The sequence below is a fragment of the Astatotilapia calliptera genome, chromosome 12, assembly GCF_964374335.1.
Source record: "Astatotilapia calliptera chromosome 12, fAstCal68.1, whole genome shotgun sequence".
Classification (NCBI taxonomy): Eukaryota; Metazoa; Chordata; class Actinopteri; order Cichliformes; family Cichlidae; genus Astatotilapia; species Astatotilapia calliptera.
In genome coordinates this window covers 35,037,236-35,109,324 of record NC_137433.1, presented here as the reverse complement: position 1 = coordinate 35,109,324, position 72,089 = coordinate 35,037,236, and the positions used below count along the sequence as shown (strand labels likewise).

Sequence of the window (72,089 nt, the reverse complement as noted above, 5' to 3'; positions counted from 1 at the left end):
GATGAACTCCAAACGCACACATGAACACAGGAGGGAAAATTCACATCCTCTGTAGCCTACTTCTTGGTGATAAGTCTTCTATTTTAGGCAGTTGTTAAGACAGGTAGTTTCACCTGGGAATTACCAGAAAGCCACAGAGTGGTGATAAATCACAGCCGTAGTGATGTGCTCAGCAAATGAAGCACAGAGGGAGAGCCGGTGAAATTAGCAGCAGAATGAGTCTCCTCCAGACTCCAGAAGCTAAAAACAAAGGCGACATGTAAAGCAGCTCTCGAGGAAAGCGGCAAACTGGGCACAGACCGCGGTGAGATGAAAATAGTGACAAACTGTTCACGTCGCAGGATGGTTACCCATCCTCTCCCCTTGTGATTTTTAAAAACAAGGCCTGCATTGCGGCTCTTGTTAACAGTAAACAGTCCTGGTTGCCTGGCAGGAAAAATGCCCCAGCATTCATCAGTCAGAGGCAAATATCTGAGACGGCAATGGCGAAAAAGAGAGGCTCATCAATATTTCAGCACACGCGATAACAAAAAGGAGGCCACTGCCTTTATGCTGACATTTCTGTGTCATTATTCACAACGAGATCTCTGTTCATTAATGCTTCAGGGTATGTATGCAAGAGGGCTGACAGGCAGGGACAAAAAACCCACAGAGAAGCTTTTGGTTCATAGTCTTGTTACACAAGATGCAAAACTACTCATGCAGAAATAAAATAAACAGGGTAACGGGCTTTCTAAAGCACAGAAAGTGCCACAAGTGCTTCACTGCAGACATGAAGGACATAAGCAAGAAGAAGAAGTGCGTATTAATCCACCGCTGAAAGAAGTCCTCAGCAAACACACCATGTCTCGGTCAAATTTGATAAAAAATGAAGGGAGCTGCTGTTTGAGGAGTCTAAAAAAAATCAAACTACATTACCCTGTAATTGTTTCACCATTTTTGGGAAGCCAAGCACTTTTAGAAGTTACTTTCCTTGGTGGGTAATCGTAATGTTACAGATTACTTTACAGTGGATGTCATTTGAATATAACCAGTGCACACCGGTCGCAAGGGATTCCCATGATGCATTGAGTTTTTCCTTTCCAGTCACCTTTCTCACTCACTATGTGTTAATAGACCTCTCTGCATTGAATCATATCTGTTATTAATCTCTGTTTCTCTTCCACAGCATGTCTTTATCCCGTTTTCCTTCTCCCACCCCAACCGGTTGCAGCAGATGGCCCCGCCCCTCCCTGAGCCTGGTTCTGCCGGAGGTTTCTTCCTGTTAAAAGGGAGTTTTTCCTTCCCACTGTCGCCAATATGCGTGCTCATATGGGGTCATATGATTGTTGGGCTTTTCTCTGCATCTACTGTACATTATAAAGCGCCTTGAGGCAACTTTTGTTGTGATTTGGCGCTATATAAATAAAATTGAATTGAAGGCAGCCAGTTTCATTTATTTTCCTTTTATGCTTTACTTTCCTCGTTGGCTCTGTCTGCCAGTCTCTTCCAGGTAATCAGTGGGTGGAGCTGACCTCGTTAAGGATGCCTCACACCTGAGCAGTTTGGGCGTAGTGTAGTGTAGCTCTGGCAGAAGCTCTAATACAGGCTGACTGACTGACAAACCTTTGTGTTATTGTTTTACATGGATGCTCTCACTCATACACTGCATACTTACTGACTTGCTGGCAGACAGTTATTTGGTTTCCTTATTTTACTTAATGAAAATAAAACACTAAACATCTTCCTAAGAGTGCGTGTGGCCTCCTTTATGTCGGTGACTAATAAATAACTTTATTAAAACCCAATACTGAAATTTCACAAGGACAATTTAAAGTAAATACGTTGCCCTGTCCTGTTTTTCTACACAATAATGATCTTCAGTGCACTATAACGAACCACAGCTGTCTGTACTGTTAGCAGGGTGAGAGGTTTTACCAGTGCTGAGAAAAAAAGACATAATTCACATCAGACCGGTTAGTGAAGTCTCATTATGAATCCTCGCTGCCACTAACTTGATGTTTTGAAACTGAAAAAAAAGTTAAAAACTGATACAAAAGCGAGCCTATCTCCACAGACAAGCGGGAAAATGCCCAACTTTATGGTAGGAATGACCAAGTTAGGTTTATTTATTTACATATCACATTTTAGACAACCTTAATTGACCAAAGTGCTGTACAAGTTATACAAAATATACACTATATAAAACATAAATAAATATACAATCAAATAAGACAAGTGAATAAGTCTGTGATTGCAGAATAAAAGCCAGGGTATTGAGGGCATTAACACATTAACCATGTGTACAGCCGGGTTATTCATGTCATGTAATTATACTGTAAACAATAAATGCTTTGTAACTACAAATGAGATCACAGGTCTCGTGCTGCTAGTTAGTCCAAAATTACAGGTTGAGAAAATTCAGCCTGCTACAGTTGAACTGTTTGAATCAGAGGAATGTGCTCCCTCCTCCTGCTTTGGCTAATGTTCTTGCAGCATCCTTGCAGATCAGCTGAAAGAGAAGAATCCGAATGCAAATCTAGTTTTAAAAGCTGTGTGTTTGACTTTACATAACATGAGACATGAGGAGTAGATTAGGTTCGAATCTGGCCTAGAACGAGGCTCTTTCCACTCATTGATCCCTTCTTGATTGATCTGGATCTGATTCTGTGTTTCATTCAGAATTACTTCAGTCGACTGTCACAGGAAAGTGCCGTGCGTTTAATGTGCAGTGATTTAGCATTGAGCACAGTGAAAAAAAAAAATCATAAATTAGCAAGCTTACAGCTCAGCGGGCCAGATGGTGTCATTAGATGAGGGACACATTTTAATTTGATCAACCAGATGTCCTCATATTCTCCATGTTTATTTGAGGTAAAGAGACCTTGACAAAATCATGTCAGACGTCATTTTTCTTTACTGACAGATGGCGCAGCCAGGAAAGTCCTTCAGCAGCCGCTCAATTCTTTCAGGGACACTTTCAAGAAGACTCTCCTGTGATTTCACTTCATGTTCCCAGGATGTTTTAAACTGATTGTAAACCTGGAACACAACTCTGATGTACTCTTTAAATTGATTAATGCCTCCCAAAAATGCTAACAAAACAAGTTGTCAATCAAAAGGTAGCCATGATCCTAAGCAAATCCTGCTTCAGCATTTGTTTTACTCTCAGTGGGAGAACAATTTGTGAAAGGAACAACTTGCTTTTTAAAATAATATTTGAAACCAGAGGTTCTGATATCTGGAGGGATCTTGGGGTAGAGCTGCTACCCCAAGCCAGATGAAGTGGTTTGGGCATCTGGTTCGGATGCCACCTAGGGATTTTCTGGGTACACCCAAAAGGGAACACACCCTTGGATAGACCCAGAACCTGGTGGAGAAGCCTAGAAACACCTCAGGACCACCCAGGAGGAACTGAAAAGTCTGAAATACCCTGGTTAGCCTGCTGCTAGCATGACCAAATGTTAGATAAGCAGAAAAGAATAGAAGGATAGAAGTCACATACACAGTGAGAAATAAGCTAATTTTCCCACTGACTTCCATACAGTTGGATTTTTTATTAAATTCATATACTGTATATAAAAGATGGCATAGACATAAATTATGCTGCCAATGTTTGCAGCATGGATGCCAAGCTAATGCTAATTATTGCTAAGTAAATTTTTTTATAAAGTACGTTTCACTCACCAAAACAAGCAAGCTGCATTATTTGTTAAATAATTGCATTAATATGCTCAAAAAGGCACCAATAGCACACATGCGGTCAAGACGCCCAGTTTAGTGAGTTCAGCTCCTAGGTTTACTAAAAAAAAAAAAAAAAAAAACCCAGCAGCATTTGTTAGGAAGGGAAACTTACCGAGGCTGTGATGGCCTTAAAGTTGAACTGCAACATTTATTCAGGAGTAGCCTTGTTGAAAGGAAGCACCCCCTGCTGGCTGCCAACAAGAATGCAGGTATAAAGCACTTTCTCTTGGCTTCAGTTTTCAGACCCAGAGGCTATGTCCAAATTAACAAATATGTTTTATTTGTTTCTGATTGACATACTTTTTAAACTGAACTGTTAAAAAAGATACATATAAATTTATAACCAAGCTTTGATGTTGTGGCAATGTCATGGTAATGTACGCTTACATATATATGCACAAAATTTTAAGGCTGGGGAGTTATAATCTTAATCTTAACTTAATTTTAAGATTTTTAAGATAATGATTATTCCAAACAAAAGGCTGAAGATGCCAACACTGATCTGTAACGTTTTATCACCCATCCACCCCTCCTCCTCCCCACTCTGATTTGAGGCACTATAACGAGAGCTCTCAGAAGATGATGTTGCTCAATATAAACAGTTTTTTTGGGCCTTTTCTGCTCATGATTGCCAGTTGAGATCAATTAGCAATAAAACTGTTGCCAAGTTGCAGCCTTTATATCACAAATATGTTCCAAGTTTGTTTGTTTTTTTTCATTGTAAAATTAGAAAAACTTGGATTTGCTTTGGTCGTGTCTCTGCATTTGACCAAAAGACTGACGTCCTTTTTGAGAGAGAACCCCTTAGCTAAAAGCTTGACATTATTTAAAGCGAAAACAGTGTTAAGCTGACAGTAGATTTCATTTTTTTTGGAGCAAATAGAACAGAAAGTGAACTGAACTGATTCACAACTCATCCAGGATTACATCCTGACCGTGTCTAAGCCTCAGAGAAGTCCTAAACTGATGTGGAAACAAACAGAATTTTATTCTTTTGAGGACAAATGAACTTTATTAGCGGCAGATAAAAAAAGAATGTTTATTTTCACCCCATGCAGACAGCAATCCTATTTTGAGAACACACACACGACTCCAAACTGATCCTGGGTCAATGAAATTGCTTTCAGATGCAGATACTCCCGAGTCATGCTGCATCTCACTTTGATTTCATAAAAGACAGAATATTTTACCACGGCTCTGTAAATCCAAAACCTGTAAATCTGACTGCAAACCTGCAAGTTGTATTCTTTTATGCTGCTCTTTATTGTTTCACTGATACTTATTTTACCTAAAGTTCCCCTCTCTCTAACTCTCTGAGCAACTTTATGCTTTTACTTCACTATATTAATTCATGTATTAATGATTTTTGCATGCAAAATATTAGCTTCCCCCCCCCATATCCTTTAACCATGAAACCAGCAAAACAGAGCATTCAAGATCCCCAAAGAGTGCAACGTGCTTTCAGAAAGCTCAGAGAAACCAACAGAGCTCAAGATTTAAAGAGAGATATCAATTTAGTATTTTTTCACTTTTCAAATATTATCCTGGGTAATTAATCGACTGCAGTTAGATGGATTTACTTACAGTATATTTATTTTAGAAAAAGAGCCACAAAAACACTGTAAAATAAAAGTGGCTCATTATAGAAAATTATGTAAATGATCTAAATAATCTAAAAGTGAAGCAAAATGTCTCACTGGATAAAAATATGCTGCTGATATTACCACTGTGTGGCTGCAGTTACAGCCACACAGTGGTAATATCAGTTTTGAGGCTTATACAAAACACTGCTTTGACTTTTGTCTTTCTTTAGGAATTAATTTACGGGACAATGAATAACTGGTTTTGGTTTAGAATTAATTCACATACATAACACTGTACTCTAAAATAAGTGCGCACATTTTAGTTTACACTGTTATGTATGATTTAATCTCCTCGGAGTTACCTCAGTTGCAGCTGCTGCAGTCCCTTGATTGAGGAGCCAAGGGGTGGAAAAGGGGCGGAGCAAGCCTATATGGAGAGCAGCAAATTGGCTCATTCCATAACTCGGGATCATGGGGGGGATTGGAGTTCGTTACATTAGTTTCAGTTAGGTTTCGTGTGTTGTGTTTTTGTGGGCTGATCAGCCACTATTTAAGTTTTTCCTTTGTCTCACTTAATTAGCTCAGTTTGTTTGAGTTACCAGTATTGTTTGTTGGCAACTTCGAGTGGAGTTCTGTTATTTTGGCATCTTTTATGGACCCAAGATTTAGATTTCTTTTATATGATTTAACCAACTATGTTTTTGGGTTAAATAAAAAAAACAACTTTTTTTGGACTTTAACCTGTGCCTGAGTTTCCTTCGCTGCTCGGTCCAATGCTGTAAATATAATGGCAATAATAAGTCCAAATAAATAAAAGATCAATAAAACAAAATACTTACTGATCTGTTTATTGGCTCTGTAAAATAAACCAAAATAGCTCTTTGTGTTTGGTATGTGCAGTGGTGTAAGGGCAGCAAACAGTGCGGGATATTTAAAATAAAATAACTTGTAGATGTGAGAGGTCTGAGGAGTTTCTCTTTGAAATTGAAGAAGTTTGAAGAGTCATGAAAGTTTCCTGTAAGTGTCCTTGTAGTCATTTTCTACGCTGTAAGCCAGTTCAAAGTTCTCTAGAGAACATTTTTGTTTAAAATTTACAAGAATTTGTTTGAGCAAGTGATTCTCTTGGATGACAAAGATTTGTGAAAGGACCATCAGAGGAAAAAAAAGCCAACGCTTCAGATATATTTGAAGTGAATTCTTCTGGTCTTACTCAATTAGGATCCTAAACGGCAGTAACGGGTGTGACTGTACTTCAGTGAAGTTTAGAGACCCTGAAATTCAAGATGAAAACTCTTAGAATTGGACAAATTGCACAAGAGCACAAATTAAACAGAAAGACTCTTATCAATACTCAGAAACTAAACCGCTTCCTTCCTTATAATAAGAGCTTCTGTTAAAATTGTGAAGTACGTGCTGCTGCTCATACAGACATGTAAACAGTCACCTCGAGTTCCAGCTCGCCTTCTGTTTGAGGACTTATGCTGCTACCTAGTGGCCAAGACCAGAAACATGAAGAACACGAACGCCACAGCAGCAGTCAATCAACAATAAACTACATATTTAGGCTTTTTGGGGTGAAAAGTATCTCTATCCTCTAACACTCACCTCTAACCTAGGATATCCTAGAAAGAAAGATGGATTTACTTACAATATATTTATTGTAGAAAAAGAGCCACAAAAGCAAAATAAAATAAAGTGTCTCAATATAGAAAATTATGTAAATGTTCTAAATATCTAAATAAATAAATAAATATCTAAATCCTCTATCACTCACCTCTAACACAATCACAGCTTGGGCAAGTTTGGCTCGTTTGCAAGTTCAAGAAACTTTTTAGATGAGATAGTGGGCGTGATGGCAGAAAAATGTTGAGGTGGACGTCTTTGCTGTGAATGGATGGGTTTTTTTCACACATGAAAATTTGCACGTTGAAGTGTTTGTTGTTCAGGAAGTTGTCTCATACAGAAACGACCTACTGCCCTACTTAGTCTCTTCCTGCTGTACCTGCACGGTGGCAGTCATTGTTTTGCTGCATTTCAGCTGTGAGAGTACTCTGATTTGCTGTTTTCACACAGTAACATGTCTTCCTTGGTACAGCCTTTGTTTGTCTGTGTTTACTCAATGTTTAGATGACATAACAGCTGTTGTATGCAGCAGACAGAAAGTCACAGCTGGCAGCTGGGACAGAACAAAACACAGTTCAGGCCCAGTAACAGACCAGTCTGTGTGTGAAACGAGCTTTTATTCATCGAAAATGTCACAAACCTCAGTCTGTGTCACCGGCAGTGTGTAAACGTAGAACAGAACTAAATGATTAAAAGAAGTTTTGATATCACTGGTCCTCAGCCAAAATGCTTTCAGGATACATGTTATCAAACTTTAGAAATTATGAGTCACTGAAACCAGAAATGGCGCTTAAAACGTCCGATGGTTTGTTGGTTGGTTTTCATGACGTGTTTGTCGGTCAGTTCTAAGATTAAAGTTCCTAACTGAAACCAGAAATTAGTGGAATATTTTTTAGTAGGTGCTCATTTTCTGATGGACAGTCTCTCAAACTATCAATCACTTGAGCTTTTGAGCTCTACTCTGACCTGGACTTTTCTTTTAGCGGGAAATCTATAATTCTACAAGGTAAAGTTAGACATTAAAAAAAACAACAACACATTAAATTATGCGCAGCACGGTGCAAGAACAATTTCACAGCAAGCAAGAATGTCCTGAGTTCAATTCCACCATCAGGCCAGGGGCTTTCTGTGTGGAGTTTGCATGTTCTCCCCGTGTTTGTGTGGTTCCCGCCGGCTTCCTCCCACAGTCCAAAGACATGCAGTTAGTGGGGATAGGCTATTTGGAAACTCTAAATTGCCCATAGTTGCGACACATTGGTGACCTGTCCAGGGTGTACCCTGCCTCCCACTCTAAGACAGCTGAGATAGACTCCACTATCCCCCACAACCCTGAAAAGGATAAGCAAAGACAAATGGATGGACATTAAAATATACGCTTTAATGTAAACTGCTCAAAACAATTAAAATACCATTTTTTAAACAGAGTATATATCAAGACATTTAAACTTCTGGGACACTGATCTGGTCTTTTAATTAGTACAGAAGTTAATTAGTTTCAGTTGCTTTGGTGTTTATGGAATTAACAGCAGGTTCGGTGGAGGGGCAACAATGAGACAACCCCTGAAGCAGCAATGGTTTTGTTGGTGACAGCTGCTGACATTTTTCCCTGCTCTTCTTTTTTTTTGACTCTTTTTCAATAGTTTTGCATTGGGCTGTTGAGACCTGGACCCTACAGAGGTGCACAGGTAGCTCACCTCCTCCATGATGGCACATCAACACATGCCATTACCAGAAGGTCTGCTGTGTGTCCCAGCACAGGTTTAAGAGCATGCGAGATTCCAGGAGACAGTCAGTTAATGTAAGAGAGCTGGACAGGGCTGTAGAAGGTCCTTAACCCATTAGCAGGACCGGTATCTGCTTCTTCAAGCAAGCAGGAACAGGATGAACACTGCCAGTGTTACAATAATGACCTCCAGCAGGACACTGGTGTGAATATGTCTGATCTAACAGTCAGAAACAGACTTTGTGAAAGTGGCCTGAGAACTGAATGTCCTTTAGTGGGACCTGTGATTACTTCCTGGTTCTATGGAGCCAGATTGGCATTTGCCAGAGCTTATCAGAACTGGCAGGTCCACCACTGGCACCTTGTACTTTTCACAGAGGAGAGCAGGTTGACCCTGACCACATGCGACAGACGTGAAAAGGTCAGAAGAGGGTGGGGAGAACATTGTGTTACCTGTGACATCATTTGACATGATGAGAGAGATAACCTTCATTAGTCTAACTCGGATTCAGGTTAGGCGAGTGTTACGGGCCAATCACCACCGATTTCAAAGCTATACCACCGATGTCAAACGGTGGTGGTCCAATGATCGTCTGGGGCAACATATCCATGGAGGGATGCACAGATCTCTACAGGCGAAATTGATACCACTGACCGACCCATAACGCTCGCCTAACCTGAAACCAATAGGACATCTCTGGGACATTATGCTTCGTCCATGGGTGGCTGCCAGGTTGCGCCTCAGACTGTCCAGGAGCTCAGTGATGTCCTGGTCCAGATTTGAGGGGAGCTCCCCAAAGAAACAATCCGTGGTCTCATAGGGAACATTCCCCAACGCTGTTAGGCATGCATACAAGCATGTGGGGCCGTGCAAACTACTGAGATTTTGCCAAAATGGACTAGCCCGCTGCATTATTTTTTCACTTTGATTTTCAGGGCGTCTTTGAATTCAACTCGCTGTAGGTTTATTCTGAACACATCACGCTGTCCATATCAGTACAGACATCCAGAATGCTGTTTGTCCCCATTAGATCTGAAGGGCTTTCAAAGCGTGCCTTTAATTTTTTTGAGCAGAGTATATATTTGATTTACTGTTCCTCAGAATTTGAAGTGTCTTTCCTCTTTCGTGCCATGTATCACTGAATAAATAAGGTTGGTTGTAGAGACATCTGTAAACAGGCACGTTGCCAAGTGATGAAACAAACTAACATCATGTCATAATATTCTGGGTAATTGATGAAACAGCAACGACTGGATCTGGCCTTGCTGGGTTCAAAATAAAGTCAGTCTATTTGTGGTAGAATAGCCGCTGTGTAACTGCTTCCCTTTTTCAGATTTTTAGATAAAGTGGCCACAAACAGACGTAAAAGACATCCAACTCATCAAAATAATGTAGATGTGTGTAAACGACCACCAGTCAGCTGTTTTAACTGTCGTATTCGGATTCAGGAAATCAAAATCCATTCGAAACAGCCCACACTGAAGCAGACACGTTTGAAAAATCAGTGGCCACCATCACCAGATGCCGTCATTTGGTTTTGTCCCTCTCTGAATATCTTGGAGACCTCCTCAGCTCCAAACTCAGCCAGGATTTCAATTTCTTGTGGCTCAAGTATTAAATTGTTATTATTATTATTTTGTGTCGACTTGTGTGGATAATTCAATGTTAGATAATTCAGTGTGATGGCTTTTAACAGAGCAATCTCAATAATGAGATGTCCATAATGAAAACTGAAATTTGTTAAATGTAATGAAAAGTCTTATTGTGCATTCTTTTTCATTTTCCTTTGTGTTTGTCGCCTCACAGTCACCTTTCTATTGCCACTGATCTCTAACCGGAATTATTCAGTGGGGATTTTTAACTGGTTTCTCTGAGTCCTGCAGCCTGAGGGGTTTTCCTTGTGTCTCCTTCCAAGAAATGGTTTAGAGACACTGCTTGTCCTCTGAGAGCATTACTACAAAGCCTTCTATGCATTTTAAAAGAATTTTCTGTTCTGTTTTTTATTTGAACCAAGTGTGATGCATTGATCTTCTGATGCTGTGCTCACTACAGGTGCTTTGGGCCCAGCTGATCCAGCTGCGTACGTCCTTAGAATCCTTCAGTCCACCTATGAGTTGACTCCGAGTCCCTTCTTTGTCAGAATAAAAACTGGACTTTAGACTGTTTCACCTCATCTCAACAGTTCAGGATACTTTGTAAAACTGCTACTATGGAAACGAGTTGCAGTTTTTTCTCAGAATACATAAACAGCTGTCACATCAGCCGCTTACAGTAAAGTTCCCAACAGAAGCTCCGCCTTTAAAGAGTCTCCTTTTTCATTTAGATTTTGTTTCTAAGAAACCAGTCATGGCCACAGTAGTGGTCCTTGACAAATAAAGAATAAAACTAAATCCCATTGTTGCTTAGTGCGGGAAGCTTGAGGCACATACATATTTCTCGGAGGCTGATTAAAATGAAAACCACCTGAGAATCATCTGAATGCTGGAATTAACATAACTGATGACATCTGCTTCAGTCTGATTGCTGACCTGGAAATAAAGCGGAATCTGAAATATTTCATCATTTCAGAAAATCTTGTGCTCCTGCCGCCTCTGACTTTCTGACTAGTCTTCAGCTTTGCATGAAAGGAGGACTGATGTCTGATATGGTCACAGAGTTTTGAACGTCACTGAGTGGAAGTGGTTAAAAAAAGTTACAAAGGTGCAGATGAATGTAAAATCCTTTCAGTTGGTGTTGGGATTTTGCTTCACCAGGAAATGTTGGCAGGAAATGTTGCAAGATGCTGACAGCTCTGTGCCTCCACCTACTGAGCCTGTAAACAGATGAAAGTCCGCGTGCTGCGCTTACATGTTTTCCTTTCCTACGATTCGTGTCTGTCAAAGAGGAACATGTTCTGTGCTATAACAGCTTGAAAAAAGCAATGAGAATACGAGCAGACAGCAACACTTGCTATTGCATATTCTTTAACATTCTGTAATATTTTATGCACTACACTTGTCTATAATTGTAGCTTTTATTTAAATACATTTGAATATATATATATATATATATATATATATATATATATATATATATATATATATATATATATATATATACATACATATATATATATATATATATACCCTATATATAAGATAAGATAAGATAAGATAAGATAACCTTTATTAGTCCCACACGTGGGAAATTTGTTTTGTCACAGCAGGAAGTGGACAGTGCAAAAGTTATGAGGCAAAAATTAGAATACAATAAGAATAAATACAGTACACAACTGTACAGAATAGAATAAAATAAAATACTATATACAGTAGAATAAAATAAAATAAATATACAATAAGATACAAATAGAATACAAATACAAATACTATATACAACTGAGTAAAAATACAACGATGACAGAAAGGATTATTGCACTTAGTGTTATTGCATATGTATGGATGTGTGTGCTTGATCAGTTAAAGTCTTTATTATGGAGTCTGACAGCAGTGGGGAGGAAAGACCTGCGAAATCTCTCCGTCCCACACCGTGGGTGCCGCAGTCTCCCACTGAAGGAGCTGCTCAGTGCTGTCACAGTCTGCTGCATGGGGTGGGAGATGTTGTCCATCAGGGATGACAGCTTAGCCGCCGTTCTCCTGTCACTCACCACCTCCACTGGGTCCAGAGGGCATCCTAGAACAGAGCTGGCCCTTCGGATCACCCTGTTCAGTCTCTTCCTGTCCCCAGCAGAGATGCTGCCGCCCCAGCAGACCACACCATAAAAGATAGCAGAAGCCACCACAGAGTCATAGAATTTCTTCAGGAGTGGGCCCTCCACTCCAAACGACCTGAGTCTCCGCAGCAGGTACAGCCTGCTCTGCCCTTTCCTGTAGAGGGCGTCTGAGTTATGAGTCCAGTCCAGTCTATTGTTCAGATGAACACCACATATATACCCTAAGACAGCTGGGATAGGCTCCAGTGCCCCCCGCGACCCCGAAAAGGATAAGCAGAAGTGAATGGATCGATGGATGGGCGGATATTTTTCTTAAGCCAAACTTCGCGTGTTTTTATTCTTCAATTCTGTCACATTGTTTCTCAAACTGCAGCCCCCATAGTGGGGCACAGAACCACGAATGACATAATTTGGAGGAACCCCCCCCCCCCCCCCCCCAAAAAAAAATGTTTGGGGGGGGGGGGGGGGGGATTTTTTTTTCTTCTGCAGTTGGGTCATGCCAGAAAAGGATTTTGAATCACTCCTTTTAGAAATGTTTAACATGCAGGGTGTTTCAGGGGAGTTTGGACACCACCCAGTGATTTTAAGAACTGAAACAGGAAGTGAAACTATTTAAATGGCAGTGTTTGCTTTTAAAAGACTTTTTAAAAATTGGTTTAAATTAGACTTTTTAGGCTTTGTCTTGGTATGGTGTACAGCAGAAACATGCCAAACACAGGCAGGACTGCGTTACTTAAAGGATGCATTATTTTATTGATCATCAGTGTCTCTTTTTTCTACTTTTGATCAAAAATCTGAATGTATGGATAAAGCTTATGATGCAGATGTGATGAAAGAAGAAAAGCAATAAAATAAAAATAAGTATATTAAAACACACACACACTAGATACCGATGGATACTGTAAACATCTTCACGTGTTTGATTATGGCATACATACATAATCAAACATTATACAGTTTGCTAAAAGGCAACAACAGACAAGAGATGATTTATTGGTAAACAGTCCACACGTCTTGAATATACCTTTAAATTCATAACTGCTGCTAATGTTTCTTGTGTATAGATTATAGAGATGCCAAAAAAAGAGTTTCCAGCTACCATTGTGTATCTACTAGTGTCTGAATTTAAATTATATTTAAAGTAAAAATATATAATTTTCTTGTAGAAACCACAATGAGATTTCCTGTTTGTTGGTTTGTTGGTTGGGTAGAGAGTTAGTGAGAAAACAGTAATTTGCTGTTGCACCTCTCACTTCCAGTGTAAAGTGACAATAGGACTTGTCATCTGATTGCTACAAGACAGCACAGCGAAAACTTGAAATTTTACCCCCAGCTTCCGCTGCGTTCACAAGACAGGAAGTAGATTCATTCTGTTGAGTAAAGAGCATGGTGCTGGAAAGACGTGGAGGACACTTTTAAAGAGTGCTTTACATGTTATTAGGAAGCCCACACACTCCACCAGTGAGCCATGAGCAAACGGAAACTGAGTAAGTTATGGTTTTTTTTCTGATGGGGAATTATTTGGAAAAGTACTTGTCGTCTGTCGCCCTAAAGGATCCAGCAAAAGTAAATCAAATCCGTCAGTGAGAGAAGCACCTGATGGTGGACTGAACTTTCTCTGATTTTAGGCTGATTTTAAAAACTGTTTAAAGTTTTATATTTTGGTGTAAAATACTAAAAAGAAAAGGTAGTGACAGCAGAATTCACACAAAGCATACACAGTAAAAAAAAAAAATCTTTGCTCTGAAATCCAGCAATATTTTTTTCTAAAGTTTAGATCGTCCAAAGGTCACAAGATAAAACTGGTTGGGCATGACATGAATTAAAGTTGTGCTTATGTTCTATACAAAGCTTAAAACCTCAGTTTCAGGACTGAAACAGTCATTTTCCAACATTTTTGTTGGATGACTTATCAGTCATCTTACAACATTGCAGATCTACTAACAAGGATGTTTAAATTTAGGTGAAAGGTGTAATCCTTCTAAGTAATAGTACAAAAGTTGTGGCATCAAACTAGCCTGTGTCTCTCTGCCGGGCACGCAGCTTTTTCTGAGATAAATCTACAAATTTCATGTGACATGTTGTAAATAGATATTTGGGATCTTGATCATCCATCCGTCCATTCTCTTCCGCTTATCCTTATCAGGGTCATGAGGGGATCTCAGTTCAATTCAGTTCAACTTTATTTATATAACTCCAAATCACAACAACAGTTGCTTCAATGTGGTTTGTATGGTAAGATGAGGACCATATGATAAAACAGAGAAATACCCAGCAACATTATGAGCAAGACCTTTGGCGACAGTGGGAAGGAAAAACTCCCTTTTAACAGGAAGAAACCTCCAGCAGGACCAGACTCAGGGAGGGGCGGGGCCATCTGCCGCTAACAGTAGGGGTGAGATGAGGAAGACAGGGCAAAAGACATGCTGTGGAAGAGAGTCAGAGATTAATAACAAGTAATAATTAAATGCAGAGAGGTCTATTAACACATAGTCAGTGAAAAAGAAATGCATTATGGGAATCCCCCAGCAGCCTAGAATTATTGCAGCATAACTAAGGGGGGATTCAGGGTCACCTGATCCAGCAGTAAACTGTACACTTTAGCACAAAAGAAAGTCTGATCTTACAAGTAGAGATGTGTCTGTCTCCTGAATCCAAGCTGGGAGCTGGTTCTACAGAAGAGGCCTGAAAACTGAAGCATCTCCCTCTCATTCTATTTTCAAATAGTAAGCCGGCAGTCTGAGAGCGAAGTGCTCTAACAGGTTGATATGGTACGATGAGGTTTTTGAGATAAAATGGAGCCTGACTATTCACAATCTTGCATGTGAGGAGCAGGATTTTAACTTCAATTCTGGATTGATGAGAATACATGAGAAATATGCTCTCTTTCTAGTCCCTGTCAGAACTCTGGCTGCAGCATTCTGGAGCAACTTTGAGGGTTTTTAGGACATCCTGATAATAATTACAGCAGTCCAGCTTAGAAGTAGGAAGTAAGCCTAATAAGGCATTTGAAGACATTAATTTTTAAAAACGTTTTACACACAGGTGATAAATTACCATTAAATGTTCTAAACTGTGTTGTAGAAAAGTCCAGTGACTGTGTATCTGCAATGGAAGCTGCAGAAACTGGACAGCGGATATAAAAACACTCTCCATGTTTAATTTGTGTGTGACGGCTGTTTTTCACTAAATGCAATCGGGTGAGAATTTGTGTATTAAAGTAGTTATCAGTGTTGTTTTTGCAAAGCAGATCTTGATCTCAGTCAGACTTCCTGACACAAAAATATTTTTACTGCTGCCTTGCCACTTCTGCTTACTCTTATCACTGCGGCTGGTGCTGCACATTTTACTGTAATTGATAGTTCAAACACCTCCCCCTCTGCTGTGGTCTTCTGTTTATTCTTTTAGCTAAATTCTGTTGCTGTCTTTAATAGTTCTGCCATTTTTGATGTTCACTTGTGTTCAGTTCACTTTCTTTGCTTTTTTGTCTGTCGCTTGCAAACCTTTTTCATGTGTTTGACTGTTGGTAAATTGCTGTTGCCATCTTATTTTTCCAAAGCCCGACGTAACTGTTACATGCAAAGGTAAAGTTGTCAGCTGAAGCTCACTGGCCTGGTTGGCAAGCTGCTTCCATAGAAAGGATATTTGCACTGGCTACAGATAACTAGTGAGGACAGATTGGACTTCACAGCAAGCCTCAGTGCTGAAGAGGGATTCATCATTTATTAGACAACTACAGGCTGCAGCTGTGTTCACGCCCCAGATTAAGGAAACTTTAAACAGCTCACTTATATTGAAACTTCAACTGCAACTTGCAGACTTCTGAAATATGCTTTATAATAAAAGCCAAAAGAATTTGAAACAATTTATTAAATTTGCAACCAGATATTGTTTATTGTATGTTTTTAAATTATGTTTTTAATCTGATTGGAATATCAGAGCAGCCAAATGACAAAAGCAGCGTCTTAAATTTGGTTTTGAGTCTGGTCTCCTAAAGACAACCTGCAGCCTGTCCTAGCAGACTCAGACTGACACAGTCACTCTCTGACTGACTTTCTAATAACTACCTACTTATTTGTAAATGCAAACAGATTGCCTACGCATGGCAGTCAATCTTACTCAGCACCCAGTTTGCGTCTTTGCAGTCGGAGGTTCTCCTTTTATTCAGCTGGTTGTATTCATGTTATATTCCCATTTAAAGCAAAGCTGCAAACGCCTTTGTCATGTTACAGTTAAATGATATACTGCAGCAGCTACGTCACTGTTTGTGGAGGAATTTCTGAATTTATTTTTCTTTGAGCTTCTGGCTGGATTATGAAAGTAGGTTTCTGTGTATGTGGATGGCAACAGATATGTGATCTTCACTGATTTATCATACTTAGTTGCCACATTTTCACAAAGCGATTTCATGCAATTGCTAACTTTCAATCTAAAAAATAAGAGCAGACTAACTCAGTTTTGATGCACCAAAGTGAGACTGAAGTGAGTGATCGCAGTCCTTCGAAGCAACCATTTCAAAAGCGAGTAGGGAACTTGTTCATTGCACAAAGTTACAGTAATTTTAGTTGGACCGCCGTCTTCCACCACAGTTTTTCTTGGTGTGACTTTAGCGTAACACACTGAAAAGAAATGTTACTTTGAACCAACTTTAATAATTACCCTATTTTGTTACAGCTAAGTTTATTAGTTGTACTCAGACTGTAATTTAATATAAACCTTTTACTTGAAGTACAGATTCTCACTTTGACAAATTGTTTGTGTTGATTATTTTCATGGTAAGTTATTTTTAATTTTAGGTACAGTGAAATAAACAGTGTTAACCCAGAAATCCCAATTTTCTGTTGCTACAGTGGAGTGCAATGCAACACTTTTTCAGTGTAGAAGCATTTTTAAAATTAAGCAATCTCTAGTGGTTATATGTAAAAGCATATAAATAAAATGAGCTCAGGTGGCCACTTTTAGATCGGGCACAATCCTTACTTACCTATATACGCTCAGTCACCATAAACTTGAACCCCAGTGCACTCTAAGTCTGCTGGAGACTCTAAGTCTGCTGGAGACAAAATGAATGAAAACCATCCATTATCTGAACTGAATCTGAACTCATTCATACCTTAGATTATTTCAGAATAACCATTCAACACAACATGCATGTCTTTGGGCTGCGGCAGGAAGCTGGAGCATCAGGAGAGAACACATGACACTAAAGAAGTGCCCTGAAACAGGAACCTCTTCCTGTGATGCGACATTGCGACCCACACCATGATATGATAAAATACATCTTCTTTAACATCTGTTGATATCAGTCACAAATATATTGAGCATTAAAAATCCCCCCAAAACCTTAGTGTAACTTATCACAGGTTACATTTATAAATATTATAATATGGAACTGTATCAAAGCGGAGGAAGTAATCTAAAGCAAACATATTTGAAAATGTCTTGTATGTATGGTACATAAGACATGAATAATATTACTATATATTAACTCTTAGTAGAGCTGAAGTAGAAAAGTAGTAGTAGAAGCACAGAGACAGTGATATTAGACGAGTCTGGTAAAAGAGGCTGATGTAAGTTTATTTGTGCAAGCCCATAAATGAATGTGCTCTATTGGCGCTCGTTCCAGTGTGTCCGCTGTTGCTTTGTCCACTGTTCCACTTACAAACATCTTTTTGCTCCATTGTTAACGAAGCATAGACGTGCCTTTGTGCTGTTTGAAGGGACAGCGGCCCGGCTGAGCGCACAGAGCTGAGCTAAGAAAAGACAGCGAATTCCTGCTGACAGGACAACAGGCCTCTGTGCATCTCTTCTTCTGCTGCTTGACTTGGTAGCTGTCTTATAAAAACTGATTTTTTTGAGGCAGCCTGAGGACATTTATTCGCTCTGTGAAAACAAATCAGCTTCAGGCTTCGGGACAACAAAAACCTCCAATGGAGCTCAGTTGAGTAGTTTTAAAAAGTTCAAATTTTAGAGTCACGTTGTTGCTTTAAGTGTCACGTTGTCCTTTGACATTTACAGAAATAGCCAAGGATCATAAATGCTGAAGTGAATCTGTTTGCTGCAGAAAAACATTAATTTTGGAACATCGTGGCATTATTTTTCTTAACAGAAATTGGCAAAGGACGTAGCTGCAAATTTTGTAAAATCTGCTTGTCTGCTGTTATAATTTGGCACTATATACATAAATCTGATTAGAGTTAACAGTAGATAATTTTTCCTTAGTTCCTCAAAGTAATTGTATCTCAAAGAAAGCGAAACCATTTTAAAAACAGAATGAACTCAACGCCTAACAAGTTCTTTGGGATTTTTGAATGTTTCTACAACCAAGCGAATACAGTTGCTACCAAAATAAAACAGGAAGTGCATGTCAGAGAGACAAAGCATGCATTGACAACAAACAGAGGGAGACAAAGGGAGTGAAAAACAGTCCAGGTAGCAGGCACGCACAGTCGGGCCTGGTCTGGGCTACTTTTGGTACGTACGGTTCAGTTATGGCACCATCAGGTGCTCTGTGGGCATAAAGCAGGTCAGGCATGGGTTATAGAAAGTACTATGTGGGCCAGATGTGCCCCAGATGTCACAACTGATCTGACCTCTGGCTCAAGGTTCAGTGTGGTTCATAGAAAACCACAGATGTGGGCCATATCTAGGACAAATGTTCACTTCTCTCTGAGATGAGACAGGACAGCACTAAAAAACACAGAGAAGGGGATGAATTAAGTAAAAACAGAAGCAAAACTGACCATAAACTTAACAAAACCCAACAGTATAATAAGGAATAAATGACACAAAGGGAAATGCCCATATCTGTTTATTGGAAAGAGAGGAGGTTTTTAAGTTGATTGTTTAGTACTACAGTGTTTAACTTAACTCCACTGAGTGGGATTTACTCTAAAATATGACAGGCAATAAAGAACATTTTCTCATTTTTATGGTCATGGAAATCGATTAAGAACAATGTGGAAGTGACACATGCTGGCTCAAGTGTAAAAGATAACATCTACCCTCCATCAACCCCATCTTTGTATCTCTCTCCAAATCATGAGTCCATGTTTAGCTGCTGAATTAAATAAACAACAGTCAGTGCCTCCAGAGCCTAATTGGTCCTTTGGGAAAACACTTGAACACTGGTGAAAGTTCGGGAGCTTCACCTCATAAGAGAGAAACAAGGGTACGATGACATTCCTCAAATGCCTCCAACGCAAAGAAAACATGTTGGTTTGCAGCTGTAGGTCTAAATAGGGACATAATGGCTCTGCACTGATGCTAATGTGTATTTAAAATGTGCATGTTCATGTCACTAAGGGGCTAACCCAAATTAAAAAGATGACCCTGTGCAGGGATCAGCCAGTGCATCACTGCAAAACGAGCCAGATTAAAATCATTTTGTCGCGTTTAATCTTGATGAATTTGGGGTTTTTCACTTTTTAACACACACGTTGTGTTTTCCTGTTTTTCTATTTTTTAAAAGATAAAAGATGACAAAGAAATTGATTGAACTCACTCAGCAAGCAAAAAAGTTGAGAAACTCTCTGACTAAAGATCTAAAGTCAGAGAATATAAAGACGTCATGAACTAAAAAAAACAATTTAAAAAAAACTGCATGTTTATGTTTCTAAAACAATTCTGATAAACAAGCTTGAAATCACAGACTGTATACAAAAGATGGAGGCTACCATGATGTCCTTTCTTTTTTGAGCTCTTATTTTGAAGATAATTTTAAACACAGTCTCACAGTATTTTAAAAGGATTCCAGGAATAATCTGACTAACAATGTTGCCTGGTATGAGTTACGGTATGAGTCATCTAAAGATTTTACTGAGTAAACGTCTATTAGCAAGTAACAAATCTGTAAAAAATAAAACAAACATGTGGGTATATAAAGTCTGTGGTTCTGACACAAGCCTATCACTGTTCCTAAAAAGGTGTTGTTTACTTTATATATATATGGTTAGGTTTATATATGGTTTATATATATGGTTTAGGCCCTATAAAGGCACTACTAATTACTCGGTTAGGGTTTGAAAAACGCGGTTTTTCTGTGGTTTGGTTCAAAATATGAGGTTACAGGTCGACTATTGCATTTGAATGTGATGCCAAGAGCTTGTTGCTATTGCAATTTGTGACATGCTGTGAGTGAGAATGAGCCCTGCTGCACAAAACCTTTGGACAGAAATGTGAGACAGCAGCAGCTTTGAGAAAACATCTGTATACGACACAACAGGGAGGAAACAGCTGGCATTTTAGGTCACTGCCAGGTGTTTCTTTCTTCTTGTTCTTCTTCTTTTTCTTTAATAAAACCAGACCTCATACAGGGATCTGACCAGGAAGCCAAAAATCACAGTACACTCTATACCCTGCTTACCCATCTATTTCACTCTAAATGGGACTAACATTTACAAAATGAACATCACATTTTATTAAGCAGGTCTGTCGCTCTGTGTTAGGCCTACGTCAGATTGGTGACCTGTCCAGGGTGTATACTGTGTCTCGCCCTATGATAGCTGGGATAGGCTCCAGTCTCCCTGCGTCCCTGATAAGGACAAACGGAAGAGAATATGTGGATGGAGGACTTTAAACGGGCAATTAAGACCATAAAGTCACCAGCAAAGTGTATACTGATGTCATAGATTAAATCAGAAGAGGCTAATTTTCTCATAGTCTTCTATACATTCAGACATCTTTATGCAACCAAAGGAGTCGCCCCCTGTTGGCCATTCGAAAGACTAAAATCACTTAGGCATTGGCTTCTGTGTTCTCCATCTGCGTAATTTAAAAATGCTTTTATTAATGTTTTTGCACTTAAAAAAAATTAAACTCCTTTTTAACTAACTCTTCTTCTCCAGATTTAAAACTGTTCGGGAGCCTCTCCAACCTCTCCTTCCGCCGCTCAACAGGGAAGAAGAGCACCAAAGCGTCCCTGGAGTATGATGGGAGCTTTTCCGGGGACAAATCTGCAGGGATGGGCAACCAGTCAGTGGACGACATGGAGTCCTGCCTCCACAGCCCCACCTACGCTCGCTCCTGTGAGATGTACACACATGTGGGGACTGTGCCTCGCAATGACAAGCAGAAGAAGAGCTTCAAGGGGCTAAAGGAGAAGAAGACCAAGACAGAGGAGGAGGAGGAGGAGAAAGGGATGAGTGAGAGGCAGGGCAATTTGAAGGCGGGAGAGCATGTCCGGGACTCGCCCCTGCTTGGTGCTCTGACAAGCCTTAGTGCGAACAACATGGAAAAGCCTCAGCCTGCTTCTACGTTGGCCCGGTCACTGCCAGTGACACCGACATCCAGCCCGACTTCACCTTTGACCTCAGAATCTGACAGCTGTGATCCTGCTGTGGAATTTTTAACCAGCAGTGAGGCATTAAAGAGCAAGAATGATTTAGAAACAGCCAGAGAGCCTTCAGTTAAGAGCCACAAGGCTGCTTCGAACCAGGATCTGTATGTGCCGATGGATCCTATAGCTGAAACAGCCCACAGCCACCTGGACCCCCAAACAGAGAGACTGCGAGGCGTCACACGTACACAGGAAACCACCACAACCATGAAAAGCTCACAGGAAGTGGAGTATGCTGACAAGTGAGATGTTTATTTATTTTTCTCTCAGAAGATGCAGGTCAGAAATACACAGCCTGATTGTTATTCAGGCAGTCAGTTCATATCAGTAGAAAAACGTTTTTAGTTAGAAACATAAGAAAAACAGACTGAAAATTCACAAAAGTGTCTTTGTGAGACTTAAACTATTAGTAGAAAATAGTAATAATCACGAGAGATTGAAAAAGGTCATGTTTCATGACCTCCTGACACCCAGCTGCTTGTTAGTGGAAATTAATTTAATATTGAGCTGACCTGAAATAAATCAGTCACTTAATCGATCACTGATCTATTAAATTATCTGTTTAAAAAGAAAAAAGATATAAATCTTAAAAATAGAGCATAAAAATTAAATCAACTTAAATTAAATTAAAAAATAATATAAAATGCACAACACTCTATAAGCTCGAGTCACTGAATCAAATAATGCTGGATGAAAATATTTAAAATGAATAGATCTAAAATGTAAATATAATGAAACAATAGAAAATATTGTCTGTAACAGAAGAGACAATGAAAGTAACTCTGTGGTAAAATAATAACTAATTAATTATCGAAAAGAAAGTAAGTAACATTATGACACTCTCTAAAAAATAAAACTCTCAAATATTCAACACGTGAAGATTAAAATGCACTGTGAAAGTGGCTGTCGCTGCGGACATGCGCAGTAGCTCCGCTCCCACTCACCGCGGCTATCAGTCAGCTGGGCGAAGCCGTGAGGACTAACCTCGGGACAAGATGTGTGAAGTTGGGGACTTAAAGTTAAGCGCGGTGAGGAGGGAAAGGTGAGAAAACCGCTTCCGCTATTAACTCTTTATCCACTGATGACACGGAGCCAGGCTGTGAGATCAGGGTTTGTGTTTCTTGAATAAGAACACACACAGTTAGTTTTTTCTGAAACAGTGAGACAGTCAGAGAAAACTATCTGTCGCGATCATCTGTTAATCTGCTTCGGGGAACAGTCTCAGCTCCGAGGCTTTGATATTTTTATCCCTTCGGTCGCTTTTTTTTCGTTTGAAGTATATTTGTAAAGGCGGAAATAGAGGCGTGTTTTTGGTTAGTTTGGTGCCATAAAACCTGAAACGAGGATCAGTAAAACATTTACTAGCTACAAGTCGACTTTGAAGTGAGTCGGCTTGCTGGCTCTGGACCGGTCTGTTAGTTACATAAGCGGAGGAATTTGATCCTGCGCTGCTTCACTCTGAAGAGTGATAAGACTTCTTTGGCAGAGATGCAGCAGCAGGTTTAACTTCGTCTCTTTTCCACCTGACTTGTATGTCCCGCTGCATGCTGTCACAGGTTTGCGACCTTGTGTCAGTCGCTTAGTGCTGGCTTCAAGGAAAAGCATGCCACCTTCTGCTGCTTTAATCCAAATTATAAAAGAAATGAATGATTCTTGTACAAATAAAAGGCTATAAAAATACTTAAATGTTATGGCCCTGCAGGTAAAAGTCTATCTTAATCAAGCTGAAGTAAATGATTATGTCTTCCCAAATTGAACTTTTTGGTATTTTTCTTTTTTCAGTACATATCGTCCTGTTATTCCTGTTAACATTATGCTGTAATTAAGAATTTAGTTTGTAAAACTGTGAAAAAAAATCATCAGAATTTGACTTTAAGTTAGTTTTCGTTTGCAAAGATCTGTTTCAAGCTTCTAAATGTCACCAAACATTTGAGTAAAACAGCGAAGTGACGGTGTGATTCGTGTAGATGTAATTATATCTGATACCAGTGCATTACTGGAAAAATAAAGCTCAGAGGTGCCAAAATTTTACAAAGTCAGAATCACAAAAATGCTCAAAATATTGAACAAAATATTGATACGTCCAGAATCTCAACTTAATATACAGTTCATCGGACAGCTGTAATAACAGGCCTGCTAATTATCACCAGCCTGATCATTTGATTTGAACTCGCTTAACCTGCTAGAGAGTTCAAGAGGTTGATAAAGGCCAACAAGAGTGAAAGTAAAAGGAAATGTGTCTGTATCTATAAAAAAGAACGTCTGAAATGACGAGAATGCTGAATATTTGGTTGTTTTACTTAAAAAATCTGCTTATGTTGTTTCATTATGAAATCTTATTGTTAGCATTTTGGCTCCTGTCATTTTATGTATTTATGTTTTGGAGACAGAAATAACCATATCTGAAGGAAAAGGTGTTTGTCTTCATTCATAGACTGTACGTGTGCATCACACAGAAGACAGGTACCTATCAACTAGTGCTAAGAATATCAGTCACCAGCACTGACGCTAACACATCTCGGATGTTTTGTAGCAGACAGAAAGTCATATTATTGGTCAGATAATTCTATTAAAAACTCTCCAAAAAGCACAAACAACACAGACACAGTGAGTCATGTTCAAGAAGTCCAGTTAGGGTCGACGAACACCCGTTCTTTCAAACTCGAAGCTTTAGGAGAAAGAAGATCTCCCAACCAAAAATCCTCAGTATCTGTTAAAAAAAACGAACATTAAATGGCTTTAAGACTCACATCAGCATCGAAGGAAAGCTTTTAGTTTGATTATTGACTTTCAGTAGCAGAATAAGAGGAAATGGTGTCCTGTAGCTGTCAGGGGAAAAGGCTCAGAGTGGATTTGTGGATAAACAGAGACGACTCGTCCAGCCTCTCATTAACAGTGTGTTTCTTTTAACTACTGGTGCAGTGCCTGTTCCGGGTAAGTGTAGCCCCAACTTACAGATTTTCCCTGACTGTGCAGTTAATTGGAAGTTGCTGGTTTGAAAAGACGACCGCTGTATGGTCACACTTGTTGAATGTGCGTGTAGTGAAAACATAACTGGATGACTTAAGCTGTTTGTCACAGGAAACCAAAGACTAACATTTTTTTTAAATGCCTGTTTGTCTTTTTGAGAACCAGTCTGAATTTTGTTATTCCACATTTCAACCCTGCACCCACGGGACACTACAAAGCCTTAAGATGTAGACGATGGTCTTCAAACCTCAGTGTGGGACCAAAACACCGCCATGTCGGACACTTTTAGATGTGGTATCGCTAAACTAAGTGACGTGCGTTCATGTGGATGAATGCCCTCACAAAGATATTTAAACAAACATGGCTGTGTTGGTGTGTGGGCCCCGTCCCTGCAGATAGAGTAGAGCCACAGTCACAGTAGTGGACTCACTGAGAACAGGAAAACGATGGGAACTCTTCATCCAAATGACCAGAAACCCATCAAGTTTGAGGCATATCCCGCGAACGATCGATGAGACAGGCGAATTGGAGATTTCTCAAATTATTAGTAAGTAGTAGTAAGAGTAGTTTTACCCGCAGCGCAGCCGCAGAGGTGTCATATCAGCTTTCAGCTGTTCACAGTTTCGGAGGAATTGCACTGCCCGAACTCAGCACGTTCTGAATTCTCACCTTATTGCAATAAAGGAGGTAATTCAAGTTTAAGAAGCCATCAGAGCAGAAGTGGTCACTGAGGCTGAACTTGACCTGCTTTTAAAAAGTCATCCAGGCTTGGTGACTTTCTTTTTCCACTCTGTGTTTGTTGCAGTCAGCCTCAGCTCTTTGCAACTAATGTCGTTATTAGGGAAGCGTTAAACCACAGGCAGAGTCTCTCTGACTGTGTTGCTGTTGCTTGATGGCGTAACAGCTGCTGGCAGTCGGAGCAGGAACTGCTGTAAAATTTGGTGCTGGTTTGAGGAGTGCAGCCCTGAAGTGGAGGGAGTTTCCCCTCATGGATAAGGCCACTGCAAACAGTCTTATAACTTAACAGTGAACAGACTTTAACTGTGGTTCGGTCCAAGTGTGAAGAAAAAATGTGAGCAGAAGAATATTGACCATTTGTGACAGTATCCTGTCCACGTATAAGTGGATGTTGACCACTGGTTATAAGCTGGTTATAAGCTTATTCTTAGATATAGCTGCAGGTCTCCAGTTTGTCGCCTTTAAATAGAGATAAAAACATCTATCATTATATCTCACATCAGGTGACCTGAGCCGTCTCCTTACAAAGACCTCAGGGTTGAGGGCGCTACTCTTTTATCCTCTGGGTTGTTTGAAAAGTAGTGAAAAATTTAAACACAATCACCGGGCAACCACCAGCTTTTTTCCTGTTCTCAAGGAGGTTCACATCCTATTTTTACAGAATTCGTCATTAATAAGTAATAAGCAACATTCCTCATTGCAAGGAAATGACTGAGTCATTATGTGTTTTGAATGGAAAAATCAGCTTAACTTTTTTATAAATAATTACATGAATATAACAAATATATAATATAATACAATATAAATGTTCTGAACCTGCATTTATTGGTTAAGTAATAAGCTACAGTCAATTACAAGATAGATAAAAAGAAAAAATGTAAAAAAAAATTTGCATTTGCACTTTCAGTATTTACTGCTATCACTGTGGTCGTTTGCTGTCACCCGATATCTGATCCACATCGGACGACTGTATCCATACTCGCTTTTGAACCATTTGGAACATCTAGAAGAGGCTTTCATTTATTTTATTTTATCCTGTGAGGGAGAGGTGCTCTCTGTTTTTATTTGCTCCAAGGATCTCAGAATTGGAACATCCTGATACTTGGAAACTTGGAGTTTTTCAGTCCTGAGTTTGAAAAAGCAGGTATGGAGCAGCTTTTACTGGAATGAATGGGGTGCCGTGTTGTAACCTGGGAGTTTTGTCTTCGTCTGACTTCCTGTTTATTATATTGTCCTCAATAATGCCATAAAAATACCCTCCTCCTCCTTCCTAGCCCTAAAGGGTTTAATCTAATAATTAAAACAGCCAGTGAGCGTTGGCATCATTCCCAAACAGCACAAGCAGTATATCAGGGCTTAAAATCATCTGCGTGGGGTTTAGTTTTTGAATGCCAGCGCGTTTCTCATGCTGTATGTCCACATCTGTGAGTGTGTGCTGCCTGTTCTCAGAGTTTGTATTTGGGAACAAAAGGTCACCTCCCTTGACTCTTGGAAGTATGCAGCCAGTTGAGGAAGAGCAGAGAGTTTCACCCTGCCAGTGTGCTGTGTTTCTGCGCTGACATAATGCATCAAAGCTGTCAGAAAGAAACAAAGCTTTTGCTTTTTGGGAGTTTTTTTTGTTTAAAGCATCATTTGAAAAGTGTCAGTGGTCCTCTGGGTGCTGAGTTTAGTTTTGTGAGCCCCACAGGCCTCAGATTTGGTGAGGATCCAGCTGTTGTGTGGATGGACATCATGGAGAAAAAATGTTTCTTTTGCTTCAGTCTTGAAAAACAGACGGTTTGCAGATACGAGCGGGAATATTCCCGATCCTCCCTGGAGGAGTTTGTTGGGTTGCATGTTGTTGCTGGGCGGTGTCGAATGAACTCACTGCTGCTGTCAGAGAGTTTCGCAAGAGGGCCAATGGACAGCAGACAGCATAAAGCATGTACAACTTCTGCTGCTGCTACCAGAACTAACTGATAATACTGCTACTCACTTATCAAGATATGGGATTTTTTTAAAAAATCAAGTAAATTATGATGACAAACAATAAGGAAAACGTGCTGTTTGAAAACAGGGCTGTTGGATTTCCAGCCTTTAATCAAGGCTGAACAATAAAAGACAAAAGCTGAATGTGACCGTGATGACAGTTGTTTGCTGTTTTAGCTGATACCATAGAGTTGCTATGTCAATGACCACGACTCTGCAACAGTTTAAACTCTAATCTTACATGAGTGCGACAGGAAATATGTCACAGTAGATGAAAATTACAAAACACGTTGAATGTTTGTTGAAAGTTGCATAAAATGTGGTTTCTGGAAACAGCAGGCGCTGTAGACCCCCTGGCTACATTTAGTAGTTACCTGACTCAGACACACTGAATCCTGTGGAGCTTCAGTGGATGATGTAGCAGTGTCAGCTATTTCACCACCTTGCAGACTCTACTTTGATTCTGACGCGTCGCAGAAGCGACCCTCTTCTCGGCAACTCTAAAAATAGTGCCAGCTGTAGCTGCACAGAGCAGATGGGGGGTTAGGACGACATGGTATGGTGTAAACATGACATGCAAACACTCAGCTCCAGTGTTTTAACTGACTCCCAGCTATAGACTGTATAAAAGTTGGACATAAATATTGTGGCGTCTCATACTGGTTAGTAAAACACCGTCATGAAGCTTTGAGCTCAGCGGCCTCTTGGTAGTTTGAAACCAGACATGACAGGCGGAGGTGGGTGGGGGGAGAGGTCTGACTGAACCACCCCACAGTTGCTAGTTAACAACTTCTCAATTACAAGTCATTGGCAGCTGATCAAGCGGCGGGCGATTCTCTCTCCTCTAACAAGGCTCCCTGAGAAACACGAGAGCTATACTGAAACTTTGATGTTTTATGATTTTTTTTAATAACATGCTGACGTCAGCCATTTTTTTTTTATTACAATATGATCAAGGGCAAATGCTTACCCTACCTAGGTACTCGTGACCCCCAAGGCCTAGCTTACTGTTGTGAAGTTTGAAGACGATCCATAAAAACTTTCTGGGTAATATAAAGTTTTTAATGATTGTCACATTTGCTGTGATCTTTTTCACCTAAATTAAATCAGCGCTAGATGCTGTTGAAGACACAAAATATGAGAATCATATGTTAAAAACACTAGACTGCTAACAGACAGACCGATTACATACTTGATTACAATATGAGCTTAAAGTAGCAACTGAGACCAGAAACTATTTAAAATTGTGTTTAGTGAGGTCATACAGCAATGAGCTGAGTGCTGTTTCACATCGACTTCTATACAACGTCTTTGTCCCCCTGGTGGTCATTAAAAAGAATACACATTTAGGGCACTACCACTTTGGCTTGACTTTTCCGACACAGAAACTAGTCATTGGTCCCAGATTCTTCCTGCTTGGATCTTTATTGTATGTTGGTCGATTTTTCTTTTCCCATAGCTGCTCTGTTGATCTCTACTGAGCAATTCATGAACAAAGAAAAAAAAACAACTTAATTTATTCAGAGCAGCCATCATTCATGAAAACACAGTGCTTGTATCGCATCCAATAAGTAACAAAAAATTAAAAGTAGAAGAAAAATAAATAAACAAATACTAACCTGACCAATACAGGATTTTAAAGACTGATACTGATATTTGGTGATTTTGTTTTTTTCTAGCAGACAGATGAAACAAACACATTTTTCTAAAATGTGTTAATCGTAGTTATTTATTTATTTACTTGATTGACATCTGCTAAACTCTGCTCAGATCACCTAGAGCTTATTTGTGGCACTGGATGTGTTGAAGAGAGAGAACCCTCTTCTATAATTTGCTTAGTTCAATATTTATTTTGCCCTGTTATTAATACCTCATTAGACTCTTTTTTTTTTTTTAGAAACTTTCCTGTGAATTATTAGCTGTTAGGTAACTGGGGACTCTTACAAGAAAAATTTCAAACTAATATTCTTAATAAATCAAACTTGTTTCCTTTGTTTTTTAGGCATCAGGACATGACAGATGGTGGAGGAGAATATGTGAAAGTAAGCTTACCTTTTTGTGCGACTTTAAAGTACATTTGACTCTCATTTTGATTCAGCTTCCTTTTGCTTTCTCACTTCCTGTGGTCAAGCCTTTTTCCAGCTGTATATGGACCTCTCAGCAAACCTCTGTGATTCCCTACACTCGGCTCTGTGGCTCTAATTCAGTCAGGACAGTGACAGAAAAGCCTCGGGGAATGCAGCCCCTCTGCGGTGACATACTTTTGAGCTGACTTGGTTACCGCTGGAAATGGTGGCGTCTCGGCCGGCGGCCTTGTTTAGGAAAGGTGGAGAGAGACCCGGAGAGCAAGATGATTTCCACTCCATTGACTTATAATTAGATACTTGACAAACACACTTGTCTAAATGTTACAAGCTGCCAGTGAATGATAATGCTAATGAAATTAGAGCTGGAGGCTTCCAGGTCTTTACCTCACAACACACACACCATCTTATTTTGTTTTGAAGTGGTCCTGGCCCCGTTCCCAGTCTTTGATTCCCAGTTCAACGGGGCAAACCATTCTGTCAAAGAAGAAGGGGGTGGGAGGTGTCAGGGACCAGAAAAACAACATGTCACCTATAAAGCTGAGGAATGTGTTTGTGTGTGTGTCCACACTCCCAGTATTCCCAGCTTGTCCTTAACATAAATTTTTGTATACAGTAGCTTCTTCTTCTTCTTCTTCTTTTTGCATAAAGACACGACAGACAAAGGCCGCTGAGCGATGACCCCCATCTAACAATGACGTTGCCACAGTGACAAGGCCAAAACTCCAGCATGGGTCTGGGTTTTGGGCCTCTGGTGCCGCCACTGTGGATGCCAGTGTGGGAATGCCAGAGCTGTCAATCCTCCCTCTCTCTATTCCTCCTCCCTCATCCCACTCTTTCCTCTGTTAACAGACATTCACACAAAAACAGCAGAGAAGGCTGCAGATTGGCTACATGCTTGTATTTTAGCCATTTCTTTAAAAAGCCAATCTGGTTTACATTTTTTTTCAGGAAGGAAAAACGCAGGAGATAAAAGACTGCTGGGATTTGACCTTTAGCCAGCAGAGGTCACACAATGGCTTAAACTCATGTTGTTGCCTTCCTGTGTTCGTACATGGGGAGGTTGTTTCTCAACGTGCGCCTGTCATGTCTTTTAAGTTCTCCAAGGAGAAGTTCTGGTTGGAGGCGCCGTCTGAGAAGCTGAGGAAGCAGCTGGAGGAAGAGCTGAGGCTGAGCGGCACAAACCTGAAGAGCCACGCTTGGTACCACGGATGCATCCCCTGGCAGGTCTGCCTCTGACATACGCACATGCAAATACACACTTTTTTTTTTTTTTTTTGCAGCTGTTGCATGAAAATTTCATAATTTTTAAAAACGCTTCTCATTACTTGTGTCATTTAGGGTTACACAAAAAGGATATGAATAAAGGATGTTTTTAGTTTTCATGCATTAAGGTCAGACAATGTTGAGAGAATCAGTTCTGGACTTTATGCACTGTTACTTATGCAGCACTCAGCAGTTGTTCAATGTTTAGGCATCGAGGGGTACTCAGTTGTTACGAGACAATTACACAGCGTCACTTGCATGGAACTGGGCATCACACGGGCCAGACTCTAATGGACTGTTTAATTTTGACCAAGCATTTCCAGGGCTGCAAAAAGAAACCAACACTGAAGTGACAAAAACATGCAGTTCCTCTAATGGCCACTTGAGGCTGACGCCCATGTCAAAGTATATCCAGCAAACAGACATGTTTACAGCCTTGTTCAAAAAACACTATTGAGCTCTCTTATCCACTGTATGAATTTTATTAATCTTAAGGGTATGACTGTTTTGAATGACAGGTGAGTCAACAGGTAGACCCAACAACTACCTGCTAGGCCTGACCTCCATTAAATTGACTCACCGAACTAGACCTCTCAACCATGTTTGGTATCTTGCGGAGCACTTTTAATGATGTTATCTGGCAAATAATATGGCTTGCTTTGTAGTAAATACTTTCCATGAATTTGGTTGTAGGTAGCATTAGCTAGTAAGTTTAAATATGTATGAATATTCCAGCTCTAAGAAACTAAGAAATGTGGTATTGACCAAAGACGAAGCTTCAAAATGCAGAGGCTTAAATCAGTGGGTGATCTCACAATGGCTAGGTCTATTTATAGTCCAATTGCCCAACTGTGGTTCTGACGGCTACGTCAGGTAATATCTGGAAAAGTACATGTGGGGGAGAAAAAAAACAGTTCCCAGCATCTGCCCTGCAAGCAAGCAAGCACGTGTTTTCACCACAAACCAGCTGTGAACATTACGTAACAAAAATGGCTTTAGTTTCTTAGTTACTGATCGACGTCACTACAGACTAGAGCGTGGGATAGTAATCGATTAGAAATGCAGCAATGAAACAAAAACAAGAGAGTGGAAATAGTGGGCGGTGGTGGTTAAGTGGGTGTGAGGATGGTAGTGAATGGGGGGAGGGGGGGTATGCTCTCAAAGGTTGGTTTAATTTTAGTTTCTTTACTTTTCCTTTCACTTTTTTAAAACATTGGACTCCAGCTGCTTCATCACCAAAGTTGCGAGGCTTGTGATGAAGCAACTGGAGCTAAAGAAAATTAGTATACTTAACCAATCAGGGAAACCTTCAGGAGTACTACACATCTCCTGACCCAGAGTGTAAGTGAGCGTGAACCAAAGAGTCAAAGTTTGTTTTTCAGCACGCAACAAAAGTCTTGTAGGAGTGTACATTTCCATACTTGTTCATACAGTCGAGCCCACTAACGGAAAAATATTTTTCCTGTGATGTGCTCTGTGGGCTGTTTCTTCACCGAATCGGTTGTTGGTTTTGTCAGATATTTGTCTAGGCTGTGAAAGGAAAGGACTTTTAGGTGTTCTCCTTATTAGAACAGGGATTGTTTTGTGCAGATATGTGTGAATATGAAAGGTTTAGTGTTAGATTGTTAATCGGAATCTACACAGGTGATACTGAGTAACAAAAAAGTAACATAAAGAGTAATGTAACAAAGTAGTTCTACAGAGAATAAAGAAGAAAACTAAAACATAAAATGAAGTTTAAAAAATATGCAATGCACCTATCAAAAAGTCAGATGTATCCAACATCCTATGATGGCAGGACAAGCTGATAGGCTGATGTGGGAATGAAGGCTACCTGAAGGGAAAAGGTTGTTGTTTCAGGGGAAAAGCGCATGCTGGTTAAAAAGCATCTTCAATCTAAGAGACTAATGAGCTCACTGAAGCATGGATAACTATATCACCATTAGAACACCTTTTCTTTTGCATCTTTTCTTTTTCTGTCAGATTTGCTGCATTGCTTCCTGATAAAACAGAGAGTATCTTTGGGTTTTAAAAAACATATTATTAAAGCAAGCTTGTTTTAAAGAAATGCATTTGCCCCATCCAGCTAGAACTGGATTCAGAGCAGAACTGAACAATCAGAACCTGTAGAAATAACTTCCATCAGTTTTCTTAACTGCTTATCCAGTTGAGAGTCAATGGAGCCTGTCCCAGCAGACAGAGGGTGAAAGGTGGCTACACTCTGGACAGTTTGCCGGTTTATCGCAGTGCTAACAGAGAGACAGAAAACATTCAGATTCGCAAAACCCAGAGAGAACCCATACAGTCACAGGGAGAACCTGCAAACCCCACACAGCAAAGCCCAGACTGCAAAGCTTACTACAGCATTTACTCAGATACCACAGTCATGTAGCTATTAGGCCACAAGGGGGAGCGTCTGGCTAAACTTTGGAGACAGAATGATGTTAGAAGGAGTTCAGGTATACTTTATATTACAAAACCCCTTCAAAAGGTTTTTCTCTCTGTTCAATACATGCCAGCCTCTATTCTTAGTTTTCATTTTAAATACAAAAATCAAAAAAGCAGAAGCAGAAACGTTGATGCTTCCACAATTCTTATAAATCATTTAGTGTCAATACAAAAAGGGAATTTAGTGAAATAAAGGTCAGCATGATAGTGTTTGGAAATGCGTGTTTATTTTTCATGACTCCTGTTTATTTAAATTAGTTTGACTTTATTTTTCCCCTGGTGGTTTCACCCTCCAGCAGCAGCCCTATCCAAGCCTCAAAGTTTGAGAAACACTTTCAGGAATGAGATTTAAACTAACTTGGATTTCTTCCTCTGTGTCTGAGTGTTTAGATGTGCAAATGTAAAAAAACTTTCACAAATATTGTTTACATCACTATTAAAAACAGATACATTTTAAGTTATGTGACTATTATTGTATTTTTTTAACCCAATTCATTCCAAACATTTTTTGAAATAAAATTAATATATCAATTAGACAACATAAAATAAAAGTCAAACATCACACTGCATCTTTAATCACATCGGTATAAATGTAAAAATGATGAAAAGTCTAATAACTAACAGAAATTAAAACATCTGTTCAGGTGTCGGAGAGCCTTGTGGTGAACCATGGTGACTTTCTTGTCAGGGACTCTCAGTCCAGTCAGGGTGACTTTGTCCTTACCAGCCGGTGGGAGCAGAAAACGCTTCACTTCCTCATCGGGAAGGCGGTGGTTCAGTCCGCTGAGACGTACACTCGGGTTCAGTACAGCTTGGAGGGCGAGGCCTTCGACTCCTTGCCTGCCCTTGTTCATTTCTATGTGGGCAGCCGGGCGGCTCTGACTCGGTGGAGCGGAGCTCAGATTCACCAGCCAGTCAACAGGACCTTGCCACTTAGCTACCTGGAGACGGCTTTCCGCACCACTGCCGTCACCTCATCGGGTCAAAGGGGGCTGAGGAACGGTAGCATGGGAGGAGAGGAGAGGGTCTGTCCGAGAAGGTGCGGTTCCACTTGTTTAATTCCTTTTAAGTTACGATTTTTATGTGTAACATAACAAACGCACAGCGTGAACTCATGTGAAAAACTATGGCACACAAGGACTGTAAATGAATTGTCTGACTTTTGATTGTTTAAGGCTATAAAGTTTATTTTATAGTAAGAAAGAAAAACATAATCCAATAAAAAGTTTGCCACGTTGAATTTCTTGATTCACTTGGGGAAAAACAATGGAGGGCTTCATAGAGCAGTTAATTAAAAACATGAACTCATCCTCTTTACAATCTTGTATTAATCTGCTACAGTAAATGTGGTGGATGAAATTAAAATGAGTACTGTGGTTCTGTAATATGTGCCATCTCTCTCCATGTAGTCCTTCCTCTAACAACCACAAGGAGGCAGACGTGAACAGGGAACAGGATGGCCAGCTGAGTCCTGGAGAATTGTTTCTTTCTACTCCTTCTAGCCGCTGTAAGTTAAACTTTTTCTCTTCTTGCCTCACAGCTTGATAATCCCTAAATACTCATCAGTATTATGAAAAATCAATAGTACAGCAGTAGGAAGAAGGTCAAAAAAAGAGTCTTAATTGGGTTGTTATTGCCCCAACAGCCTGGTCTGCCTGGCTTTTAGTCAACAGCCAGGAACTTCAACCTGATTCAGAGGATCTGTGGCTGTTTGCTCTCTGGCTTGTATAACCTCAGCAGCAGGTCACTTGTGTAGACCTGGGCTAAACCCTTAGACACTTTAACCTTTTAACATTTTTCACAATCGACATGATTTTATGTTTTAAATGTAGTCATTTTGCTTTTCCAGTAAAAGATGACATCTGATGAATAGTAAGAGTTAAAAGACATCATTCAAAATTTATTCAAAGCTTAAAGTGTTTCCTTATCCAGAATTTAGATACTAAATGTGCATTAGTTCAGTCTTAAGAGAAGCATGACAGTGGACAGGCTGGACACAAACATAGTTGCTGTAATCTAGCTGATGTTTAATGCAAGGATGGGTCTCTGAGTTTAATGTATGATTATGTATAATGTATAATGAAGAATATTTATATTTCAATGCTTTAAACACAAAAGGAACAAGGAAACAGAAAAAAGAGCAAAGTATAACAAGATCTGGGCAAGAATAATCAGGAATTCTAATAAAGACATCAAGCTGTTGATAAAGGTATTTATATATATATATATATATATATATATATATATATATATATATATATATATATATATATATATATATATATATATATATATATATATATATATATATATATATATATATATATATATATATATATATATATATCTCTATATATATCTCTATATATATATATCTCTATATATATCTCTATATATATATATATCTCTATATATATCTCTATATATATCTCTATATATATATATATATATATATATCTCTATATATATCTCTATATATATATATATATATATATCTCTATATATATCTCTATATATATATATATATATATATATATATCTCTATATATATCTCTATATATATATATATATATATATATATATATATCTCTATATATATATATATATATATATATATATATATATATATAGATATATAGATATAGGTCATTGTCCTTATTTTTCAACAGGACAATGACCTAAACAACACCTCCAGGCTGCGTAAGGGCTATTTGATAAAGAAGGAGAGTGATAGAGTGCTGTGCCAGATGGCCTGGCCTCCATAGTCACCTGACCTAAACCCAATTGAGATGGTTTGGGATGATATGGACAGCAAAGTGAAGGCAAAAAGGCCAACAAGTGCTTGTGATCTCTGGAAACTCGTTCAAGACTGTCGGAAAAGTATTTCGCGTGACCTCATCAGAATCAGAATCAGAATACTTTATTGATCCCTGGGGGAAATTATTTTTTGTTACAGTGCTCCATTTTAAACCAACATTAAGACAAGACAGACAATACGCTAACTAAGAATAGTACAATATATACATATATATACATACATACATACATACATAAGTCACTCATAAATAAATAGCTGAACAAGAAACATGTGTAGCTGTAGCAGCAAACAGTGTGTTAAGTGGATGCGTTGTACAGGGAGATGGCCACAGGCAGGAATGATTTCCTGTGTCGTTCAGTGGTGCTTTTCGGTAATCTCAGTCTCTCACTGAACGTGCTCCTGTGACTGACCAGCATGTCATGGAGTGGGTGGGAGGTGTTATCCAACATTGTCTTTATCTTGGACAGCATCCGCCTCTCCGACACCACCTTGAGGGAGTCCAGCTCCATCCCCACAACATTGCTGGCCTTACGGATCAGTTTATTAAGTCTGTTGGCATCTGCGACCCTCAGCCTGCTCCCCCAGCATGCAACAGCATAGAGGATCGCACTGGCCACCACAGACTCATAGAAAATCCTCAGCATTTTCTGGCAGATGTTGAAGGACCTCAGTCGCCTCAAAAAATAGAGACGACATGAAGCTGAACGAGATTAAGCCAAGAGTGTGCATAGCAGTAATCTAAGCAAAGGGAGGCTATTTTGAAGAATCTAAAATCAAAAATATTTTTTGAGTTATTTCACACTTTTTTGTTTAAATTCGGTATGTGTTTATTCATAGTTTTGATGCCTTGACAGAGAGTCTACAATGTAAATACTCAAGAAAATAAAGAAAACCCATTAAATGAGAAGGTGTGTCCAAACATTTGTAGACATCAAAGGTTTAAAAGACAAAACTATTATTAAGAATTTTAATTGTGTTTTTTGAAGCTGCAAACTAATTAGATAGCAGAAATCCCAAAATCATGTAGTAATTATTAATATAGCAAGATTAATAATTACATCAGCAATAAAAACATTTAGCCATTTTCTTAAATAACCAATCCTGACAGATTGTGATTAATGCTGACAGGTAAGACAGTGCAACAGTATGGTTTTCATTATATATATTGCACACTGTGTCTGTATTATGGTAAATATAATGGCCAAATTGCGAATGTTTTTTCCCCCTGTAATTACATTTTAATTTCATTTAACTTTTTGAAGGGTACATGTATGGATTATAAAGATTATACATAATCAGTAATGTCAGTCAGCAACATTGTCTTGTTTATCTGTATTCACACTTGACGAGATGAAAATTCAAAAAACATTTATATTGAGCTCATTTTCAGAAACTAAATACAGAAGTAAGTGGTTACAAATTTTGCAACACAATCATCATTCCTTTTTGACTTTGTTTCTGTAAAATAATTTACGCAACAGAAACCTGACTGCTGAAACAAAAATGGTAAATACTAGCAGAATAACTGCCAGCAGAAAGGCTGCCACATCGATCGAGTAGTACTGGATGCTGGACATCTTGTAAGACTCCGTCCTTAAGTGCGCCGCTCCTTTGTGCCGCATGACAAACTCGATCCAGAACATGGCTCGGTCCAGCGGTTTCATAGGCTGATCTCTTTGGATGCTTGACAGCTCCTTCATCTTCTCCCTGTAGGATGGTTGGTAGAGTACCTCCTTTAGCGCCTCCAAGAAGTTTTCTTTGTTCACTGTTGCAATATCAAGGACTTTGGCCACACCTCTTGCTTTCATCCTGAAGAAGTTATCAGCCTGGTCAAACATAAGTGGCAGGCCAACCAGGGGCACACCGTGGTAAACGGCCTCCTGTATCCCATTGGTGCCTCCATGGGCCACAAACACTCTGGTCTTGGGGTGACCCAGGAGGTCATTTTGGGGCAACCAGTCCAAGATTCGCGTGTTATTACCAAGGGTGGATGGTCTTTTGCCTTTGTGCCTCCAAATCACCTTCTGAGGAAGTTCTGCAAAAGCAGCAGCAATGTCTTCAGCGATGTCCTCTGGAAGTTCTTCTACCAGCGTCCCCAGTGTCATCACAATGACACCATGTTCACCCGAGCTCTGCACAAAGTCCTCTAGCTCTTTAGGCAGGGGCTTGGAGGGTTTGCACTGAAATCCTGACATGTAGACAACATTTGGCATTGTGGGTCGAGGGAACTCAAAGGTGAAATCGTTTCTCATCAGCCAGATGTCTGCTGACTGAAACAGCTCCATGTAATGTACATCACTGCCAAAATGACGATGGACAAATGGTTTGTAGTTTGATTCTGTCATATACCAAATTTTTAAAGTTGAGAAGAAAAAGTAGAGCACATTCTTGACACGCTGAATGAAAGTCATCTTGTCAGTCAGCTCTGACAGGGGTATGGGGATGTAAGAGAGTGGAGAAGGTGCAATTGCAAAATGGCCTTCACCCTGAATAGTCCATCGGACATTAAAGACAAGTGGAAGATGCAGACGGTGAGCCATAAGAACACCTGCACCTGTCCAAGGATCAGTCAGAACCAAATCATATTTGGCATCACGGAGGCTCTGCATCAGGTTGGTATCCTCAAACATTCCCTCCACCATCTCAAGCACCTTGACATGTATTTGATACATCTGTTTCACTAAGTCATGCTCCATTGATAATCGAGTCCACAGTGAAGCACCTTGTCGATGCATGATTAGTGTTTTCATAACAAATCCCCCATAACGCTCTTCATCAAATCCGGCCGAGGAATTTATAGTGATGGTCTTGTAGTGAGGGGACTCTGACTTGATGTACCAGGTGTCGTTTGGCCGCACCACTGTGACTTCATGACCTCTGGAGTGAAGCTCTGCGATGATGATATTCATGTTGATCCAGTGACTTCCATCCACAGGGAACACCAAGACTTTCCCTCCATTTACCAACAATGTAGAGCATAGCAGCACTGCAAGTGCCAGCAAGTTTGGATGGCACATCTCTGAAAGAGTCAGACAAAGATGTCAGGATGTTAGATCATCTCTTATGAGGAGATGGAGTTTGAGTTTAAGAGTTTGAATCACCCTAATAAATAAGGAGAAATACCTGAGATAAAGTTTAAGTTGAGAAAATATGGACTGGCCAATATTTAAACTTGACCACTGGATGTCAGACGTATTTGCCAGCTCTGCTTTGGTTTTGGCTTAGATAAGATAAAAACGTAAATTTAAAGGTTAAGATAAAGATGTGAATGATTATCTTAAAGTCATGAGCCTCTTACTCACAGCAGTGAGCATCTCGTACAGTTGACCTCATTAGTGATAAGTTAGTGACTTTGCTGCTAAATTTTCATACCTTTTTAACATCGCAGTCACAAAAAGCAAAATAAGAAATAAGAAACTAAGGTGAAACTCTAAACACTATGAGATTGTCCTTCAAGTATGGGCTCAAAATGTGGTCATAAATATTTTGTACTTGTAAAAAAGATTTGTATGTGTAAAAAAGATTTGTGTGTGCGTAAAAAAGATTTGTGTGTTGACTTAGAAAAAAAAACCCCTGCAAGTTACAAGTACGAATTTTGACCCTATTTTCTTCCTTTCATCTGATTGGTCAATGTCATGTCAATCACAAATGTAACAATCCAATCAGAGAACAGATGGGTTTGGCTGTCGGAGGGGCGCTTTTTTTGAACTGCAGGTCTTTGAAGGGAATAAATGCCCTTTTACATGCCAACCCAGCGTTTTCCTTCATCACCACGAAGGAAAACAGTCTGTGGTCGTCCGAGTTTGGTGATTTTTGTGTCACAGGTCTACGTGTTTAATACAGGGACTTCCACAGCCTTTTCAACAGAGCTGCGGACCGCGGGGTGGGGGCGGGCAGTGTTTTGGAAATGACAGTCTTCATTACAAAGCTTTCTTCGTTATGAATTAGCATACATGTTTTTATTGAACATTTGAGGAACCAGCAAAAAAAAAAAAACTCTTGTAGAGGACATAAAGATAAAAAAGACAAGGAGCAGGTGCATCTAGTACAGGTAGAGCTGCTGCAAAAACCCACAGAGCCCAGCAGCCAGCGTAACAAATTCTGGATCCTTTGCTTTTAGTTAGCAGTTAGCATTAGCAGCGTATCCTGCATCCGATGTGAAAGGACTTTTATGCTGCGCACTGTGACTCACAGCAATGGTCCTGGGTCAGCCCTGACTTTGTGTTAAACTAATCCTAAAGTAATAATGGTATTTCTAACCACTGATATACCACAACTTTATCCTTTCAACAGCTACTGAAAGTTAGGGGACCTAGCTGCTATCGGATATTTATATAGAGATCCTGCAGCTTCAAGCTTCATCACCCTTCAAGGACCTGCAGTTCAAAAAAGCGCCCCTCCGACAGCCAAACCCATCTGTTCTCCGATTGGATTGTTACATTTGTGATTGACATGACATTGACCAATCAGATGAAAGGAAGAAAAATAGGGTCAAAATTCGCACTTGTAACTTGCAGGGGTTTTTTTTCTAAGTCCACACACAAATCTTTTTTACGCACATACAAATCTTTTTTACGCACACACAAATCTTTTTTACGCACACACAAATCTTTTTTACGCACACACAAATCTTTTTTACACACACACAAATCTTTTTTACACACACACACAAATCTTTTTTACACACACACAAATCTTTTTTACGCACACACAAATCTTTTTTACACACACACACAAATCTTTTTTACACACACACACAAATCTTTTTTACACACACACACAAATCTTTTTTACACACACACACAAATCTTTTTTACGCACACACAAATCTTTTTTACACACACACACAAATCTTTTTTACACACACACAAATCTTTTTTACACACACACACAAATCTTTTTTACACACACACACAAATCTTTTTTACACACACACACAAATCTTTTTTTACAAGTACAAAATATTTATGACCACATTTTGAGCCCATATTCAAGTCTTCTTTGGTTTCAGTAGCTAAAGACTTGCATTGATTCAGTTTAAATTAAATAATGTAAGGAAACACTAATAAGCTTCTTAATTTCTTATTTGAAAGAGACAGACATTTCTGTTCTTCAGGATAAGATCAATTTGAGCAAATTCTTGATCCTTCATGTTCTACCAGTAAAGTGGTACAGTCCAATATTTCACTTTACTCATGCAGCAAATAAGTCTTTAGTCCTTCATTAAATGTAATCATGTGAAACCTAATGTTGTGCCCTTAAGCAGGGGGAATAGTGAGGAGAGATGAATGAATAATACTTACACCCAGCTCTAGCTTTCACTCGTCTGTATTGAGTCTAACAAAAACAACACAATCAGAACCACATCCTCGTTGCTTTGATACACTCAGTCTAAGGACCACAGTTTCCAACTAAGGCTGCGTTCACACTGCAAGTCTTAATGCTCAATTCAGATTTTTTGATCTAATCCGATTTTTTTTTGTCTGCTTGTTCACACTACAAATAAAATGTGACAGCAAACGTGCTCTAGTGTGAACCCTCAAAGAGGCCCACATGCGCAAAAGAAGACGTCACACACAACGCGCTCTGTTTAGACCCAGACCAAACAGTATTGTTTGACTGATGGCCCTTAATGTAAAGAGTTGTTTCGGACTTTGTTTCCCAATTGTGCTTTAAGTTATAAAGTTATGGTGTTATTTACATATGGCCTAATAATTATCCTTATTGCTGTTTTAGAGAGGAGCGGTGCTTCAAAGGATAGTTGCAGATTTCTGTCAGAATCTGCAGATTATACAGTACAAATAAAATGTTCATGTTTCACTGGATGGCCAGGAAGCGTTCACGATGTCTTCTCGGGCGCTTCTGCGGTGCTGATAATTGGCGTCTGTCTTGTGTCAGTGACGTAACGCGACATGACATTCAAACAGCAGTCGCTTTCTAAAACATCAGATATGTATCAGATTCAGTACCACAAACGAAAGTGCTAATTTAGTTTAGCTTTCCAATTCAGCACAATTCAGTTATTAATCAAAAGGTTGTGCTTACCTTTAATTTAGTGGGCCCCGTCCACCCGATTGATCTGCTGATTCCTGTCCGTCTGACACTGGACTCTGTCCTCCTCAATTTAACACTCAGACTCACATCAACCGGGCAGAAACACCAAAAACTGTCCCGATTCTTTTTTGATGTTGTTGAAATCACCCAATTCTTTGAATCTTTGGGCTGAAGGAAGGACAATACTCGGTGTGCTCAATCAACAATCATTTATTTCCATACAATTCAACAGTCAGAGCATTACAACGTCCGGACGGGAGAGATGCCTGCAGAGGTTCGACAGCATGTCTCAAAATGGTGACGGGTTGCTCAGCTTTTTATAGTCTCTAGTGGCCCCCACCTAGTCATAAAAGACCAAACATTAACATTCTTTCTCTCTTACGGCGCCTAATTTATGACCTCGGCTCCCTGTCTTTCTGCTCTTCACCAAAGGAATGTGGTCTGTTTCTTCTATTATCTGGACAAGGTCCTCTGCACACAACATTCTCTTCATGATTCAGCAGTATGAAATGTCAAGAAACAATGTAATACATTCAACAGTGTTGAGTAATACAGGTCAAACCAATAGATCGAATGATTTTCACACTCTTTTAAGTCAGAAGTATAATGCAAACTAAAACTACATACTGATCACACACTCTATGTTAAAGGGTATAATATGATCTACAGCAGTTAACATAATTCAACTATTTTGATTACATATAAGGTAACATATAATAACAGAATAATATCACAATGTGCTGAGAATAAACAACCAATACTCAGATCAAGTCCAGTCAACAACAATTATTTATTAAACACATATGTGGGAGATGTACACAACGTCACCCTCTGCATAGATCTCAAAGAGGAAGCACATGTCATACTGTTTTATATGTCAGGTTTCACGCCCCCTCATGCGTAAGCAGATAACATAACACGCATCAGTTACTGTTAGTGACAGTAAGACACAATTCCTTTTTCCGTGATCTTATGCAATTACTTAGAAATCTTTCTTAACTGCCTCTTGCCCCAGGGTTTCCTTTTGTTCTCTCTTAGCAGAGCAAACGCACGCCATGCTCTCTGCAACTCTGCAGCTTCCTATTCTGCACAGTTTCAGTCTTGCTAAGCAACAGTGTTGGTCAAGTTACTTGAAAAAAGAAAAAAGTAATCAGTAACTAATTACTGATTACTTCCCCCAAAAAGTAATCCCGTTACTTTACTGATTACTTATTTTCAAAAGTAATAATTACTTAGTTACTTTTTAAAAACACGATTTACAACCTGAATAGGTGATAAAGCGATAGATCTTTCAGCCCAATTCTATTTTTTCTACATAATCCATCATACAAAATGTAACCAAATGGAAAAGTCTCTTTTTTTTAACTTGTTTTATCAGTTTTAATCTTTTAACTTTATGCATCAAGTAAAAATTTAATTATATGCAACATTCTCTGACTTGAATAAATTAGTTTAACATTTAAACCTATTTTCTACACATTCCAGCACATAAAATAAAATATTTTTTGTGTTACCACTCAGTCTTTCAAATAGATGCAAGTAAAACACAGCAGAAAATAAATAAAGTCAAAGACTCAGCGATCCTGTTGCTCTATTTTCACCTGTAAAGCAGGACTGTGGGAGGCGGAGGTTTACCCTGGTGCAGGTGTGCCGCGGTCAGTTGAAGAATCCGCGAGTTTCTCTGTGAATTTCCCATTACGTCGTTGTGCACTTGGTGCTTGCTTGGAAGTTTTGGGGTTTTTTTCGCTGTAAAAAGAAGTTTTCTTCCCACGCACGATGGACGCTAATGTTTTTGTTATTTTTTATGGAATCAAACTCAAAGTAAGGTCAGTACTTCCACGCTTTAAACGCTGCACGCTCATACGCTCTCCTGCACTCGATATATGATCCATTGTTGATCTGCACACAGCTGTTGTCACTAACAGCGCACTCGCTTACGTCACTGTCGTGAGACATTCTGACAAAAAAATCACGGTTTTAGTAACGCAGTAACGCAGCGTTCCTATGGGAAAGTAACGGTAATCTAATTACCGTTTTTGCAATAGTAATCCCTTACTTTACTCGTTACTTGAAAAAAGTAATCAGTGTTACAAGTAAGGCGTTACTGCCCATCTCTGCTAAGCAATGACCTATGACACAGTTTATAACTGAAAAGTGGCCTGTAATATACTGGCCTGTTATTCAATGCATAAAACAAAATACACAGCAAATAAATACTAGAAAATATATTTTCCTAATACTTGCTGTAAGATGAACCTCTGACCAACTAGGCGCAGAAGGTATTGCATGGCACTGCAGAATGCTGTGGTAGCTGTTTTGTTTCAGGGTGCTGCTCATTCTGTCCTAATCACCAACCCTGGATCCAGCAAAACAGCCCCAGACCGTCACACTTCCTCCTCCATGTTTGACAGTGGATGGCACACACTGTGAAATCACAGTGAAATCACAGCAGCGTCTCTTCTTTCTCCGCAAACTAAGAAGAGCAGGAGCACCAGCCCCCATCATGTACACTTTCTACAGAGGCACCATCGAGAGCATCCTGTCGAGCTGCATCACTGTGTGGTTTGGAGCCTGCAATGCGTCCTGTCATAGAACCCTCCAACGCATAGTGAGAGCTGCAGAGAGGATCATTGGTGTCTCTCTCCCCTCCCTCCAGGACATTTACAGCACCCGTCTCACTAAAAAAGCCCTTTGCATAGCGGCTGATCCCACGCACCCAATGTAAAGCTTCTTCAAGCTGCTGCCGTCAGGGAGGAGACTGCGGAGTCTCCAGGCCAGGACCAGCAGACTGAAGGACAGCTTCATCCATCAGGCTGTCAGGAAGCTTAACTCCCTCCCGATTCTGCCCCCTCTCCCCTCTTCTCCTCCATGGTCTCACTGAACTCTGTCACACACACACACACACACACACACACACACACACACACACACACACACACACACACACACACACACACACACACACACACACACACACACTCTCTGACTCACTCACTGGCCTGCACCAGTTACCAGTCACTTTGTGGAGCATTGGACTGCCATTACCTCATAAGACTTTGTTGTTATACTATCTCTTACCGTATATTACTAAATCTCCATTTGCACTATTTGCCTATTTGCACTACTCTGCCTGGTTTACACTCAATGTCATTTACCCTTACCTGAATATTGTATATTGTATATTGCATAGCTTTCTTGTTAAATTGTATTGTATTTATTTAAATTTTTACTTTTTAATTTATTTTATTTGCATTTTTTAATCACTCTCTTATATTTAAATGTTCATTTGCTATTTCATCTAGGGTTTGAGAGTAACGAAATTTCTATTCTCTGTATGTCCTGTACATGTGGCAGAATTGACAAATAAAGTTGACTTTGACTTTGTTCCACAGTCAAAGTCAAAGTCAATCTTTTCGTCTACTCGATGGCGTACAAAGATCCTGCCTGATTAACCAAAGATTTCAAGTTTTGATTCGTCAGTCCATAATACCTTCTTCTAGTTTTCAGTGGTCCAATGGTGGCGTTTCATGACCCAGGCAAGCCTTTTTGTCTTATTATGACACGTTAGCAATGGCTTTCTTGCTGCAACTCGTCCTTTCAAACCTGTAGCTCAAAGTCTTCTTGTCATAGTTGAAGCTGAGACTTGCTTACTACGACATTAAGCTGTGCTTGAAGCTGTTGTCCTGTGAGCCGCTTATCATTCAAGCTGTTAACTCTCAGAAACTTGTCCTCTGATTCAGTTGTGGCTTTGGGTCTGCCAGAGTAGACCTCTTCCTGTCAGAGTTTGCCCAGTTTCTGAGTGCCTTTTGGTGTTGAAGGAAACTGTACTCACTGACACCTTGACTTTATTTGCAATTTCTCTGTAAGACAGACCTACATTTTTAATTGCTATGATGGTCTGGCTCTCTTCCACTGTTAATTGTCTTTTTCTCGCCATTTTTGTAGCAACACACTGCTTTCTGCTGTACAATACTGTTCAAAATGGTAAATGGCCTGTATTTATATAGCGCTTTACGAGTCCCTAAGGACCCCAAAGCGCTTTACATATCCAGTCATCCACCCATTCACACACACATTCACACACTGATGATGGCAAGCTACATTGTAGCCACAGCCACCCTGGGGCGCACTGACTGATGCTCATTAGGGTCTGGTAACACAGTGTGTTCCTACACTGCTTTTATGCAGACAGAGGGGGGTGCAAGTGATCCAGAAAAGTTGGGACACCTGTAGGAATTAGTAGCACCAGCTTTCAAGGCATGATCAACCTCCATTGCTGCAGAACAGCTTTAAATTGTTAACCATTTTAATGTTCCCTGAAGTCTTCTTTAGTTTCAGTAACTAAAAACTTGTATTGATTCAGGTCAAATTAAATAATTTTAGGAAAAACCAATAAGCGTCTTTATTTTTTATTTGAAAGTGACCAAATATTTGTGTTCTTCAGGATGAGACCAATTTGAGCAAATTCGTGAGCCTTTGCGTTCTTCCAGTAAAGTAGTACAGTCCAATATATCACTTTACTCATATTCTGTTTGCATAGGGTTAATGTTAGGGTTGGGGTCATTGCCAGTGATGACTTAGACCTCAAAAAGTTAAAGAGTAAAAACAATAAGAACTTGACTTGTAAAGAAAACTCACACGATAAATCGGTGTCAGATGAAAAACTTTCATAAATCCTGAATATATGATTCAAGTAGTTAAATACGGAGCCTCACACGGGACATTGCAGAAAAAAAAATGAAGATGAACTTCTGTGAGATCTCGCAAAACTTTTGCGAGTACGGTGTTCCCCCCAGCTCTAGTGGGCCTCGACTTCCCGGTCAGCTTTGAGCTGGTGGGTAACAGATGTCTCCGAAAACATCGGCGCACTTTTGCAAATAATTGATGTCTTGATAAAAAGTCCAGATATTTGCCGCCATTGTTAGAAACTGGAATTGGCTGGGCCGTGTTATGAATTCTGGGATAGGTTGGGCCACGAAGGATACACCGACTCGGCCTTCAAATGCGACCTGTGAAGGATTGCAGCCTATTTTGCGAGATTTCACTGAAGTTCATCTTTATTTTTTTTTTCCTCCAATGTCTCTTGTGGGGCTCTGTAGTTAAATGTAGTTAAGTTAAAAATAAATGTAACAATGGAGACATTGCTGTATATATATTTTTTAAATCAACAAAGTGATCAATAGTGTTCTATGGTAATATGTAATTCAGTGCACCAAAATAGTTGTATTAGATTTCAACTTACTTTATTTTCTATTCCACCACCATTTGAAATAGAGTGGGAAAAATATACCGTACACAGTGAATTTCAGCTACTTGCACACTGTTTCTATATTACTGTCAATATGTTGGTCAGGTTACAGAAGTTTTTTTTATGCACATGAAAAATATCACCATCAAATTCTGTAATATTTCTACAACAATACATATAATAAAATATGTTCTATAGTTGAGCACTGCATGAGGCCAAAATCTTCTTATGTGCTCTTAATGACGGTTTAAACATCATCACCATACGGGTGTAGGAAAATTTAATTATCTCCCTGTTTAACTGTTAGACAATTTTAGGAAATGTGGTGATTCTTAAAGTGTTTACAACAGCAAAATATTCTAAGTCACATGAATTTAAACCCGTAACTAATTTATTGATTTACTTGCCTCATTTTCTAACTTTTTACTGAAAAACACTGAAAATTATATACATTTTAAGTTTTTAAGATTGAAAAAAAAAACAACAACAAAAACACATCTGAAATGTGATTAAACCGAGTTTATTAGACAATTGTGAGATTTGCATTGCTGCGCTGAGCACACACTCAGGTTTGTTGCACTACCAGTACAAATTTATCTCTGTCCTTCTCCTGAATAGAGAACAGATGACAAGCATAAAAATCATCATTCCTTTTTGACTTTGTTTCTGTAAAACTTACACATCAGAAACCTGACTGCTGAAACAAAAATGGTAAATACTAGCAAAATAACTGCCAGCAGAAAGGCTGCCACATCGATCGAGTAGTACTGGATGCTGGACATCTTGTAAGACTCCGTCCTTAAGTGCGCCGCTCCTTTGTGCCGCATGACAAACTCGATCCAGAACATGGCTCGGTCCAGCGGTTTCATAGCCTGATCTCTTTGGATGCTTGACAGCTCCTTCATCTTCTCCCTGTAGGATGGTTGGTAGAGTACCTCCTTTAGCGCCTCCAAGAAGTTTTCTTTGTTCACTGTTGCAATATCAAGGACTTTGGCCACACCTTTTGCTTTCATCCTGAAGAAGTTATCAGCCTGGTCAAACATAAGTGGCAGGCCAACCAGGGGCACACCGTGGTAAACGGCCTCCTGTATCCCATTGGTGCCTCCATGGGCCACAAACACTCTGGTCTTGGGGTGACCCAGGAGGTCATTTTGGGGCAACCAGTCCAAGATTCGCGTGTTATTACCAAGGGTGGATGGTCTTTTGCCTTTGTGCCTCCAAATCACCTTCTGAGGAAGTTCTGCAAAAGCAGCAGCAATGTCTTCAGCGATGTCCTCTGGAAGTTCTTCTACCAGCGTCCCCAGTGTCATCACAATGACACCATGTTCACCTGAGCTCTGCACAAAGTCCTCTAGCTCTTTAGACAGGGGCTTGGAGGGTTTGCACTGAAATCCTGACATGTAGACAATGTTTGGCATTGTGGGTCGAGGGAACTCAAAGGTGAAATCGTTTCTCATCAACCAGATGTCTGCTGACTGAAACAGCTCCATGTAATGTACATCACTGCCAACATGACGATGGACAAATGGTTTGTAGTTTGGTTCTGTGATGTACCAAATTTGAAAACATGTGAAGAAAAAGTAGAGCATATTCTGGACACGCTGAATGAAAGTCATCTTGTCAGTCAGCTCTGTCCCTGGTATGGGGATGTAAGAGAGTGGGGAAGGTGCAATTGCTAGATGGCCTTCACCCTGAATAGTCCATCGGACATTAAAGACAAGTGGAAGACCCAAACGGTGAGCCATAAGAACACCTGTACCAATCGTAGGATCAGTCAGAACCAAATCATATTTGGCATCACGGAGGCTCTGCATCAGGTTGGTATCCTCAAACATGCGTTCCACCATCTCAAGCACTTTCTTATGCATTTCATAAAACTCTTTCACTAAATCATATTCCATTGATAAACGTGTCCAAAGAGAAGCACCTTGTCGACGCATGATTAGTGTTTTCATAACAAATCCCCCAAAACGCTCTTCATCAAATCCGGCCGAGGAATTTATAGTGATGGTCTTGTAGTGAGGGGACTCTGACTTGATGTACCAGGTGTCGTTTGGCCGCACCACTGTGACTTCATGACCTCTGGAGTGAAGCTCTGCGATGATGATATTCATGTTGATCCAGTGACTTCCATCCACAGGGAACACCAAGACTTTCCCTCCATTTACCAACAATGTAGAGCATAGCAGCACTGCAAGTGCCAGCAAGTTCGGATGGCACATCTCTGAAAGAGATTCTGACAAAAATGTCAAGATGTTAGATTATTTCTTAAGCAAATGGTTTGAGTTCAAGAGCTTGTATCACCCTAATAACTAATGACAGATATACCTGAGATAAAGTTTAAGTTGGGAAAATATGGACTGGCCAATATATAAATTTGGAGGTCAGATGTATTTGCCAGGTCTGCTTTGGTTTTGGCTTTTAAGATAAAAACTCAGATTTAAAGGTTAAGTTATAGATGTAGATTATTATCTTAAAGTCATGAGCCTCTTACTCACAGCAGTGAGTATCTCCTACTGTTGATCTCATTATTGATAAGTTAGTGACTTTGCCGCTAAATTTTCATACCTTTTTAACACCGTAGTCACAAAGAAACAGCAAAACAAGAAATAACTTCTGTATGACTAAACAATGATTCCAACAAAAAACGTGAAACTTGTCCTCTTGATTAGTTCATTTCAAATGTTACAATCAGCTAAACCTTTTTGTACTTGATTTGAATTCTAGAGTCAACATTTATATATGTAAACTTCGTTGATTCTTATGAATATTCATGTTAAACATTTAATCTTTTACTTTTTGTTTTTAAATATGACTTTGCTCATTATCTGCAGTAATGTTTTCTTTTAAGAGATAAGTTAAAGTTTGTGTTCCTTCAGTAAATAGAGGCTGACAAGAAGTTTGGGAGCTAGAGACGAGCATGTTGCACAGTAAAGGTGATTGTGGTGTGGAACCCCAGACTGTTCATATGATCTTAATTAAAGTGTAAATATGAGGGGGAAAAAGGCAGAATTCACTGTAACATTTGAAAAAAATAAATTAAATTTAAAAAAAAAATAATGAAATGCGGGTGAATTTGAAAAACTAAAGTGAAACTCTACACAGCAAATCCAGCATGTCCAAATTAACACTGTCGGATTTGATTTCAACACTATTAAAGTGTCTATATGGGTCCACACCAGAGAGTGTTAATTTAACTCTTTTTGGAGAGTTGGTACGTTAACTCTGATTTAGTGTTAAACACCAAATCTGTCTGGAGTTGATAATTTAACACTGGGTGTTAAGAGTTTATATATTAACTCTCAAAGAGTATTTTAGTTTAACTACGTAAGAGTTATCTTCGAATTCATTCTAAAAAGCAGGAATTTTACTGTTCTGAACTTCTAGAAATTTCTTTTGGAAATAAACATTTACTAAAAAGATGCAATGGTTTTTGAAAAACATTTATTCTGAACTGTGCACCACAATTTCAAAACATTTTCTGAAAGATGTAACAGTGTACATGTTCTCACTTTCATTAGAATTTTGTTTATCAAAAGGTCTGACATGGTAAATGCAAATAACAGCATTCTCATCACTTATTTCTTCAATACAATATGCATGTCCTTCATTCATCCCTTTGTGGAACTTCAACGCACTTCTGCTCTCCCCCATATTCCATCTTCACAAGCATATCCTGTGCGGAGATTGAATAAAAATTAGTTGACACTAATTAATGGCACAAATAATCCAGTAAACAATTGCAGCACAGTAAAAAAAAAAAAAAGGAATCCTCTTTGAGCCATTACTTGTGTAAAGTATTTTCCCAAAAGACAAAGACACAGGCAACAGGTAATACTGAACTAAATGTAAAACCTCAACCTTTTTCATTTTTACCTAAACCGTGTGCACAAAACTCTGGAGGGATCTATGCTAACGTAGAATCCAGTCAGGACGTCAGCTACTGCTGTTTGCTCGTTTGTTTGTTTTTTATATGTGCGATCGTTTTCAGGCTTCAAGTAGCACCATTATACCAACATTTCACATTCTAGACATTGTTTTAGGTGTATTTGACCAAAAGTTTGACTGAAAATTCACATGCAAGCTTTTTTTCAAGGCTGTGGTATTTGCCCGCAAACAATACCTTTCAGCTAGCTAAAACAGAATATTATGCTATCAGCGAGCAACATGGCTAATGCCTTTCACACAGCTTTGTCTCAACTCCAAAGAGCCACAGAAGTAAAAGCTCATAATAATAATTGAAACAATATTTGAAAAAATGACTTACCAAGCATGGCAAACAACTCGAATATGTAGAGCAAAATGTTCTGAAACGGCTTCACTTCAGCTTCGATTGGAGCCGTGCTGGGGGCGGAGTCTGTGAATTTACTCTGTTGGTGTCATAGCCCCTCTAGGAGTTCAGAGTTAAGAGGTCAAGAGTTAATGTTTCCATTGTAACACCTCCAGATTTGACATAGAAACACTCATTTTTAACACTCGATTTTAACTACTATCATTTTACACCTCAGAGTTACATTAAAAGAATGTGACTCTGCTTAGAGTAAAATTAACTCTACTTTTGCAAGAAGACTATTAACACCAAAACATTTAACACTTTTGAATTTACTGTGTATGAGATTGTCCTACAAGTCTTCTTTGGTTTCAATAACTAAAAACTTGCATTGATTCAGGTCAATTTAAATAATGTAAGGAAACACCGATAAGCTTCTTTATTTCTTATTAGAAAGTGATGGAAAATTTCTGTTCTTCAGGATAAGACCAGTTTGAACAAATTCTTCAGCTTTCACGTTCTTCCAGTAAAGTGATACAGTCCAATACTTCACTTTACTCACGCATCAAATAAGACGTTAGTGCTTCATGAAAGGTAATCACGTTAAACCTAACCCTTCATAGTTTTTCATATATCGTCAGTGAGAATGTTTAGTAGTTTTTCGTCTGATGATCAAAACCTTAGGAAACAGTTTTAAATAAATACTGCTCGGGGTTGGGGGTCATTGCTGATGATGACTTCGACCTCAAAAGGTTTAAGAGTAAAAACAATAAGAACTTTTAAAATGTTTCATGTAACAAAATGGTAAAGCTGAAACTTGACAAAAATAGTGACTTCAATTATCCCTCAATGAAAAAAGAAAAATTGCATAATAAATAGGTGTCAGATGGAAAACTTTAATAAATCCTGAATATATGTTTTAACTAGTTAGAGAGATACTCCCTACAGCTTATGACAAAATTTGATCCGATTTGTTTGATGGCCCTAATCATGACCTTTTGACCTCCCCCCTCCCCCCCCGGAAGTGTGTAATTTGATCCCCTAAGCGTGACGAATTGCATCCGGAGAAGGGAGGGGGAAACCCCGGAAGCGCGCCACCTGTCCCTAAGCGTGACGAATTGCATCCGGAGAAGGGAGGGGGAACCCCCGGAAGCGCGGCACCTGTTGTTGGGAAAAAAAAGAAAAAAGTTTTTAGAGGGAGGAGAATAAAAGCAGAGAGGAGGAGCACAATTTCTAAGGCACAGACGCAAGATGGATTTCCTTCTGCAGCCCAGCAGCGCTCCTGTGTACTTGGACGGCGAAGAAATCTGCTCTCCCAAAGAAGGCTTTGAATATGACATATTCAAATACAGCATATTTACTATGGAAGGCCTCGATCCGGACCTTATGACCCTACCGGAAATACTCCGGAAGTGTCTAGTCATTTTCAGACCTGATGCGTCATGTTCCCTAAGCATGAGGGGAGGGGTATGGTTGCTGGGGGGAGATCAGAGAGGGTTCCTGAAGCACAGCGGTGACGCAGCAGTTGACTCTGTGCTGTATAGAGAGACAGAGCGGCAGTTAGTTTTCCACAAACTCATAGTTTGAATTCTGTTTCGATATTATGACAATTTTCTCTGTATTTCTTTTTTTTTTTTTTTACAATAGCGGATGTAATTTTACTTTCTTAAGCTGCACCGGCGTTTGTAATGGGAATAAAGAGTGACTTCCTGTAGAGAACCGTTTCTTTCAATAGTATTTTATTTTCCTATAATACAGACGCAGTAAAAAAACCTTTAAGATACGCCATAGCTTGTGATGAAAATAAGAACTTTCTATCCGCTTGTAACCTACAGGCTGCCTATGTGTAAAAATGAATAAATATCCCTTAGTGAATACTACTTTTCCCTTTGAGAGTCCTTTTTACAAGAGACTGAAAAACAAACCATAATAGCCGTGACAGGAGCTCTTGTTACACACACACACACACACACACACACACACACACACACACACACACACACACACACACACACACACACACACACCGCGGGTCAAGGAGGAATGAGACAGCAGATATCAGTTTTTTCTCAATGCTTATAACCTATAACGCGTCCTCCAAAAAATTATTATTATTATTAAAACATCTATATGAGGTAGCTTTTGCGCAGCCTGCTCCTTGGTAGAGTTTTTTTCTTCATTACTTTTACAATGGGTTTTCTCAATAGACAGAAAATGATGACGCTGAGGAGTCAACAGCCGATATTATCATTGCTTGTAACCCGGTAAATAATTTCGTACATCTCCCCATAAAATAAGCCTTAGTGGAAAAAAGCTCATATTCGAATAAGTTTATTCCCCTCTGTGAGAAAGAGTTTTTTTTCTCAGAGTCAACCATGAGGCGAGTTTTGTCAACAGGAGGCGAGCAAGAACAACTGTTCTGTTTACATTATACGTGCTTTAGAAGACATAGCATACCACAGGTCTGCTCAGCAACATTTCGACTTTGGCTTGTTTTTTCTGGTTAACGTTAATTACGTAATTTAGAATTAAAGTTTAGTGTTCTTAGCATTTAGGATGGCCGTGGCGAGTAACTCGAGTGCTGTAAACATTTCATGAAACCTCATCAAAAGTTATCTGAGTTGGAAGGGTGGCTGTTAATAAGCCATTCTTAAGGAAGGAGAACAGAGAAAAATAAGGCTGAGGTGTGCCAAATTACACAAGAAATTGACTGGAAAAAGAAATCAGCTGTAATATGTCTTATGGAGTAATGAATCCAAATTTGAAATATGCATGGAAGAGGTCCGAAGAGAGATACAACAGTGAATGTCTATAGCCGTCTTTAACACAGCGTGGATACTCTACCGTGCTTTGAGGCTGGATTTCAGCCAGTGTTGTTGGAGCTCTTATCCAAATTAATCAAATTATGAATGTAGAAAAGTTCCACCAGATTTTGATCGACCATGTAATACCACGTAGTGTCTGATTGGCTTCAACTTCATTTTTCAGTACGACAATGATCGCAAACATACTGCCAATGTAGTCAAAGTATGCCTGGATGAAACAACGCATCAGTCATGGATTGATCTCTCCAGGGTTCGAACCTCAAGATAATCGAAGCGGTGTGGGATCATCTTGACAGAAAACAAAACAAAAGGCAGCCAGCATCCAAAGAAGAGTCTCGGATGTCTTTCAAGAAGCCTGCAGAACTAAGAAATTACAAGAAAGCTTACCTATTAGAGTTTAAGCTGTGTTGAAGAATGAAAGGCAGCTTTAACTGAACAAAAGGGGAAAAAAATCCCACATTGACAGCTAACTCAAGAGACAAAAAGCATTAGAACTCAAGTCATTACCTTACTTAAGGATAAATAAGTTAATTAATTACATTAATGCATAAGCAGAAAATAACCTACAGTAACTGCTTTGCGATATGGAAGTGCAAAAGACAACTGAAAGGGAGGATAGTTTCTATATATGTGGTTTCTATTAAGGGACAGAGGAACGATAAGAAACGATAAGAAATCAAGGACAAGGAGTGTGGTGTAGATAAGTGAGGAAATCCGATCATTACTACAAATTTAGTTGAAATTTAAATATTTTAACTATGGTGTGTGAGGTGGGCCCCTGGGTGCCTCCTGTGAGGGCTGTCTGTTTTCCACATTCTGCAACGGTAAAATACGACTTAGAGGCGGATATTTGTTTTACTTTATGGGCAACAGTTGTTGATCCTAAATGCTAAGAACACTAAACTTTAATTCTAAATTACGTAATTAACGTTAACCAGAAAAAACAAGCCAAAGTCGAAATGTTGCTGAGCTGACCTGTGGTATGCTATGTCTTCTAAAGCACGTATAATGTAAACAGAACAGTTGTTTTTGCTCGCCTCCTGTTGACAAAACTCGCCTCATGGTTGACTCTGAGAAAAAAAACTCTTTCTCACAGAGGGGAATAAACTTATTCGAATATGAGCTTTTTTCCACTAAGGCTTATTTTATGGGGAGATGTACGAAATTATTTACCGGGTTACAAGCAATGATAATATCGGCTGTTGACTCCTCAGCGTCATCATTTTCTGTCTATTGAGAAAACCCATTGTAAAAGTAATGAAGAAAAAAACTCTACCAAGGAGCAGGCTGCGCAAAAGCTACCTCATATAGATGTTTTAATAATAATAATAATTTTTTGGAGGACGCGTTATAGGTTATAAGCATTGAGAAAAAACTGATATCTGCTGTCTCATTCCTCCTTGACCCGCGGTGTGTGTGTGTGTGTGTGTGTGTGTGTGTGTGTGTGTGTGTGTGTGTGTGTGTGTGAAACAAGAGCTCCTGTCACGGCTATTATGGTTTGTTTTTCAGTCTCTTGTAAAAAGGACTCTCAAAGGGAAAAGTAGTATTCACTAAGGGATATTTATTCATTTTTACACATAGGCAGCCTGTAGGTTACAAGCGGATAGAAAGTTCTTATTTTCATCACAAGCTATGGCGTATCTTAAAGGTTTTTTTACTGCGTCTGTATTATAGGAAAATAAAATACTATTGAAAGAAACGGTTCTCTACAGGAAGTCACTCTTTATTCCCATTACAAACGCCGGTGCAGCTTAAGAAAGTAAAATTACATCCGCTATTGTAAAAAAAAAAAAAAAAAGAAATACAGAGAAAATTGTCATAATATCGAAACGGAATTCAAACTATGAGTTTGTGGAAAACTAACTGCCGCTCTGTCTCTCTATACAGCACAGAGTCAACTGCTGCGTCACCGCTGTGCTTCAGGAACCCTCTCTGATCTCCCCCCAGCAACCATACCCCTCCCCTCATGCTTAGGGAACATGACGCATCAGGTCTGAAAATGACTAGACACTTCCGGAGTATTTCCGGTAGGGTCATAAGGTCCGGATCGAGGCCTTCCATAGTAAATATGCTGTATTTGAATATGTCATATTCAAAGCCTTCTTTGGGAGAGCAGATTTCTTCGCCGTCCAAGTACACAGGAGCGCTGCTGGGCTGCAGAAGGAAATCCATCTTGCGTCTGTGCCTTAGAAATTGTGCTCCTCCTCTCTGCTTTTATTCTCCTCCCTCTAAAAACTTTTTTCTTTTTTTTCCCAACAACAGGTGCCGCGCTTCCGGGGGTTCCCCCTCCCTTCTCCGGATGCAATTCGTCACGCTTAGGGGATCAAATTACACACTTCCGGGGGGGGGGGGGGGGGGAGGTCAAAGGGTCATGATTAGGGCCATCAATCAAATCGGATCAAATTTTGTCATAAGCTGTAGGGAGTATCTCTCTCTAGTTAAATGTAGTCATGTTATTAAATTTAACAATGAAGACATTTCTGTATTTATTTTTTGTTAAAACAGCAAAGTGATGAATAGTGATCCATAGTTAAAATATAATAAAGTGCGTGTATCAAGTTGTATCAGATTTCAAATTACTTTATTTTGTATTCCAACAACGTTTAGTGGGAAAATATACAGTACATAGTGAACTTCAGCTACTTGCACACTGGTTCTATATTACTGTGAATAAGTTGGTCAGGATACATAAGTTTTAGTAATAAATTTAAAAAATATCACCATAAAATTCTGTGAAATTTCTACAAAAATACATATAAAAAATATATATTCTATTGTTGAGCACTGCATGAGGCCAAACTCTTCTTATGTGCTCTTAATAAAGGATTAGGCATCATCACCATACGACAGTCAGAAACATTTAATTGTGTCCCTGTTTAACGGTTAGACAATTGTAGGAAATGTGGTGATTCTTAAAGTGTTTAAACAGCAGACTATTCCAAATCAAATGAATATAAACCCATAACTGATTCATTGATTTGCTTGCTTCATTTACTAACTTTTCCCTGAACAACACTATAATAATAATTTCTATTTTAAGTTTTTAAGATACTGACAAATAAGCAAAAATACATCTGAAATATGGCTAGACCGAGGTCATTAGAAAATGTGAGGTTTGTATAGCTGAATTGAGCTGCACACACACTCAGGTTTGTTACACTACCAGTACAAATTTATCTCTGTCCTTCTTCTGAATAGAGAACAGACGACAAGCATACAAATTTTGCAACACAATCATCATTCCTTTTTGACTTTGTTTCTGTAAAATAACTTACGCAATAGAAACTTGACTGCTGAAATAAAAATGGTAAATACTAGCAGAATAACTGTCAGCAGAAAGGCTGCCACATCGATCGAGTAGTACTGGATGCTGGACATCTTGTAAGACTCCGTCCTTAAGTGCGCCGCTCCTTTGTGCCGCATGACAAACTCAATCCAGAACATGGCTCGGTCCAGCGGTTTCATAGGCTGATCTCTTTGGATGCTTGACAGCTTCTTCATTTTCTCCCTGTAGGATGGTTGGTAGAGTACCTCCTTTAGCGCCTCCAAGAAGTTTTCTTTGTTCACTGTTGCAATATCAAGGACTTTGGCCACACCTCTTGCTTTCATCCTGAAGAAGTTATCAGCCTGGTCAAACATAAGTGGCAGGCCAACCAGGGGCACACCGTGGTAAACGGCCTCCTGTATCCCATTGGTGCCTCCATGGGCCACAAACACTCTGGTCTTGGGGTGACCCAGGAGGTCATTTTGGGGCAACCAGTCCAAGATTCGCGTGTTATTACCAAGGGTGGATGGTCTTTTGCCTTTGTGCCTCCAAATCACCTTCTGAGGAAGTTCTGCAAAAGCAGCAGCAATGTCTTCAGCGATGTCCTCTGGAAGTTTTTCCACCACAGACCCCAGTGTCATCACAATGACACCATGTTCACCTGAGCTCTGCACAAAGTCCTCTAGCTCTTTAGACAGGGGCTTGGAGGGTTTGCACTGAAATCCTGACATGTAGACAACGTTTGGCATTGAGGGTCGAGGGAACTCAAAGGTGAAATCGTTTCTCATCAACCAGATGTCTGCTGACTGAAACAGCTCCATGTAATGTACATCACTGCCAAAATGACGATGGACAAATGGTTTGTAGTTTGGTTCTGTCATATACCAATTTTGTAAAGTTAAGAAGAAAAAGTAGAGCATATTCTGGACACGCTGAATGAAAGTCATCTTGTCAGTCAGCTCTGTCCCTGGTATGGGAATGTAAGAGAGTGGAGAAGGTGCAATTGCAAAATGGCCTTCACCCTGAATAGTCCATCGGACATTAAAGACAAGTGGAAGACCCAAACGATGAGCCATAAGAACACCTGTACCAATTGCAGGATCAGTCAGAACCAAATCATATTTGGCATCACGGAGGCTCTGCATCAGCTTGGTATCCTCAAACATTCCCTCCACCATCTCAAGCACTTTGACATGCATTTGATACAACTGTTTCACTAAGTCATGCTCCATTGATAATCGAGTCCACAGTGAAGCACCTTGGCGACGCATGATTAGTGTTTCCATTACAAATGCCTCAAAGTGCTCTTTGTTAAAACCATTCGAGAACTTTATAGTGATGGTCTTGTAGTGGGGGGACTCTGACTTGATGTACCAGGTGTCGTTTGGCCGCACCACTGTGACTTCATGACCTCTGGAGTGAAGCTCTGCGATGATGATATTCATGTTGATCCAGTGACTTCCATCCACAGGGAACACCAAGACTTTCCCTCCATTTACCAACAATGTAGAGCATAGCAGCACTGCAAGTGCCAGGAAGTTCGGATGGCACATCTCTGAAAGAGATTCTGACAGAGATGTCAAGATGTTAAATCTCTCCTTCTGTTTAGTAAGGGCCTTGAGTTTAAGGGTTTCTATGAACTTAAAAACAAAGAAAAATTATTAAAAAAATTCCTTCCTGCATACACACTGGAAGATATTGGCAGTGATGTAGTGACTCCAGATCAAGAAATGACAATGGATTTCTGCAACTTGCAATGATGACAACCAAAACGTAAGTTATGAATGTTTAAGAACACATTAGATGCTATCTAGTGATTCTTATTAAACATAAGAATGACAGTTAAATCCAAGAGGCCAATTTATTTTCCTGATTAGAAGTCGGGATGTATTTAAAAAGCTAACTTCTGAGCCTTGTAATTTCACTTTGGGAATGTGGCATTGTAAAATACTTTGGTATTTTATAATGTACATCATTAGTGATCTAGATTACTAATCTGAGTAAATAATATAACTCAGTCATTTCAGTTTATGTTTGACAGCAAAGGTTGCCGTATAGCTAAAACCACCCTGATTCACACCACCACCAGTCTTTCTACAAAAGATTTCCAGTTGTTTTTCACTAAGCTGAGGCACCCCACTTTAATACTTGCATAGCTTCCAGATTTTCTGCAGCTCACTGGTTCAACTGCAGTGTGAAAATTCCTGCCTCTAAATCTCAGGAGGTTTAAAAGCAGGCAACAAAGCTGTTTGCTGTTTTTTGTTCCCTGTTTCACAGCTGCCAGCATTAGTGGGTATGAAATTATAAAGCAATTATAAAGCAACAATTATAAATATTGTAAAAGCTGCCATTGTTTAATGTTAAATGTTAAATGGACTGTATTTGTATAGCGCTTTACTTGGTCTCTAAGGACCCCAAAGCACTTTACACTACATTCAGTCATCCACCCACACATTCACACACTGGTGATTGCAAGCTACATTGTAGCCACAGCCACCCTTGGGCGCACTGACAGAGGCGAGGCTGCCGGACACTGGCGCCACCGGGCCCTCTGACCACCACCAGTCAAAAGACCTTTTGTGCTTGCAAGACTTAACATTTTTTCCTTAGTTCCGAATTTAAAATAATCAAAACAAAACTTTATAAGAAAAATCTTTCTGTTTTGCATCAAAAAAAGTAACTCCATGTTCTCTCTGTATTTAATTTGAGAAAGTCTGAACTTGTGTGACCTTTGAAGCTTCCTTCTTTTTTTCGAAAGGAAACAAATTTCCAAGCTGAAATGCATCCGATTCCAAAACAATTCATTCTTTTTCTTGCTTTTGTTCCTTGTGATCAGAACAAACTATGACTGTGAATGAGGATGGTTTATATAGTGAGATTCCTCCATGCAATCATAAAGCTCAGCCTTGTTATTGTTGAGAGGAGACATCTGGGAAATATTCTGTTCCTCTGTGAGAATCCATATGCTACTACTTAGCTGGTCGGTCATGCATATTTCAGAACAGAACTCGCAGCGTAACTACACAAAGAAATGCTCTAAAACAGCATTAAAGGTATTTGGGGTTTACATTAAAATGCCATTTTATCTTCTAAAACTCTTGCTGATCTTGGGTTTTTGATCTAAGTACTTACCTAGAGCGTCCCTGTAAAAAGATCTCACGTTTCAACCAGAGCCTGTTGGTTGTGTGTCCAGCCTGCTTCACCGGTCTCTGAGTGAATGACTGCCATCGGGCTCTGACGAGCAAAATACCTCTGACCGCATTGGCTCTAAGGTAGCAGGAGTAAGGTTCAGAGCCTTTTGTAGTTTTCAGCAGCAAGGTGTGTTGTATAAGAGAAAACTGGATCAAATGTTGTGAACTCTGATCTATAGATGTAGTAGATAATACTGTTGCTACAGGTTACTATAGACAAAGACAAGTGTATCTGAAATGAATGAATGGTTTTGGGTGAAGACATTTGAGGATAAAATGGAAGTAATTGAAAAATTGAAGGCAACATAGAAATAAACTGTTGTAATTGAGTGTGATGTAAGTAGAAGGTTATTGGCGTGCATTAATCAAACAGTGTGTTCAAATAGTGAGTTCATCTACATGAACTTCATTACCTCGCCCTCTGACTTAAAAAAGTGAACGTGTTGTTTCACAAGACAAATAAATTGCACATTAAAGCAAATAGCAGGCCATGAGTTAATGATCAGGAAAAAAACATTAACAAGAAAAAATTCCCAAGTAAAGCTGCAATAGAGTTCGAAAGAGTTAATGCAAGTCTTCAAAAGATACATTATACTGTAGGTGTGTCCTATTAATTGACTAATTAATTAAATGATTCACATGATTCTACTGGATGTCCTCACACGGTAGATTAATTGCAGTCAGAGACAACAATTAAAGATAAAAAGGAATCTACATTTCTGTTTATTAAAAAACAAATTGAGCAGCGCCGCTTGATATTAACTGACATGACTGAGTGAAGTCAAAGAAACCAAGACGGTGAATAAACTAAATGACATGAAAGTAAAGATCCAAATCGGGGAGAGAAATATCATGGCACCAGTAAACTCAGTCTAGACAATAATGAAGGCAGAAATAAACTGACAGAAAGGAAGTGAAAATGCAGAAAGCAAAAAAGAAATTATCCTTCAAAATAAAGCAGGAACTAAACTGGAAAAGGGAAACACCAAGACACAGACTAAGGTGAAAATAAGAGGCGCACAAAGTTTAACATTAATTAACTATGAGTCAACCCAAAAGCCATGATGGTATAATATTCCTCTCTGCCTTAGAGCCCTAAAATAATTGTCCAAAACTATTAACCACAGTGATCAGCTATACTGATGATATTTCTATCAGTATATTTCATTGTCATGGGTTCATTAGTCTATAATAATCATCCACATAGAATGTGCCACTTCCTCTTATTATGTATCTCAAGTAGTGTCCGAAATGTATATATTTATTCTGCTTTATTCGGATAAATATTTGTAAACATCTTTTTCCTAATTTTCCCTCCCTTCTTCTTCAGCCCCCACATCCAGAACTCCGTCCAGCAGCCGGACTCCCACTGTGACTCCGTCCCTGCCGAGGCGCTCGGACACCGTCCAACCTCTGCCCTCTCCCAGCAGCACTCTACAGAGACAGCATCTTGACAGACCCCAACCTCACCACACCCAGGTCTCTCCCTCCTCTCATGCAGACGGGAGCTGCTACACAGAGCTGTACCCTGGTCCTCAGAGCTATGTGGAGAGGCTGCAGGCAGAAGAGGGGTCAGCGGGAGTCGACCCACTGAGGGCCGAGGATGGGAATGTGTACTTTTCGCCTGTGGTGGAGACGGTCTCCTGTTTCAAACCCAGCAGGTACCAGTCACCACTGATGGGAAAAGAGAATAAGCCTCTAGAAGTGGGCGTCCTGCGGAGGGTGAAGGAGCTTCTGGTGGAGGTCGATCCCAGGACAATGGCCAAACACATCACTAAGGCTGACTGCATGGTACTGTTTATAGCTGCTCTAATCAATATTTGTAAAGTAATAGGGACTTTTTTAAGGATGGACTGCAGCTCTGCAGAAAGGTTTAGGGATTTCTTTATTTTAGTCTGAACGCAGTGGCAACTATGCTGAAGGAAATCTAGGGCTAGCCATGCGTTAGTGATAACAGGTAAACTATGGGGTATTTGTTTGAATGCAAATTCTAAACCATTTCTAAATCAAAGTGTTATTGATGTGTGAAAACATGCAGATGTTTCAGGAGATTTTAAAGTGTATTTTCCTGCTCATCCTGTTTCCGCTAACTGAAATCTAATGCAGCAGTTCTTACATCTGTGTGTGTTCCTAGGTGGCCAGAATTCTGGAGGTCACGCCAGAGGTGCAAAGAATGATGGGCGTTACCTCCGGGATGGAGCTGCTCACGCTGCCACATGGACAACAGTTAAGACTAGACCTGCTGGAGAGGTGAATACTGTTCAACCAGTTCAGCTGTTCATTAGCGTGATAGAACGGTGTATATCTGACATGAGCCTTATTAGACTTTTGTCCACCAAGTTGGTTTTTAGTTATCTGCAAATTTATCTACTATCAAATGTTTTTACAAACTGGAACCATAAACTATAATGCTGCTAATTAAGTTAGTAGACTAGACTAGAGAGACCAACCTGGCTTTGTTACCAGGCTATAAGACTTTCTGCTGTTAAGTGGGGCATTTATACACAGGAGTGTCACAACAGCAATGACATGGTGTGTTATTCCTAATTTATTCATAGTAATTTATAATTCTTTCCATCTTTTTTTTAGCCTTCTTTTAACTACGTGATTTATTTAGTCATATGTCTGCTTTCCCTTTCAATGTTGTCTCCCTATTCCTGCTGTTGGAAGTCTTGTTCTGACTTTAAGGACCTCTTTAAGCAAAGTGTGATCACTGTGTGGGCTGACATGACCTGATATAACATAACATTCCTGCAGGTTTCAAACCATGTCGATTATGTTGGCTGTGCACGTGTTGGGCTGCACGGGGACGACTGAAGAACGAGCCTGCCTGCTTCACAAAATCATCCAAATCGCTGCTGAGCTCAAGAGCACAATGGGCAATATGTTTGGCTTCGCTGCAGTCATGAGAGCCTTGGAGCTTCCGCAGGTAAACATGCACTGCACGGAGCTTTGGTTATTTGTGTTCATGGAGATAGGGGAAGCACGCAGGAAACAGCCGGAAGAGCAAGGGATGTGTAACAAAGGTTGCCCGGGGTAAAGTTAAACCAGGGTATAGGTAAGAGATTAACAAATATTGACTTAATGGAACAGCGTAGTACAACAAACATGAGGCTGTAACCCCTTGCCTACTGTGTATACTGATAAGGGCGCAATCATGGCTCAAAGAGTTGGCAGTTCGTCTTGTAACCGGAAGGTTGCCGGTTCAATTCAATTCAATTCAATTTTATTTATATAGCGCCAAATCACAACAAAAGTCGCCTCAAGGCGCTTCATAGATACAGAGAAAAACCCAACAATCATATGACCCCCTATGAGCAAGCACTTTGGCGACAGTGGGAAGGAAAAACTCCCTTTTAACAGGAAGAAACCTCCGGCAGAACCAGGCTCAGGGAGGGGCGGGGCCATCTGCTGCGACCGGTTGGGGTGAGAGAAGGAAGACAGGATAAAAGACATGCTGTGGAAGAGAGACAGAGATTAATAACTCAGTGTAACTAAGGGAGGATTCAGGGTCACCTGGTCCAGCCCTAACTATGCTTTAGCAAAAAGGAAAGTTTTAAGCCTGATCTTGAAAGCAGAGCTAGTGTCTGTCTCCCGAATCCAAACTGGAAGCTGGTTCCACAGAAGAGGGGCCTGAAAACTGAAGGCTCTGCCTCCCATTCTACTTGTAAATACTCTAGGAACAACAAGTAGGCCTGCAGAGCGAGAGCGAAGTGCTCTAATAGGGTGATATGGTACTACAAGGTCATTAAGATAAGATGGGGCCTGATTATTTAAGACCTTGTATGTGAGGAGCAGGATTTTGAATTCAATTCTGGATTTAACAGGAAGCCAATGAAGGGAAGCTAAAACAGGAGAAATATGCTCTCTCTTTCTAGTCCCTGTCAGGACTCTTGCTGCAGCATTTTGGATTAGCTGAAGGCTTTTCAGCGAGTTTTTTGGACATCCTGATAATAATGAATTACAGTAGTCCAGCCTGGAAGTAATAAATGCATGAACTAGTTTTTCAGCGTCACTCTGAGACAGGATATTTCTAACTTTAGAGATGTTGCGCAAATGGAAGACCGCAGTCTTACATATTTGTTTAATATGTGACTGTCCGAGCCCCGGGCCTTGGGCAAGACACTTCACCTACCGCCTACTGGTGATGGCCAGAGGGGCCGATGGCGCAATATGGCAGCCTCGCTTCTGTCAGTCTGCCCCAGGGCAGCCGTGGCTACAACTGTAGCTTGCCACCACCAGTGTGTGAATGTGAGAGTGAATGAATAGTGGAATTGTACAGCGCTTTGAGGGCCCCAAAAAGTGCTATATAAATGCAATCCATTATTATTATTATTATTATTATTATTATTATTATCACCTTTAGTGAAGATGCTTAATTTCAGGAATAGCTAAGAGGCCCACTGATATTTAATGTTATCGCTTACATGATTTAGCCTTCGGCCTTCTTTTGGGTTTCCCTGCCTCAAGGTGTCAGGCTGTAAAATGTCACAATTCTGATATCAGGGTGCTTCATCACATCCTCAAACAAAAGGTGCAAAGTCATTTATTGATAACTTATTAACCTTTCAGTGATTTTATTAACTCAAATGCAGAAAAGTTTCTTCATTTTATATTTTTTCTTAGTTATTGTTAATATATATTTTTAACTTGGCCTGTCTTTTCTGGCAAAGTTTCTGTATATATTCAAAACTGTCTTTACATAAAAAAAAGACATCACCTCTGAATATTTTTAGGAATCATATACATCTCAACTATATTTTCAGACTGAAAAAAATAAAGACAGGGACAATTTCTATAAGATTAGCTGTCAAACAATTGTGGGTTCAGCTGTGCAGGTAATACAAATAGTAAGACAAATCGAATAAAACAAATATATACAAAACGAGAGGAAGGCACAAAAGCAATAGTGTTGTTCTTCGGTCTTTCAGGTGTCCCGTCTGCAGGAGACTTGGATGGCGTTACGGCAGCGGCACACAGAAGGTGCCATTCTCTATGAAAAAACTCTCAGGCCATTTATGAAGAGCCTGAACGATGGAAGAGGTAGAGCGTCTCCTGAACTCGACACCACATGATAAAAGCATGGAGAAACAATTCCTGCTCATATCTTGGTGCTACACCATTGTTTCCACAACAAACATGATCTCTGTATCTGTCTTTCAACTCTCCAGAAAGCTGTCCGCTGTCCAACACCACTTTCCCCCACGTCCTCCCTCTTCTGACTCTGATGGAGAAGAATGCAGTGGTGGGTGAGGAGGGGACAGAACTATGGGAGACGGTGGAAGTTGGGGTGGAAGTGGTCATGTTCCACCTCGGGGCGGCGAGAACCATTGCCCAGCTAGGGGGCATCTACCGCTCTAACGCTGAGAGCAAATTACAAGGTGAGAGACGAAAACAAAATGCAGTATGTCTGCTTTATAACATTAGCAAATTAAATACAAGCCTTTAGAAAATTTAAACACGAAAGACCACAGGGATCCGTCTTGGGACCTGCTGTATTTACTCTCCACACAGTTGCCATTCCACTGCAGGAACACGGATCGCATGTTAGGTGCTGCAGCTTACTGCTGTTCTTCATGTTGTTTCCAATGTGCTTTCACGTTTTCCCCTTTCTTTTTTTAAATACTGCTTTCCTCAAGTTCTAGCAGAAAAGTAGCCTAGCATTTCTTAGCAGCCACTTAAGCGTTGGTAGACTAGAGCATGTATTTTTTTTCAATCTGGAAAAAGTCCAACACACTGGTTCCAACCAGGTGGCAACCTGCAATAAAATATAATAAAGTCAGATTGAGGCATGCATGAAATGCATGCAAGTCAAACTACATTTGAAACCTTTTATTGAAGAGACTGGTACATGCTGCAGCATTAAATAATCTGATTATAAAAAATAATTAGGAAAAGTGTTTTAATTTCCTAAATCCCATTCTAAGGTCATTCTTGAGCTGATGGTTTATTTTAAGTTGAAGTTTATATTATTATCAATCAGTAAGAAATAGCTTCACGACTGGTAGGCCAAATGAACAACCCAAGGCTGTATAGTGAACTGCAAGAACTTCCTCTTTCACTTCCTGTAAATAAACTCTTCCTTTCTTCTTCTGCTCCTGATGGGGTCTTCATCCATCAGGAGCACCCTATTCCCTATGGGTATGATGTCATGTCACCTCTTGTCACGCCAACCGCAGGTCTCACTTCCATGTAATAAAACTTCTCTTTGCTCTGGCTTCTGTCACACATCACCCCTCGTGCTCATCCACACTCCCTCCACCCTGGCTTCACTCTCTTCTTCACCTTTCTTGTGCACTTTATGTCTATTCTGATAGTTGACCTCTGATATTTAAACTCTACCTTCATTACCTCTGCTCCTTGCAGCTTCCCTGTCCATCCCTCTTATTCACACACATATATTCTGTTCTTGTTCATGTTTGAGACCGGTCCAGTTACAGGGACCTCTGTGGTAGAAATGGTAGTCTCCGGTTCCTTTCTACACTCCTGTGCTGCTAATAATGTTAAACTGATGTGATGTTGCAGGTTTCGGGGAGCAGGCCGAAGTCCTGGAGCTTTTCCTGACTGATTTCCAGATGCGGCTGCTGTGGGGGAGCCGGGGGGCCGAGGAGCAACAGGCTCTGCGATACTCTAAGTTTGACCAGGTGCTCACCGCCCTGTCCAACAAGCTCGAGCCACCCATCAGACGACACTGACCCCAGCACTGTTTTTAGAGGCCTTGTTTATGAGCTCATGCCTACATACATGGACAATTACTGTGTTGGACACTGAGAAGCTCCTCCACTGAAAGCTCATTAAAAGGGAAAGCGCTGTGATCTTTCAAACAAGGAGGCTTCCTAAGCGTGTAGACACCAGAACGAAGCAGTGCACCCACTTAGTTCAAATCTGTCACATGTAGCAGACCGGGATACTTGAAGAGTGAGACTGAAATTTTATAAATGCTTACCTTCCCATACCAGCACTTTTCCAGTTTCTTTTGAAGCTAAACTGATGTAACTCAAGGTTGAGGAACTTTGTCTGAAAGCTTCAGCAGAATGACGACAGTTTGTGAAAGAAACCACTAAATGCTTTGATGGAGTCTCCAGAGAGTGTTTTTATTTTTGACTGAGGACTTGCACTCCTTCAACAACGTCACAGATCAACATTGTCCTGTGTTAGTTTACCTAACAAAGGACTGCATGTACTCCACAGTGGCACAGGGCGACATGATTTGGAAGTGTAAATATTTGGTGCCCTTTAGGTTACCGAGGCTGTGCCTCAGTCTGATAGGCTCATGTTTGTAAATGTTTAAATCTCCCTAAAGGCTGGACCTTAGCTAAATCCACAAACATATGTCACATTGTAGAATGTAATAACAGAATAACTGTACATCTGTATTTCAGTTTTTGTTTAGTTTTTTGTATCTTTTCAGTAATTAGGATTTTATAATTTGAAGAGATTATTAAATGTAACCTGGGGTCAGTTCGTGTTTCCTCTTTGTTTCTTTTTCTTTTTATTATACCGATGTCACTTTTAATGTAAGGGGAGTGAACTGATCCTAACTGCACGAGTACGGCACACAGGTGCAGATCATTTTTGTAATCTTAAACAGTTTTACTTTTTATTTATCAAAAAGTGTAAATAAACATTTATTTCACTGGAGGTTGTTTTATTGAATAAAAACAGTCATGCTTGTGAGCTAGCTGGCAACTCGAGCCGCGCTGCAGCATACACACTAACATGCCTCACTTTCCCCGGGCCATATAACAAAGCCAACCTCTACTTTTTGTGGTCTATTTAGCTGTAAATTTCCCCTCTCTGCCTTTGACATGTCGGTGCTGAAGCTTTTCTAAATCACTGCCCTACTGTTTCAACGCTTCCACCATTAAAACTTTTACCTACAGGCTTGAGGGGGTTACCGATCACTCCCCAATGTCAGTCTGTGTGTGGCATATTTCTGTGGAGTGATGAACTTGAACATGCCAAACTCTTCCTGTATTCTTCTACTGTGGTGAATTTACATTTCAAAGTGAATCACCTGCTTCTAAACTCAGTTACAATCAGGAAAATGAAATTAACAAAACCACTTCAGATTTTTGACACTCATTAGTTAAACTGCAGGAAAAGACATAAAGACCTGGATGACCTGTAACTTTGCGATTCTAAATTCAGATAAAACTGAGGCTATTGTAATAGGACCTAAAGTCTAATATGATGAGAAATATGATATCTTACTCTGGATGGCATTACCTTGGCCTCCAGTAACACTGTGAGGAACCTTGGAATATGTAGGACTACTTACTACCATTTGCTCAATATCTCTAAAATACCTGTTTACTTGTAAACTTGTTATTAATTTCTGGCTCTCTTCCCAAGCATGCCTTTTGTCCTGTCTTCCTCCCCTCACCTCAATCGGTCACTGCAGATGACCCCGCCCCTCCCTGAGCCTGGTTCTGCCGGAGGTTTCTTCCTGTTAAAAGGGAGTTTTTCCTTCCCACTGTCGCTAAAGTGCTTGCTCATAGGGGGTCATATGATTGTTGGGGGTTTTCTCTGTATGTATTGTAGGGACTACCTTCCAATATAAAGTGCCTTGAGGCGACTGTTGTTGTGATTTGGCGCTGTATAAATAAAATTGAATTGAATTGAATTAAAAATTCATGATTTTTCTTTTAGGGTAACATGTACATGAGTACAAAAAATATACAAACAAATCATGGAAATGCATCATTAAAAATGTGTCTGTGCCAAAACCCATATATATAAACCCAGGTAGAGAACACTGAACAAAAAGGTCAAGTTTTAAGTGAAGATTCTAAATCTAAAAACTTAAGCAAGGGGATCAACAGAATAAATTAAAAGAGCTGCAGAAGACGGAACAGAAACGTGTAGAGATAACGCATCACAAGAGAATGACAGGTCTATTTTTTACACTGTGAGCTGAACAGGGATGGGAAACAGGAGACAGCTGGAAGCAATGAAGACAATCAGTCAAAAAGTCTGAGTCAAGAAACTAGAGAAAATGATCAGAGTATAAAGGAAAACAACCCAACTACAAAGAACAGCAAGAAAACTCTCATTAAAAATGATACAGTGGAACACTGGTTAGGTGAAAAGAGTCCCTAGAGTGATAAACCAAAGACAGGAAGTCAAAACACTAAAACGCTCAAAGCACATCCTGTGCTGAAGCAGCACCAACATTCCTTAGTCTGTTCCCCAAACCTCAAAACCATAAACCTGTAGAACTGAAGGTATACACCCAATTACCATTATTCAAGATGTTTTAAAATGTAACATTGCAAAATATTGTATTTTAGTTTGAAAAAAAAAAGGTTTAATCATATGCATGAAGCTTAGGTCACTGTTAATAAAACTACAAAAACAGACATCTCACTGAGGTGCATATCTGAAGTGTGCTGTCCATGACAAAAAGTGAGGGGAAAAAAACCCTAAACAAACAAATTAAGTTATTTTATTTTGCAAGGACCCAGAATGTTATAACACATGACTCCATCAAAGATCATTTTCACATTAATAGCTCCCTCTGCTGTATGCAGGACACAACTTGGATTTATAGCTCTGGGGTTTTTTTGTTTTTTGTTTTGACTTGCTAATAGAAGACCTTTCACAAACACAAACACATTTTATTTGAATTTTTCAAAAATCTACATGCATAATTACATAAAATGGATATTAAACATGTTTAAGAAATTACTTGAATTGCATTTTTAAGTATGATATTTTAACCCAGATGGTTTGTCTCTGTTTCATTTGGAGCTACAACAACAACGTTTTTTTTTTTTTTAATATCCTGTTGTTTAAAGTTCCTAGAAAGTATGGAATCATACCAGGTAAATAAGTAAATAAATAAATAAACATCAAAGTGATAAAAAATGAGGTTTAGAGCCATCCCATTTAGGTTTATGAATATAAATTATATAACCTATTACTTTACACCATGTTTCCTATTTTCACCCATGTTCCAGTATGCAAGATTCTATTTATCTAGTAAAATTGAAGGCTACATTATGTATGTGGCCTTTCCACACTTATTAGTCTACCTTCTGCTTCTGTTTCACTGTTACCTAAACGCCATATGGAATATCTGTGAATTAACTGTAAGTCTCGGGTTCAGGTTTGATGTTTCGACTAAAAACAAGAAAGTTTGTGACTTGTTAGCAACAACTCTGTTAAACATGAGAGGTTTTTGGACAAAGTTTGTGTTTTTCCATTGTTTAAGCACTGCTTCCAGCCCAGAGTGATGCCATATATGCCCTATAGCCGCAGAAAAGGCTAACATTGTTATCTTTTTAGAAAAAAACAGCTAAATATGAGAGGTTTTTGGACAAAGTTTGTGTTCTCCATTCTTTAAGCACCAGTTCGAGCTCCGTTTAAGCACTGGCACCATTTCAAAAGTACTGGTTTGGCACCGGTATCGGATAAAACCTAAACGATACCCATCCCTACACCTTAGCAAAGGCTTTCTTGCTGCAATTCATCCTGTCAAACCTGCAGCTCAAAGTCTTCTTTTCGTAGTTGAAACTGAGACTTGCTTACTACGACCATTAAGCTGTGCTTGAAGCCGTTGTCCTGTGAGCCGCTTATCATTCAAGCTGTTAACTCACAGAAACTTGTCCTCTGATTCAGTTGTGGCTTTGGGTCTTCCAGACCTCTTCCTGTCAGAGTTTGCCCAGTTTCTGAGTGCCTCTTGATGTTGAAGGAAACTGTACTCACTGACACCTTGACTTTCTTTGCAATTTCTCTGTAGGACAGACCTAAATTTTTAATTGTTATGATGGTCTGGCTCTCTTCCACTGTTAATTGTCTTTTTCTCGCCATTTTTGTAGCAACACACTGCTTTCTGCTGTACAATACTGTTCAACTGATGCTCATTTGGGTCTGGTAACACAGTGTGTTCCCACACTGCTTTTATGCAGACAGAGGGGGGTGTAAGTGATCCAAAAAATTGGGACACCTGTAGGAATTAGTAGCACCAGCTTTCAAGGCTTGATCAACCTCCATTGCTGCAGAACAGCTTTAAATTGTTAACCAATTTAGTGTTCCCTGAAGTCTTCTTTAGTTTCAGTAACTAAAAACTTGTATTGATTCAGGTCAAATTTAATAATTTTAGGAAAAACCAATAAGCGTCTTTATTTTTTATTTGAAAGTGACCAAATATTTGTGTTCTTCAGGATGAGACCAATTTGAGCAAATTCGTGAGCCTTTGCGTTCTTCCAGTAAAGTAGTACAGTCCAATATATCACTTTAC

General features: G+C 39.6%; 1 protein-coding gene, 2 long non-coding RNA genes and 2 pseudogenes across 7 annotated transcripts; 1 reads left to right on the top strand and 4 right to left on the bottom strand.

Annotated features, from left to right (window-relative positions):
* Positions 1 to 2,077: 2,077 nt before the first annotated feature.
* LOC145432406 (uncharacterized) lies at positions 2,078 to 5,702 on the bottom strand. The gene is made up of 3 exons (XR_013912692.1): positions 5,669 to 5,702; positions 3,836 to 3,914; positions 2,078 to 2,491 (listed from the first exon to the last, which is right to left on the bottom strand). It is a non-coding gene; the product is annotated as an uncharacterized LOC145432406 (long non-coding RNA).
* Positions 5,703 to 13,706: 8,004 nt separating this feature from the next.
* Positions 13,707 to 68,485, top strand: sh2d3cb (SH2 domain containing 3Cb). Its single transcript, XM_026188319.2, has 12 exons — positions 13,707 to 13,849; positions 21,209 to 21,941; positions 29,378 to 29,417; positions 30,558 to 30,686; positions 33,818 to 34,212; positions 34,583 to 34,680; positions 62,175 to 62,635; positions 62,979 to 63,094; positions 63,602 to 63,773; positions 65,776 to 65,887; positions 66,016 to 66,225; positions 67,370 to 68,485. The coding sequence occupies exons 1-12, from the start codon at positions 13,831 to 13,833 to the stop codon at positions 67,537 to 67,539; spliced, it is 2,655 nt and encodes an 884-aa protein (XP_026044104.1). The 5' UTR covers positions 13,707 to 13,830; the 3' UTR covers positions 67,540 to 68,485.
* LOC113034037 (UDP-glucuronosyltransferase 2A2 pseudogene) lies at positions 36,794 to 46,360 on the bottom strand (annotated as a pseudogene). Its single transcript, XR_013912794.1, has 2 exons — positions 42,037 to 46,360; positions 36,794 to 39,010 (listed from the first exon to the last, which is right to left on the bottom strand). The product of XR_013912794.1 is annotated as a UDP-glucuronosyltransferase 2A2 pseudogene (transcript).
* On the bottom strand, positions 47,798 to 61,129 carry LOC113034036 (UDP-glucuronosyltransferase 2A2 pseudogene; annotated as a pseudogene). 3 transcript variants are annotated; one of them, XR_013912791.1, is made up of 3 exons: positions 60,786 to 61,129; positions 51,561 to 51,683; positions 50,721 to 50,969 (listed from the first exon to the last, which is right to left on the bottom strand). The product of XR_013912791.1 is annotated as a UDP-glucuronosyltransferase 2A2 pseudogene, transcript variant X3 (transcript). The 3 variants fall into 3 exon arrangements; XR_013912790.1 differs by lacking the exons at positions 50,721 to 50,969; positions 51,561 to 51,683 and adding an exon at positions 47,798 to 49,529 and having other exon boundaries at positions 60,786 to 60,927; XR_013912789.1 differs by lacking the exons at positions 50,721 to 50,969; positions 51,561 to 51,683 and adding an exon at positions 56,953 to 59,220 and having other exon boundaries at positions 60,786 to 61,069.
* Positions 65,398 to 67,924, bottom strand: LOC145432488 (uncharacterized). The gene is made up of 2 exons (XR_013912795.1): positions 67,791 to 67,924; positions 65,398 to 66,602 (listed from the first exon to the last, which is right to left on the bottom strand). It is a non-coding gene; the product is annotated as an uncharacterized LOC145432488 (long non-coding RNA).
* Positions 68,486 to 72,089: the final 3,604 nt, after the last annotated feature.

Bases quoted from the DNA above. Each gene is read 5' to 3' on its own strand.
- sh2d3cb (XM_026188319.2), top strand. The intron at 21,942-29,377 runs GTGAGATGTTTA...TTTGTTTTTTAG, and splicing joins GAAGTGGAGTATGCTGACAA to GCATCAGGACATGACAGATG. The intron at 63,095-63,601 runs GTGAATACTGTT...ACATTCCTGCAG, and splicing joins AGACTAGACCTGCTGGAGAG to GTTTCAAACCATGTCGATTA.